We start from the raw sequence: 72,089 nt of genomic DNA, 5'->3' as shown, positions 1-72,089 counted from the left end.
TTGTATATTTGGTGCTATTTTAAATGACAATTGTAGAAGTGTCATTATGCACTTTAAAATGGCTTAGTTCAATATCAAAGATTAATTTTTTTGATTGCATACTTTTAATTTAAAATTTTCAAATGCTAAATCATCTCTTTATATTTTTAGACTTATTTTCCTTGACTAATTGGTAAACATTTAGTTATACCTCAGAATATCAGAAATTTGGTTAATAAGAGATTAAATACAAGTTCTAAAAGAATTATGAAATCATGAGAGTTTAAAATACAAATAAACAATACAGCACTCTCGCCCTATATCTGAATAAACATCATTTTATAATTGTAAAAAGATACTTAATTATAAATAGCTAAGTAGTATGTTAAATATCAAATAAATCAGACATAAACAAAAGTTAAAAATTTACTTTTTAACGATATTAGTTTTTATTTTATATAAATACATTTTGTACTATAAGTATAGTTTTATCTTTTTTTTTTCATAATTTCAAATAAAGTAAACAAATTGCTTAAAGTGGGAAGTCCCCAGTCTGCTTTTAACTAGAAGAATGTTAAAAAACATCCATTATAGTAAGTATATTTTGGTACCTCTCGTATCTTTACGCATTTTTTCTATGGACACAATGTGCGTAAATAAGCGAGAGGTTACTGTACGTGTTGTAATATTTTTGGATAATTAAATTAACCGATTCGTAATCTACGTTAGTAGCAATGACTTTAAGATTACGGAATATTGATTTAGGAGACCGTTAGTTTCCAATATAGTTGAAACACTTTGCTTAAAAACAACAATAAAACATGTTGCTAAACAACTACAAGTACTCTATTTGTCAAATTCAATTTATAATCGTGGACTTATTCTATAAATATAACTTAGGAACAGTTTATTTTTAAATACAGTAAATCTTATGAACTGGCTGTAAGGACATTAAATTTTGTTACAAAACTCCTATTCTTCAATAATTTTTCTGCGAAATTGTAAATATTCAACATTTAAAAATATCAACTAAAAATGGTAAGAGTTTGATGTTTGGACTATATAATATGCTTTAATTTTGGTATAAGATAGAAAATTTCAATTAAATGCAACAATGGCAAGTAAAAATAGAACTTTTAGTGGTTTTAAAACAAGCTTTATGCATAAATGCAACTAATTGGAATTTTGTATATCACTTTGGTGGCAAATTTAAATTTAATGTAAATAATAATCAAAAAATGTAAATTGGCATGGGTTTATTAAAAATAAAACACAAAATTTAAATCAGTGCGTATCTTTCCACTCGTCTTAGCTGAAAAAGTAGTTGTTGCTACTCCATTGAAGTTGACTCCACATCTGTACTCCGCGAACTCGATAACATCCTGTTGTTCGATCTGATGTAAGATTATTTATTATACTAACTGTTATACAGCTTACATGCTTTAGTGTTATTTGTTTACAAGCGACAACTTAATTTTTTAATATGTTAAATCGTTTGCTAACATAGGAATGAAAACAATTGAAACTTGGTAATTTTAAATAATATTAAATTTAACTATTAATAACAACACTTTAAATTGATATTAAAATAAACTTAAGTTGGTAGTAACTTTTTTACAAATCATAAATAAAATTATTTTAATAAAAGTGCGTACCATACCGGCAGTTCGTACCTAGCTGGCAGGTTGCTGTATACTATAGATAATTACTAATCATTCAGTTGGACTAAATATATTTCATTATCAGCAGTTTGAATTTATAGATAGTATAAAACAAGTTACAGAACAGCTTCAAATGATAAACTTTTAGCGATTTTAAATAACAATAACAATATTTTATTGTAAGATTTAACAAAACTTATGATTATGCTTTACATTTTATCATTTATGAGTTTATAAATTAAACAAATAACTTCCCACTAACATTTATATTATGCACACAATTTATTAATATACAAACTGATAACCTACAACAATTGATGTAAATTATTAATAAATAAAGTTAGCTCTGTGAAACTATAACTATAAATAGCTGAATAACATCTGCTTTTGTGTTTTTATTTGTTCATAGTTTTTGTATATTTAAAAATACTTAAACACTGACATTAATCAACACATCTAACTAAAACTAATACAGGCTTCCCACTTCCCTACAAATCCCTAAAATTTTACATATTCTGAAAATCCCTAGAAATAATTGAGAAATATGTGAAAATCCCTGTAATTTACGTTTTTTGGTTAATTATTAAGGTTTGAAAGCCATAACAGTGACAGAAAAACACGTAAAAGAAGTTAAAATTATTTTCTTAATTCTTAGTTTTTTCAATCTCGGTACAAAATTGCGACTCCGTGGCGCCACCTAGTGGATATATTTTTTTACATTATTTTATAAATACAATTTTTCTAAACCAAAGTTAGAGCTTAAAAAACTAAAACTTTGGTCAATTTTTTGTTAAGACTGTGGTTATAAAAGATTAATGACATTATTTCTGAACCTTAGAAATATGATTGTTACGTTTAAAATTAAAATTCGTTGTTTTTTTTCAATAATTTTTTCAATAGTTAAGTTTGTTACATTTTATGAATTTCTCAACTAATGATAATTTGAAAATTTAGTTGGAAGCCTGCTAATATCTCAGTAAACAATAAACTTTAAGTGGTAAGTTATCATCAAGCTTATTTATAATACATATCAATACATAACATTATGTATATAGTTGTTGATGGGCAAAAATAATCAAGTATGGTTTACTATCTAATTTTACCATAGCCTTTTTCTTTATTTTTACTACTTTTAGTGAAAACAAAATTGCTTGAGTTTAAGAAAAACACTGGAATTTTTTTTTTTTCTTCACCAAACTTTAACATTTAAAACTATCATAATACTATAAATGAGTAAAATTAATTTTGTTGTAACAACATTTTAAATAATTAAATAATTATTTTATAAATTAATCCACCTCCTAAAAACAAGCATTCTTAATTGTGTTTAATAGTTAAACCAAACTCATTATTAGTTTAACGTTTTTTTTCTTAAGTTTTACTATTTACTTGTAATGACCACAATAGTTTTTATTAATAAGCTTACAGAAAAACGTTAAGTATACTTGATATTTACAATAATGATAATATGTACTAGCAATTTTTTTAATTTTTAGATGGGTTTAAAGCAATACTTAATGATGTCAAAGTTATGAAGACTAATTATTCAAACACCTTTCACTGAATAAGTTTGAATCAATTTAGAAAATATTGTCACCTCTCTTTGTATTTAACTGTTTATGATTTGTTGTTTATGATTAGAACAAAAAAGAATTATAATGTATTTACCTTGTTATTGAGAGTGAACACTTAGTCTCCTTCCTTGGTTGAGATCTAGTTGCTGTGTCCTTGAGACGATTCATGTTCATCAATGGTCAAAATTTCATCGATTGTATATTCTGAAGATGTCCTGTCAACACAAATAAGTTGCAGAAAAAATAATAAGTTATAATCAACACTTGTAACCTAAAAATTTTGATATTTTAAATACCTAAATAAAAAAGACAAACTATTTTGTTTTTTTATAAATGCTATGGCTAATCTATGACAGGCTTTTGAAGCATTGAGGCCAATCTAATCTGAGTGATCAAACACTAATCAACATCAGCCTTATATTAAACAAATAGTGAAAAAAAAGGTTGATTAAGAAGTAATATTTAATTGTTTAAAATAAATAAAACTTCTTAATTAAATACAAATAATTTAATAATAAATTAATTATTACCAAATGTACTGACATAGTTCTAATACCAGACTGGACATTTCTAAAAATATTTATAATGCAACCACATAATTTAAATTTCCAAAACATAATGATTATTTATGCAATTTGTATTTATTGCTCTAGAAACGAATAACTTTGTTTTTGGATGTCACATACTTGAAAATTTAAATACATAAGATAGTTTAAGTAAAAGAAGGACATTATTATTCTACACTATCTTATTAAAACACTTGCAAACTTTTAAGAAATAAAAACTAACTTTGAGGACTAAAAAGTGCCAAACTCATGCAATAATTGGTAAGATACTTACCAAGTCAGAGCTTGTCTCAAAATAAAACAATTAAAACATAATATGATGAGAAAAAAAGAAATACTATGTACAAGCCACCCATTATCAATGGATGCTTGGTTAAATATGGTGACAAATATTTCAAAGGACATATACAGAAAAATTATGATGTACTTTTTTTTCTAACTATTTTTTAAACTAACAAACTTAAATAAAAGTTACTGCATTTAATCAGGCTTGATGAAGAGTTCTATCAAACATTTAAAAGCCATTGAATATTTTCCATGTTAGAATTTTGTTGGCCATTTAAATTCAAGACTTATCTGAATAACAATTTAGAAGCTAACATAATCTATGTTTAATTTTTTTGTTTATATTTTTAAGTTTCCACTCTTTAGAGCTAAACAACTGTTCTATTAACTCAAATCCTTTAAAAAATTAAATCAACAACATCAGTTCTCTAACAAATTTTTTTGTAAAATAGTTAGCCATACTTTGTTTTTAGAAACTTTTAAATTAGTCTGATTTAGACTGAGTCATTCTGAAATTTAAAAAACTAAAAACTGTTTTAAATTGTTTTGAATGTGTGTCAACCTTGCCTTTTATTTAATTTTATTTTTGCATTTAGAAATTTACCACAATGGAACTTTATCTCAAATTTTATTTTAAATTACCATTTGACTTCTATTTATAATAGAAATATTTATTTATGATATCCAATCAAACTTTGTGACATATAGTTATATTAATAGTACTTAATTTTGCCATAAAGTATTTATAAAAAATTTATATTGTCATAACTACCTACAACACTTAAGCCTATGAAAATGCTAAACATGCAACTATCTAATGGTTTGAATGTTAATTTGATTGGATTAAAGTTATAAAATTTTGGCTTTTTTTGTCTTTCTTTACAAAATTCTTATACTCATTAAATTAATTGATGCTTGTAATTTAATATAGTTCAAATATCAAAATGAATATCAATAATTAGAACAATATTAACTTTATAATTGTCAAAATATATTTCCAACCTGGTGAAATTGTGGGCAGCTTCTTCTGTTTGTTTTCCAAATGTAGATCAAATCCAGAGGCTAATCCGACTGTATTCATGTGGGCTGAAAAAAAATAAAACAGAAAAAATAAAGTGATAATTTTTCAATTAATAACAGGTTTGTGAGAAATTTCTTTCAAGTTTTCAAAAGTAAATGCTTTTGGGTCAATCAAATATAAGATTATATGTTAGAAGTAAAACAACATCAAAATGATACTGTTAAGCTACTCTTAAAATGTGTTTTTTAATAAAAAAAACTTAAAATGATGACATATTTTATTTATCTATATGGTAAACTTTTTGTGTCAAATCAAAATTATCCTACTTAACATGAAAAAACTGTTTAAAGTTCCAGGGTTTTCCAGTTTTTTTTTTCAAAATTTCTCAAATTCAAAGTTTGTTTTGCCTAAATTGTCAATATCCAGGTAAAGTGGCAACCCTGTAATGTCACAGTAAATATGATAAGTTATACTATTTAATAATTTCAACCATATGTGTAAGTTGTATAAAATAAAATTTTGATTTATTAAATGTCTGATGTTATAATAATTTTTTGTATCAAGAATAATATTAAAATAAATTAAATTATAATCATACTTACTTGTTCTTTGGAGAAAAGAAAGCTAAATGTTTTGATTTACTAAAGTCTACCTAAAACAATTTGGTCGTTTTCATTTTTAGGTGTCTTGTTCACTATTCAAAACATTTCGTCTGCATAAAATGCTAAGTAAATAAATCGTAATAATGAAAAAAAATATCACTAAATAAATTAAACATATTTTATTGTAAACAAACTTTGAATCTTTCTAATTAGTAGCTTTATAATCTGTGAACGTTTCGGGAAAAATTGTTCACTTTTTTTATATCTAAGCGTTTAAACGGAAACAAATATCAATAAATGGTATCAATTAGCTCTAATTACGATTGAAAAAATTATATTATAATAAAGTAAACATTATTATCACTAAGTACGCGTTTAAACTTTAAATTATTCACAACTAAACTAATTTATGTTTAAAAAATCGCATTATGCGTAATTATTATAATTGCTATAAAATTATAAAACTGCCAACAATTCGAAAATCTGATAAAACAAATATTTGTGCCATTAAATAACCGTTTAAGTTCTAAATTGATCATAACTAAACTGATTTATGTTTAAAAAATCATATAATGCGTAATTTATATAATTTCCATAAAATTATACACCTGCTAACAATTCGAAAATCTGATAAAACAAACAATTTTTTCATTAAATACCCGTTTAAGTTTTAAATTAATCACAACTAAACTTATTTATACAAGGCTGGAACTAAAATTTAAAATTAAAGAGGTAAAAAACTTAAACTATTTTTTTGAAACTGTAAATAACAAACATATTTAAGCTTTTTGATTATTTTATAAAGATTTTAAAATTCTATTTCAATATAATAAAAAATAACTAAATGAAACTTTCTTGACTTTATGATCTTTTTTAGCCAGTTAAAAATATTATAACAAAAAATCAAGAAAAAACACCACCGTTGAATAGAAAACCAGTGAAAGAAAGAAAGTTTATGTCTTAAATAAAATATATAATAAAACGTTAATAATAATGTGTAGATATAATATTATTTAAATTAAAAAATAAAAATGACCCATGAACTGTGAGCTGCTTGGTTCTTTCTTCACTTGGTCGGTTGACCCTGGACTGCTTTCAGCTGATTGTTGGGGATCGTAGTGACCCGGATGAACTTTTTGAAGTTGATGAGTCACATGGGTTTGGTGGTAACTCGACTGCAAACGTTTAAAATCAAATCATTATGCTATCATTTTACTGTTGCTTAGAAATGATTTCAAGTTTTTTTTCTACATTAACCTTTGATATAGTTTTACTACTTTAGTATGCTAACATGACATGCATTTTAGTAATAAAACTATATCAACTTATAATTTTAACAAAGCTCTTTATAAGATATTGTCAGCTTAATTGGTATTATACTGTACGCTCATTCAATTAGTTTTAATAAGGGCGTACTTGAAGAAAACCGCCTTAAATGTAAAATAAATGCAATTATTTATTACAAGTAAAACAAGTTTATTTCAAATAAAAAAACACAAGAAAAAACTTAGTTATACATATCAAACAAATAGATTTAATTAAACAAAAATGTGCATAAACAATTCAACTAAAAAGTTCTATTATTTTTTTTAATTTCAATATTTAAATATTTTCGCGAAACAAAAGTTATCAACACACTCAGGGTTGCAGTTGTTTTCAGAAATCCATGATTTTTCTTTTACGTCATAACAAATAGAAAAAATTCTACTTTCTTCCATAGGTTCTGAAAAGTCTTTCTTTACTGCTTGAAACACATGTATTTTATAACCAACGGTATACACAACAACTTTTCGCGAATAATAGTCAATGTTTTCTATATGTGGGTTTATTTTCAATATTGTAAAGTTGTTTGAAATACTATCAAAAATTTCACAACAACTGTTAAAAAATCTAGCTATCACAAACATTTTGTTTCCTATGCTAACAGTCCAAATGTTAGTTTTGGTGATCTCAGCATAATTCGTTAAACTTGAGGTCTAAATTAAACTTTATGTTTATTATGATTAGTATACTTTTATCAACAAAATGCGGTTAATGCAATTTTAATGAATCTCGTTTGTAATTTAATTTAAATTTCAGGTATATTTTGTGTACTCGATTATGGAGCATATCATAATTCGTTAAACTGGAGGTCTAAATTAAACTTTATGTTTATTATGATTAGTATACTTTTATCAACAAAATGCGGTTAATCCAATTTTAATGAATCTCGTTTGTAATTTAATTAAAATTTCAGGTATATTTTGTGTACTCGATTATGGAGCATATAATAATTCGTTAAACTGGAGGTCTAAATTAAACTTTATGTTTATCATGATTAGTATACTTTTATCAACAAAATGCGGTTAATCCAATTTTAATGAATCTCGTTTGTAATTTAATTTAAATTTCAGGTATATTTTGTGTACTCGATTATGGAGCATATAATAATTCGTTAAACTGGAGGTCTAAATTAAACTTTATGTTTATTATGATTAGTATACTTTTATCAACAAAATGCGGTTAATCCAATTTTAATGAATCTCGTTTGTAATTTAATTAAAATTTCAGGTATATTTTGTGTACTCGATTATGGAGCATATCATAATTCGTTAAACTTGAGGTCTAAATTAAGTTTATGTTAATTATGATTAGTATACTTTTATCAACAAAATGCGGTTAATGCAATTTTAATGAATCTCGTTTGTAATTTAATTTAAATTTCAGGTATATTTTGTGTACTCGATTATGGAGCATATCATAATTCGTTAAACTTGAGGTCTAAATTAAACTTTATGTTTATCATGATTAGTATACTTTTATCAACAAAATGCGGTTAATCCAATTTTAATGAATCTCGTTTGTAATTTAATTAAAATTTCAGGTATATTTTGTGTACTCGATTATGGAGCATATCATAATTCGTTAAACTTGAGGTCTAAATTAAACTTTATGTTTATTATGATTAGTATAATTTTATCAACAAAATGCGGTTAATGCAATTTTAATGAATCTCGTTTGTAATTTAATTTAAATTTCAGGTATATTTTGTGTACTCGATTATGGAGCATATCATAATTCGTTAAACTTGAGGTCTAAATTAAACTTTATGTTTATCATGATTAGTATACTTTTATCAACAAAATGCGGTTAATGCAATTTTAATGAATCTCGTTCGTAATTTAATTTAAATTTCAGGTATATTTTGTGTACTCGATTATGGAGCAAATCATAATTCGTTAAACTTGAGGTCTAAATTAAACTTTATGTTTATTATGATTAGTATACTTTTATCAACAAAATGCGGTTAATGCAATTTTAATGAATCTCGTTTGTAATATTGTAATGTTTTTTTAATAAAAATATACTATTCATCACAAATATAAAGTTTAATTTAGACCTAAAGTTAAACGAACTATGAGTTACCCCATAATCGAGTATCACAAAATATACTTGAAATTTAATTTAAATTACAAACGAGATTCATTCAAACTGCTTAAAGCACGTTTTTTAATAAAAATATACTATTCATCACAAATATAAAGTTTCATTTAGACCTTAAGTTAAACGAACTATGAGTTACCCCATAATCGAGTATCACAAAATATACATGAAATTTAAATTAAATTACAAACGAGATTCATTCAAACTGCTTAAAGCACGTTTTTTAATAAAAATATACTATTCATTACAAATATAAAGTTTCATTTAGACCTTAAGTTAAACGAACTATGAGTTACCCCATAATCGAGTATCACAAAATATACTTGAAATTTAAATTAAATTACAAACGAAATTCATTCAAACTGCTTAAAGCACGTTTTTTTAATAAAAATATACTATTCATTACAAATATAAAGTTTCATTTAGACCTCAAGTTAAACGAACAATGAGTTACCCCATAATCGAGTATCACAAAATATACTTGAAATTTAAATAAAATTACAAACGAAATTCATTCAAACTGCTTAAAGCACGTTTTTTAATAAAAATATACTATTCATTACAAATATAAAGTTTCATTTAGACCTTAAGTTAATCGAACTATGAGTTACCCCATAATCGAGTATCACAAACTATACTTGAAATTTAAATTAAATTACAAACGAGATTTATTCAAACTGCTTAAAGCACGTTTTTTTTAATAAAAGTATACTATTCATTATAAATATAAAGTTTAATTTAGACCTCAAGTTAAACGAACTATGAGTTACCACATAATCAAGTATCACAAACTATACTTGAAATTTAAATTAAATTACAACAAAAAAGTAAGTTGAAGTGTTAATTATAGAATAATACCAGAATGTCTACTACAAAATTGTATCATTTGTAGTACGCAAAACACAGGATACATACTATAAAACATAAAACTTTAATTTGAATTTAAATATTGTAATATTTAATATTGAGTCGAAAATAAACACCAAAATTAAATAGTTAAAAAAAGACCTTTCGTTACCATGATAATGCATACAATTTGTAGAACTTTATGTGGACTAAAACTAGAAACAATCACATAAACCAGCGCAACAATATGATAATTAATGATTAAGTATTATTAAGACTTGATTGTAATTTAAAATTAAAATTCTTTTATACGCAGCAGTAATTTATTTAAGAGCATATATTATTCATATATGTTTGTATCTGTTAGTTTAATTAAGACACACCTTATCCAACACTTTTTATGTACATAGAATTAGTCTTATTTGAAACAAATTTTATAATTGATAATCCTAAAGACGATATCCATGTACAACTAAAGTGTAAGTAAAAATTACTAAGTTTTTTCTGTATGAGACTACAGGGTCATGACGTAATAATTGTAAATAGGTAAAAATAAAAAATATCACAAAATTACCTGAAAAATTGTGGACAAAAACGGTATTTTGTAAGTGTCTTATTTAAAAGATGTCCAAACTTTATTTATACAATTTAAGACGTAAATACTTACTTATGTAACTGAAAAATTTTAACTTAGTTTCTGTCTAAGTGGCATAAACCTTTTACATTAAGTGTTCCTTATATACTACTTAGATAAAGTATATGGTTCTGTACCATTAAGAATGCAATGTACCAATATTGGTAAAGCATTTTGCACAACCATTGTTTTTTTTCTTTCAAGCCTAACGACGCTTAAATCTCAGTAAGTAATCTACTAGTGTAATTCAAACAAATGATGCAGGAACTGTAAATTGGGATTAATTAAATAACAGTTAAGAGTCTAAAGTACACATAAATACTAAACTAAGAATTTGTTTGCTGTTATGAGACTTGGTAACTTGAATTGATATAACTTTTTGAAATGCAGTAGAATGATACTGATAAAGTAAATTACAACGTAAAACTGTTGAGTAATTTGAATTACTTAAAGGTATATACTATTAAACATTTCACTATAAATCGAACATATCTGTTAATAACACTAAAACTCAGTCTTTACTTAACTTTGAGCTATAAGTAGAACTAAATTACTTAAAAACATACAATACAAACAAAACAATGTTTAAATAATAACATAAATGAGATAGAAGACTTTTATAGGTAAACTAACTAGTATGTGCAAAATACAATAGAATGATACTGTTAAATCAAATTACAGTAAGTGAAGTGTTATATATAGAATAATAAATTGTTCATAAATAAATAATACATGTTAAAATCCAGTTTATAATGCTTGTTGATTTGTGTAGAACTTATTTATAAAACAACACATCAAACTAGTATTTAAGAGAACCCTTAGTTACAATAAATATATGAGTAGACATTTATTAGGACACTAAAATTTAGCTATATAAAGGACAAACTATATTAACACGTATCAAAATACTAATGAAATTGTTAGTCAAAGTAATTTGTTTTATAAACTTTTAAAGAACTAATTACATCAATATACTTTATAAGAAAGTAATTTTTGTCTAAAGACCATACCAACTGTAGTCATTGAAATTTATGCAAATTTTTATGCTATAAAATTGAATGATAATGAACAAGTATAACTTTTTTTCGGAAGATTTTTCTATTTATTTTAAACTTGCCAATAATTAAAAATAAACATTTCCATCGTTTCTGGCGGAAAATTTCATGCGAAAAAACACCAAAAAAATTATCAAAACGATAAAAAATAAGATTTATTTCACGATACTTTCTTATGGCAATTTTGAGCCGGAAAATTAATTTTATCACGTGGTTTCTCTTCTCTCGCTTTGAAAATTTTAAGCTTGTTTTAAACTTTTGGCTATAACTTTTTTAAACTTTGTTTTATTTTAGAATAGATTTTACTATCGTTTTCAGCACAAAATTCTGCTTTAAAAAACACCAAACACTTTATAAAAATGATGAAAAATAGACAAAATGAAAGCTTTGAATTTGAACTATTTGGTTTTTGAACACGTTTCAAACTTGTATGCTTTTGTATGATATGAGTTAGAAATTGAAACACATAGCAGGCACTAGTATCTTCATAACAAATATCACTGCTATATTCCTAATTTCCGCTTTAAACCTTCATTTTAGTTCAAAGATTTACATTTTTAACCATTAACTAACTGCTTAAACAAAAAGAATTCTACAAGAGTCTAAAATTAAGTCGTGTTGCTAATACTATTACATTAAGCTTGTGATTAATTAGTGAAGTTTTTCCTCAATAACTTTTTGTAGAAACTTATTGGTTTGTGTACTTATTATTAAAACAATACTTCACTCTAGTATACTTAGTTGCAATAAGTACGTGAATAAACATTTATGCAGACATTAATGCCCAGCTTAACTTCACAACTCACTATTATCAATTTGGTCGTTATTTTGTACAATAACTTATTTTTACATGACTTAAGTTTAGCATTATTTCTTAATTTAACAGTTTAATACACATAAAACAATTAAGTTTCGACATAAACACAAAAACAGTTCATCAAGTTTATAAATAAGTGTACATACTTCTTAATACTTGACATTTTTTTTTCAAGTGTGCACTGACAAACTTATCTATAAGACTTGACTGTGTATAGTCAAATAACTTGCTAATGTAAACTTTTAATACTTTTGAGTAGTATTGTTCACTTAGATAATCTGTTCAAAACAGTAATAAATTCAAGTTATTCAAAAGTAGTTAGACACTTGTTTAGTTTTGAGTGGGTCTTTTAATAAACTCTTAATATTGTAACACAATGAACTGTTGAAAACTTAGAAAGATGAACTATCATCAATTCATAATACTGTGTTGTTTAAACTATATACAAAAACCTGCACATTTTACTTATCATCTAACTTACATAAAAACTAAGCTAAAATCTATCATAATTCTTAAAATGTTATCATTCTTCAAAAGTTAATATGTGTGAACTTGTTGCTGTATATAGTTTTTAACTAAAGTTATTTCCTTATATCATGGTTATTTCAGTATTGTTTTTCTAGTTTAACAAAAGTATAATTATATCTTTTTATATACAAAAACTATTTTATGTTTGTCATTTAAAAAAACAATGATAAAACTAACAATTTAATCTAATGTTATCTTACTTAATATTTAAGCTAACAGCTATTATTTGCATTGATAGTTATTTAAATCTAGTTTATAAAGCTTGTTGATTTGTGTAGTACTTATTTATAAAAAAACACTTCAAACTAGTAGTAAAGAGAACCGTTAGTTGCAATAAATATGTGAGTAAACATTTTTTAGGACACTAAAGTTTAACTTTACAAACTATATCAACACGTATCAAAATACTAATGTAACTATAAGTCAAAGTAAAAAATATTTTATTAACTGTTAAAGAACTAATTACAATAATATACTTTATAAAAATGTAGTTTTTATCTAAAGACAAAACCAACTGTATTCATTGAAATTTATGCAAATTTTTATGCAAAGAAATTGAATGATAATGAACTACTAAAACTTATTTTTAGAATTTATTTTCTTTTCTTTTTAAACTTGCCAATACTTAAAAATAAACATTTCCATCGTTTCTGGCGGAAAATTTCATGCTAAAAAACACAAAAAAATTTATCAAAACGATGAAAAATTAAGTTTTTTAATATTCACTATACTTTCTTATGGCGAATTACTTATGGCGAACCATAAAACTTAATCATTTCATCAAATTTTACAAATCCATCTTCGTTTATCTGTTGATATTAAATAAATAATATAATTTAGTACTTATATTTTGTAATACGAAAGAATTATGTAACATAACTACTTTAGATACTTAGATTGATGTATATGTAATGTTTCTCAGTCGTTAGTCAATGAATAATTAAATTCATATGTTTTCACATAATTAAGTATTTTGTGTTAATTTCACAGTTAGATATATATTCGTAAATACATTATTAGAAAAATAATGTACTTACGATCATCCTAAAATAAGGACTTTCGGAAATATGGTGTTGTTTAAACCAATGACCTGTGAAAAAAAATATTGATGAAACAAATATAATGACACGCACGATGGATATTCATTAACAAAACAGTCTCAAATAAACTTAATTGTTGATTATACAAAATACTGTATACAAAATATTGATTTGGTAACAATGTAAAGCAATATGTATTTTATTTGTATTAAAAATAAAGCAATAAAGTTTTATGCCAAAAAATATTGACATCAATATTGATAACATATATCTTATAAATATTACTCGTTTATACCATAATACGTAGACTAGTGAAAAAAATTTTCAATGCACTGATTGTTTTTTAAACTTATATACCTAAAAAAAATAGCTTTACTTTAATACTTAAAATCAAAAAAATATTTTTTTATGATAACTGTCTTTCTCTATTAAATAATGATCAAAATAAACTCACAGAAGGCGTTTAATCTCATCCAATCTTTCTTCTGGAATTAACTCTGTTTATAATTGTTAGAAATTAGTAGCAAGTATTTAGTTTAGTCTTATCAATATAGTTTAAACTGTTTTTGTATACTGAATAAGGTTTTTAACTATGAGTAACAATAAAAATTGTGGGTTCAAGTTTAAGTATTACATATTGAAAAGTATAACTTAATAAAAGTTAAAGATAACTTAAGTTGTTCATAAGTAAATAAAATCTGTAAAACTTTTATTATTATAGGTTAACAAAGATATAGGTAACAAAAGAGCACAATCCGTTTCTGACAAAAATACTTTTTAAGAAGTTTGAATATAAGCTTTTATATTATATTAACGTTCATAAGTTTTATTGTTTAACTTAATTTTAAGTTTAAATAACATAAGGTCAAAAAAATTTATAGGTTATAGAGCAATTTAAGATACTGAACAATTCAACCTAAAACAATTTAGTAAAGTTTTATTTTCAAAAACTGCCGATCGCCGGACTCGATCTTGCTACCTCCGGCTCACTGAGCGGGTAGACAATCACTGTACTACACAACCACCTGTGAGTTGACCTTAATGCTGGTATATAAAGTTACTTAATGCTTTGATTTTTACAAAACAACTAAAGAGATATCAATTACTAGAGGAGAAATATTATATTTAATTCTTTTAAGACTCTATGTTGCCAACTATGTTTCGTTAAGAGACCTCGTAAGTGCAAAAAAATATAAGTAACTTTAATTTTAAACAAGTTTATTTAGCTATTGCTTTCTAACTTTACTATAAATATTTGTTATACTCTTCACTTGAAATACACGTACAAAGATATGGCTGTTTGTTTTGTACAAAACTTTTACGCGAATTTTGATATTTGAAAATCTTTCATTCAAAAGCTGCATAAGCAGATGTACTTATTAAACGCAGTTTTTATTTTTGTTGCTTAAATCTAAATGAAAGAAGTAAACTTATTAAACGCTTCGATAATCAGAAAAATTTAAAATATGTTGATAACAAATATTTCTGCCACATTTTAATTTCAGCTTTAAACTTCTGTTTAAACTTAAAGGTTTTTATAAACAGTTAAATGTCTAAAAACCAAACAAACATTAATGTAAAAACTATATAACTTATTTACAACAATAAATGTGTAACACAAGAGTAAACTAACAAATATATTTATTAAAATAAAAGTGCACTTTTCCTTTCATTAAACCAAGTTGACTTTTTTAGAACAAATTTTTATTAAACCTTATTTTATGTTTGTTTTAGTAAACTTCTATTAGTTTTAATATTCAACACCATAAACATTTCAGGTCAATTACATTTATGCTGCAATAAACATGTGAATAAATGTTTATACGGACACCAAGGGGTAACTTAACTTTACAAAATATATTAACACGTACAAAACTATTAATGAAACTGTTAGTCAAAGTAAGTATTGTTTAATTAACTGTAAAAGGACTAACTAAATTAGTAGACTTTATAAAAAAGATGTCTTCTTCTAAGTAGACTGTAATTATTTAAAGTTATGCAAATTTTTATGCAACAAAATTGAATGATTATGAACGAGTAAAGCTTTTTTTTTTGATTTTTTTCATTTTCGTTTTAAACTTGGCAATAATTAAAAATAAGCATTTCCATCGTTCTTTGCGGAAAATTTCATGCTAAAAAACACCAAAAAAGTTATTAAAACGATGAAAAATAAGCAAAATAGAGCTTTAAAACTTCAAAGCTTTGAATTTGAACTATTTGGTTTTTCTAATACCTTTAAAACTTGTAGGTTTTTGCACTTGAAAGCCGATGAGCATATGTTTGACCAACTTTGAAGTCTTCTACTTGCCATAATTTGGAAAAATGTCACATTTCAACACAATTGTCAACTTCTGCTAGAAGCTTCTTGTATCAACAATGGGTAATTTCCCAGTTTTGTGATTTTTGTTTCTTTTCAGAGAATTTCAACGCAAATTTGGAGAAATAACTAGAAATTTCAAACGAACAATGTTTAAGCGTTGACTAAGTAATCGACGGTTTTCAAAATGAGAGTTACTATAAAAGAAATGTTAAGCATATTAATTCTCAATATGAACTACTATATTTTTTTAGAAGTATGGACATGGACAACTCGAGCAATTCATCTGAAGAAAATGAGAGCATATATCGGCTATAAATTACTTTTGATCCTTTAAAGCAGAAAAGTAAAAGATGACTATTGCGTGCTAACTGATGCAACGATTCGAGAGGTACATAACAAGACACGTGACCTGAGCAAACTCATTCGTAAAGCCAACAAGTGTTTGTCGAGCCCGCAGTTAAACTGGAAAACAAAAGCAGCTCTCGGTTGCTGTCGAAAGCTAGTTGGCGTCTTTCTACTGTGCTTAAAATTGCAAAGTAAGATGTTACAAGAGAGAGAGAGTATGAAGATAAGATACTAGTGTCTTTCAAATTGATTGACAGCAAATTTATGCTTAGATATAAGACATTAGAAAACATATAATATACATTAACAATCGTGAAGACTTAAACCTTGGCTTAAATGGCACTACAAAAACTGTTATTTAAAACAACTCAAATATAACCTCAAGTTAAAACGTTAAATGTTTGTATCTGTTAGTTTAAGTAAGATACACCTTATCCATTACTTATTATGTACATACAATAAGTCTTATTTAAAACAAAGTTAATAATTTACAATCCAAAAGATATGTCCATATACAACTAATGTGTAAGTAAAAATTACTTAGTTTATATTGTATGCGACTACAGGGTCATGACGTAATAATTGTAAGTAGGTGAAAACAAAAAATATTACAAAATTACCTGAAAATTTGTGGACAAAAACGGAATTTTGTAAGTGTCTAATTCAAAAGATGTCCAAACTTTATTTATACAATTTAAGACTTAAATACTTACTTATGTAAATGGAGAATTTTAGCTTAGTTTCTGTCTAAGTGGCATAAACCTTCCACATACTTAAACCTTAGATATACTACTTACAAAAGTATATAGTTCTGTACCATTAAGAATGCAATGAACCAACATTAATAACATATTTTACACAACCATCGTTTACCTCTTTCAAGGCTAACGACGCTTAAATCTCAGTAAGTAATCTACTAGTGTAACTCAAACAAATGATACAGGAACTGATCAAAGTAAAACATCAAAAAAAAGTTAAGAACTGCTGGTCTAAAGTATAATTTAGTACTAAACTAAGAATTTATTTGCTGTTTATGAGACTAGGTCACTTAAATAATATAACTTTTTGAATTGCAATAGAATGATACTGATAAAGTAAACTACAACGAAAAACTGTTGTGTTACTTTTGAATAATTCGAATCACTAATGGATATATACTATTAATCATATCTGTAAATAACACTTAAACTCTGTTCAGTCTTTACTTAACTTTGAGCTATAAGTAGAATCAAATTACTTAACAAAGTACAATACAAACAAAACAATAAAGCTAAGGCTTGTTTAAACAATAACATAAAATAGATAGAAGAATACTCTATCTTATTAGGTTAACTAACTGGTATGTATAACTAGTAAATTTATGAGACAAAATACAATAGAACGATATTAGTAAATCAAATTACAGTAAGTGAAGTGTTCTATATAGAATAATAAATTGATTGTCTACTCCAAAACTGTACCATTTGGAGTACTACATCAATGTTATATACTATAAAACAGAAAACTTTACTGTAATTCATTTGTATTTAATATAAACATACATCTTGATACTAACAAGTATATAAGAGAAAAATAACATACTAAAAGAACGTGCGTAACTACTCGTACATCAAACAAAAAACTAATTAGGTGCCGACCAGCATAAGGACGCGGCCTAAAGGACGGCTTTCGTTATTTGTGCAAAAGTCCCTGGAGCAAGAGTTCTCGAAGAGAACTCGCAGCGGAAGTGCAAAAAAATATAAGTAACTTTAATTTTAAACAAGTTTATTTAGCTATTGCTTTCTAACTTTACTATAAATATTTGTTATACTCTTCACTTGAAATACACGTACAAAGATATGGCTGTTTGTTTTGTACAAAACTTTTACGCGAATTTTGATATTTGAAAATCTTTCATTCAAAAGCTGCATAAGCAGATGTACTTATTAAACGCAGTTTTTATTTTTGTTGCTTAAATCTAAATGAAAGAAGTAAACTTATTAAACGATTCGATAATAAGAAAAATTTAAAATATGTTGATAACAAATATTTCTGCCACATTTTAATTTCAGCTTTAAACTTCTGTTTAAACTTAAAGGTTTTTATAAACAGTTAAATGTCTAAAAACCAAACAAACATTAATGTAAAAACTATATAACTTATTTACAACAATAAATGTGTAACACAAGAGTAAACTAACAAATATATTTATTAAAATAAAAGTGCACTTTTCCTTTCATTAAACCAAGTTGACTTTTTTAGAACAAATTTTTATTAAACCTTATTTTATGTTTGTTTTAGTAAACTTCTATTAGTTTTAATATTCAACACCATAAACATTTCAGGTCAATTACATTTATGCTGCAATAAACATGTGTATAATTTTTTATACGGACACCAAGGGGTAACTTAACTTTACAAAATATATTAACACGTACAAAACTATTAATGAAACTGTTAGTCAAAGTAAGTATTGTTTAATTAACTGTAAAAGAACTAACTAAATTAGTAGACTTTATAAAAAAGATGTCTTCTTCTAAGTAGACTGTAATTATTTAAAGTTATGCAAATTTTTATGCAACAAAATTGAATGATTATGAACGAGTAAAGCTTTTTTTTTTGATTTTTTTCATTTTCGTTTTAAACTTGGCAATAATTAAAAATAAGCATTTCCATCGTTCTTTGCGGAAAATTTCATGCTAAAAAACACCAAAAAAGTTATTAAAACGATGAAAAATAAGCAAAATAGAGCTTTAAAACTTCAAAGCTTTGAATTTGAACTATTTGGTTTTTCTAATACCTTTAAAACTTGTAGGTTTTTGCACTTGAAAGCCGATGAGCATATGTTTGACCAACTTTGAAGTCTTCTACTTGCCATAATTTGGAAAAATGTCACATTTCAACACAATTGTCAACTTCTGCTAGAAGCTTCTTGTATCAACAATGGGTAATTTCCCAGTTTTGTGATTTTTGTTTCTTTTCAGAGAATTTCAACGCAAATTTGGAGAAATAACTAGAAATTTCAAACGAACAATGTTTAAGCGTTGACTAAGTAATCGACGGTTTTCAAAATGAGAGTTACTATAAAAGAAATGTTAAGCATATTAATTCTCAATATGAACTACTATATTTTTTTAGAAGTATGGACATGGACAACTCGAGCAATTCATCTGAAGAAAATGAGAGCATATATCGGCTATAAATTACTTTTGATCCTTTAAAGCAGAAAAGTAAAAGATGACTATTGCGTGCTAACTGATGCAACGATTCGAGAGGTACATAACAAGACACGTGACCTGAGCAAACTCATTCGTAAAGCCAACAAGTGTTTGTCGAGCCCGCAGTTAAACTGGAAAACAAAAGCAGCTCTCGGTTGCTGTCGAAAGCTAGTTGGCGTCTTTCTACTGTGCTTAAAATTGCAAAGTAAGATGTTACAAGAGAGAGAGAGTATGAAGATAAGATACTAGTGTCTTTCAAATTGATTGACAGCAAATTTATGCTTAGATATAAGACATTAGAAAACATATAATATACATTAACAATCGTGAAGACTTAAACCTTGGCTTAAATGGCACTACAAAAACTGTTATTTAAAACAACTCAAATATAACCTCAAGTTAAAACGTTAAATGTTTGTATCTGTTAGTTTAAGTAAGATACACCTTATCCATTACTTATTATGTACATACAATAAGTCTTATTTAAAACAAAGTTAATAATTTACAATCCAAAAGATATGTCCATATACAACTAATGTGTAAGTAAAAATTACTTAGTTTATATTGTATGCGACTACAGGGTCATGACGTAATAATTGTAAGTAGGTGAAAACAAAAAATATTACAAAATTACCTGAAAATTTGTGGACAAAAACGGAATTTTGTAAGTGTCTAATTCAAAAGATGTCCAAACTTTATTTATACAATTTAAGACTTAAATACTTACTTATGTAAATGGAGAATTTTAGCTTAGTTTCTGTCTAAGTGGCATAAACCTTCCACATACTTAAACCTTAGATATACTACTTACAAAAGTATATAGTTCTGTACCATTAAGAATGCAATGAACCAACATTAATAACATATTTTACACAACCATCGTTTACCTCTTTCAAGGCTAACGACGCTTAAATCTCAGTAAGTAATCTACTAGTGTAACTCAAACAAATGATACAGGAACTGATCAAAGTAAAACATCAAAAAAAAGTTAAGAACTGCTGGTCTAAAGTATAATTTAGTACTAAACTAAGAATTTATTTGCTGTTTATGAGACTAGGTCACTTAAATAATATAACTTTTTGAATTGCAATAGAATGATACTGATAAAGTAAACTACAACGAAAAACTGTTGTGTTACTTTTGAATAATTCGAATCACTAATGGATATATACTATTAATCATATCTGTAAATAACACTTAAACTCTGTTCAGTCTTTACTTAACTTTGAGCTATAAGTAGAATCAAATTACTTAACAAAGTACAATACAAACAAAACAATAAAGCTAAGGCTTGTTTAAACAATAACATAAAATAGATAGAAGAATACTCTATCTTATTAGGTTAACTAACTGGTATGTATAACTAGTAAATTTATGAGACAAAATACAATAGAACGATATTAGTAAATCAAATTACAGTAAGTGAAGTGTTCTATATAGAATAATAAATTGATTGTCTACTCCAAAACTGTACCATTTGGAGTACTACATCAATGTTATATACTATAAAACAGAAAACTTTACTGTAATTCATTTGTATTTAATATAAACATACATCTTGATACTAACAAGTATATAAGAGAAAAATAACATACTAAAAGAACGTGCGTAACTACTCGTACATCAAACAAAAAACTAATTAGGTGCCGACCAGCATAAGGACGCGGCCTAAAGGACGGCTTTCGTTATTTGTGCAAAAGTCCCTGGAGCAAGAGTTCTCGAAGAGAACTCGCAGCGGAAGTGCAAAAAAATATAAGTAACTTTAATTTTAAACAAGTTTATTTAGCTATTGCTTTCTAACTTTACTATAAATATTTGTTATACTCTTCACTTGAAATACACGTACAAAGATATGGCTGTTTGTTTTGTACAAAACTTTTACGCGAATTTTGATATTTGAAAATCTTTCATTCAAAAGCTGCATAAGCAGATGTACTTATTAAACGCAGTTTTTATTTTTGTTGCTTAAATCTAAATGAAAGAAGTAAACTTATTAAACGATTCGATAATAAGAAAAATTTAAAATATGTTGATAACAAATATTTCTGCCACATTTTAATTTCAGCTTTAAACTTCTGTTTAAACTTAAAGGTTTTTATAAACAGTTAAATGTCTAAAAACCAAACAAACATTAATGTAAAAACTATATAACTTATTTACAACAATAAATGAGATTTAAAGTTGTTAAGGTAAGTTTAGTAAATAGATGTACTTTTTTTAAACTTTATTAACGAATTGAGTATCACAATATTGAACTTCTTTATTAATAATATCTTATACAAAATTTATTTCACAATAACAGAACTAGTATTACAGGTAAAGATAAAAAAAAATTGTTTTATTGACAACTGAGTCATACTCAGAATGTTTTCATACTATGAATAATTGTTTTTTTAATTGTTTGCTTTCTACAGTTTTTCCACTTTAACATCTTTATCTCTCTTTTAAAATTGTTTATAACTCCATGTTTTATAATAGCTTTTTTTATAGTTCAAGGTTTTCTAGTTATTTTGAAGAGTGTTTTATCAAAGTGTTTATAAATTAGTTTTGTTGAAATTAACAATTATAAGTTTGAGTTAACATAACCACTATTTTTTGGTCTTAAATTATGAAAGTTGTTCTAAGTAATTTTTTTTCTGGTCTGTGGGCTATTTTAAATTATTCTGTGCAGGCGGGTTCACTGGTTCATATAAAATTTCAGGTTTTTTAAATTTCTATACATCTTGAATTTTTTGTAACAAGATTAAACATTGTACCAAAGATGTCTCAACATCAGGGTGTTGGTGTAAATCAATTATTACAAGCTGATAATATTTTCAAAATCTAAAACATTTTTGAAGAAAATTTCAAAAGAAAAAAAGTGTGTACAAAATTTGAGAGCGCAATATGTTGATTATAGAAGACAAGTTTATTGACAGTAAAGAAGTTTTTTTTTTTAATTATCTTCAATTTTCTTTGAAATATGTTTATTATGATTAGTATACTTTTATCAACAAAATGAGGTTAATCCAATTTTAATGAATCTCGTTTGTAATTTAATTTAAATTTCAAGTATATTTTGTGTACTCGATTATGGAGCGTATCATAATTCGTTAAACTTGAGGTCTAAATTAAACTTTATGTTTATCATGATTAGTATACTTTTATCAACAAAATGCGGTTAATGCAATTTTAATGAATCTCGTTTGTAATTTAATTAAAATTTCAAGTATATTTTGTGTACTCGATTATGGAGCATATCATAATTCGTTAAACTTGAGGTCTAAATTAAACTTTATGTTTATTATGATTAGTATACTTTTATCAACAAAATGCGGTTAAATAAATGAGTTTTTTCTCTATAACAGTTTATTTAACTAGAATTAAACTTTTAAAGTTTGAAATAGATAAATTTAAGCATTTGAGAACTTTTATACAAAATAATTGAGCAATTTTTGTTATTATTCTCTATCATATTATTATCATTTATAAAATTTGTAAAAATGTTTTATTAAAAAACTTATAAGGTGTTGCTATTAAAAGAACTAAGTGTAAAGATAAAATCGATGCTAATAAAATTAACTAATCAGTTTATAACACTGTATTTAATGTAAAGAAAAGAAAGGAAAATACAGAACATATTTCACTATGTTATTTTAATACTTTTCCTATCAAATTAAAGTATAACATTAAGATTGAGAACAAATTTTTCTGTTGGTCAATCTTAAAAAGTCAATAAATGTGTTAAATAAAATAAATAAAACGTTAAATAATCGAAAGCTTTGAAAAATATTTGAAAGATAGAAATAATTAAATTTTCAGCTAAAGTAGACATCAGCTTTTAAAACATTACAAAAAAGCATAGAAAAATTTGCATACGTCTTAGGCGGGCTATTAGGACCGCGCAATTCTACAAATTATGTTTTTATTTGTGACGTAAACAATAAAGTTAGATTTTAGAAGAAATTTTGTTTCACACTTGAATCATTTCTCTTGAAGCCCTTGTGTTGTAAACACTTCTAGTTTATGATATACTTTTTTTTTGTTGTTTAGTCTATTTTTCTTTTACAACGTATGTGTGAATGTTTACATGTTTATCAACATCTTTTAAAAAAGAGCTCTGTACTTTTGTTTGTTGAAACTTCAAACAATTTCTTCTTTTTGTATTTGTAACTGTTGATATACATACTTGTTTCAGAGTTTAGAGTTATTACTTGTAAACATCATCATTCCTATTCAAACTGATTAAACACTGGTGTTGAAATACATTTAAGATAATTTCAAAGCTTCTAACAATCACAATTTGACAGTTGCGCTATTTGAATTCTTTGTTTTCATTTTACAAAGGTATTTCTAACTGTAATAAATCAGCATCTTTTGACAAATAATGATTTTTTTTGTCTGTTGAAGTTTTAAACAATTGCTTGTTGCATTGTTCTTACAAATGTGAATACATATTTTAATTTTGTAGCATCTTAGAAGAATCTTTTGAACTGGCTGAACAGCATTGCTTTTATTTAAGCTTCAAGCAACTAAAAAAGAAAGTCATACTAACTGAATTCTTTGTTTCCATCTTAAAAAAGTATTTTTAACTGTAATAAAATCAACCTTTTAGAATTTTTTTATAAGAGTGTATTTGCATATTATAAAATGATTGCTTCTTGATGTTTAAAGTCTATTGCCGTTGTGTTATATATCATATGTCTTCTCTTACAAATAATTTTCAGATGATATTATTCATTTGAATGCAATTACTATTTATGCTGTAATAGGCATGTAAGAATATTTAGTAAACTTAGGTATTGATCAATTGTACTGTTGTTCAATTTATATTGGTACATGTTACTCACAAAACAGATCTTTTCAGTTAAACTGAACTTTAAAAACTTAAAGTTTGTTGGGATGTATCTCGAAAAATAATGTTAGATTTAGTGGTTTCAATAGTATTTTGTGATATATAAAAAGCTATTATTTATTTTTAAAATTAGATTAAGGGGAGCCGCCCGCGAATTTTGGGAATTTCCCTAAAGTGAAACTTATAAAAATTAATCAAAAGCTGAAAAAAACGAAGAAGTGCCTACCGGCACTTTTTCGTTTTTTCAGCTTTTGATTAATTTTATTTATTAGGGGGAGGTGCTGTGTTGATTTTGAGTAGATGGACGTTTTGATAATGTATTTTAAAAAGGCTTTGTATATTTGGTGCTATTTTAAATGACAATTGTAGAAGTGTCATTATGCACTTTAAAATGGCTTAGTTCAATATCAAAGATTAATTTTTTTGATTGCATACTTTTAATTTAAAATTTTCAAATGCTAAATCATCTCTTTATATTTTTAGACTTATTTTCCTTGACTAATTGGTAAACATTTAGTTATACCTCAGAATATCAGAAATTTGGTTAATAAGAGATTAAATACAAGTTCTAAAAGAATTATGAAATCATGAGAGTTTAAAATACAAATAAACAATACAGCACTCTCGCCCTATATCTGAATAAACATCATTTTATAATTGTAAAAAGATACTTAATTATAAATAGCTAAGTAGTATGTTAAATATCAAATAAATCAGACATAAACAAAAGTTAAAAATTTACTTTTTAACGATATTAGTTTTTATTTTATATAAATACATTTTGTACTATAAGTATAGTTTTATCTTTTTTTTTTTCATAATTTCAAATAAAGTAAACAAATTGCTTAAAGTGGGAAGTCCCCAGTCTGCTTTTAACTAGAAGAATGTTAAAAAACATCCATTATAGTAAGTATATTTTGGTACCTCTCGTATCTTTACGCATTTTTTCTATGGACACAATGTGCGTAAATAAGCGAGAGGTTACTGTACGTGTTGTAATATTTTTGGATAATTAAATTAACCGATTCGTAATCTACGTTAGTAGCAATGACTTTAAGATTACGGAATATTGATTTAGGAGACCGTTAGTTTCCAATATAGTTGAAACACTTTGCTTAAAAACAACAATAAAACATGTTGCTAAACAACTACAAGTACTCTATTTGTCAAATTCAATTTATAATCGTGGACTTATTCTATAAATATAACTTAGGAACAGTTTATTTTTAAATACAGTAAATCTTATGAACTGGCTGTAAGGACATTAAATTTTGTTACAAAACTCCTATTCTTCAATAATTTTTCTGCGAAATTGTAAATATTCAACATTTAAAAATATCAACTAAAAATGGTAAGAGTTTGATGTTTGGACTATATAATATGCTTTAATTTTGGTATAAGATAGAAAATTTCAATTAAATGCAACAATGGCAAGTAAAAATAGAACTTTTAGTGGTTTTAAAACAAGCTTTATGCATAAATGCAACTAATTGGAATTTTGTATATCACTTTGGTGGCAAATTTAAATTTAATGTAAATAATAATCAAAAAATGTAAATTGGCATGGGTTTATTAAAAATAAAACACAAAATTTAAATCAGTGCGTATCTTTCCACTCGTCTTAGCTGAAAAAGTAGTTGTTGCTACTCCATTGAAGTTGACTCCACATCTGTACTCCGCGAACTCGATAACATCCTGTTGTTCGATCTGATGTAAGATTATTTATTATACTAACTGTTATACAGCTTACATGCTTTAGTGTTATTTGTTTACAAGCGACAACTTAATTTTTTAATATGTTAAATCGTTTGCTAACATAGGAATGAAAACAATTGAAACTTGGTAATTTTAAATAATATTAAATTTAACTATTAATAACAACACTTTAAATTGATATTAAAATAAACTTAAGTTGGTAGTAACTTTTTTACAAATCATAAATAAAATTATTTTAATAAAAGTGCGTACCATACCGGCAGTTCGTACCTAGCTGGCAGGTTGCTGTATACTATAGATAATTACTAATCATTCAGTTGGACTAAATATATTTCATTATCAGCAGTTTGAATTTATAGATAGTATAAAACAAGTTACAGAACAGCTTCAAATGATAAACTTTTAGCGATTTTAAATAACAATAACAATATTTTATTGTAAGATTTAACAAAACTTATGATTATGCTTTACATTTTATCATTTATGAGTTTATAAATTAAACAAATAACTTCCCACTAACATTTATATTATGCACACAATTTATTAATATACAAACTGATAACCTACAACAATTGATGTAAATTATTAATAAATAAAGTTAGCTCTGTGAAACTATAACTATAAATAGCTGAATAACATCTGCTTTTGTGTTTTTATTTGTTCATAGTTTTTGTATATTTAAAAATACTTAAACACTGACATTAATCAACACATCTAACTAAAACTAATACAGGCTTCCCACTTCCCTACAAATCCCTAAAATTTTACATATTCTGAAAATCCCTAGAAATAATTGAGAAATATGTGAAAATCCCTGTAATTTACGTTTTTTGGTTAATTATTAAGGTTTGAAAGCCATAACAGTGACAGAAAAACACGTAAAAGAAGTTAAAATTATTTTCTTAATTCTTAGTTTTTTCAATCTCGGTACAAAATTGCGACTCCGTGGCGCCACCTAGTGGATATATTTTTTTACATTATTTTATAAATACAATTTTTCTAAACCAAAGTTAGAGCTTAAAAAACTAAAACTTTGGTCAATTTTTTGTTAAGACTGTGGTTATAAAAGATTAATGACATTATTTCTGAACCTTAGAAATATGATTGTTACGTTTAAAATTAAAATTCGTTGTTTTTTTTCAATAATTTTTTCAATAGTTAAGTTTGTTACATTTTATGAATTTCTCAACTAATGATAATTTGAAAATTTAGTTGGAAGCCTGCTAATATCTCAGTAAACAATAAACTTTAAGTGGTAAGTTATCATCAAGCTTATTTATAATACATATCAATACATAACATTATGTATATAGTTGTTGATGGGCAAAAATAATCAAGTATGGTTTACTATCTAATTTTACCATAGCCTTTTTCTTTATTTTTACTACTTTTAGTGAAAACAAAATTGCTTGAGTTTAAGAAAAACACTGGAATTTTTTTTTTTTCTTCACCAAACTTTAACATTTAAAACTATCATAATACTATAAATGAGTAAAATTAATTTTGTTGTAACAACATTTTAAATAATTAAATAATTATTTTATAAATTAATCCACCTCCTAAAAACAAGCATTCTTAATTGTGTTTAATAGTTAAACCAAACTCATTATTAGTTTAACGTTTTTTTTCTTAAGTTTTACTATTTACTTGTAATGACCACAATAGTTTTTATTAATAAGCTTACAGAAAAACGTTAAGTATACTTGATATTTACAATAATGATAATATGTACTAGCAATTTTTTTAATTTTTAGATGGGTTTAAAGCAATACTTAATGATGTCAAAGTTATGAAGACTAATTATTCAAACACCTTTCACTGAATAAGTTTGAATCAATTTAGAAAATATTGTCACCTCTCTTTGTATTTAACTGTTTATGATTTGTTGTTTATGATTAGAACAAAAAAGAATTATAATGTATTTACCTTGTTATTGAGAGTGAACACTTAGTCTCCTTCCTTGGTTGAGATCTAGTTGCTGTGTCCTTGAGACGATTCATGTTCATCAATGGTCAAAATTTCATCGATTGTATATTCTGAAGATGTCCTGTCAACACAAATAAGTTGCAGAAAAAATAATAAGTTATAATCAACACTTGTAACCTAAAAATTTTGATATTTTAAATACCTAAATAAAAAAGACAAACTATTTTGTTTTTTTATAAATGCTATGGCTAATCTATGACAGGCTTTTGAAGCATTGAGGCCAATCTAATCTGAGTGATCAAACACTAATCAACATCAGCCTTATATTAAACAAATAGTGAAAAAAAAGGTTGATTAAGAAGTAATATTTAATTGTTTAAAATAAATAAAACTTCTTAATTAAATACAAATAATTTAATAATAAATTAATTATTACCAAATGTACTGACATAGTTCTAATACCAGACTGGACATTTCTAAAAATATTTATAATGCAACCACATAATTTAAATTTCCAAAACATAATGATTATTTATGCAATTTGTATTTATTGCTCTAGAAACGAATAACTTTGTTTTTGGATGTCACATACTTGAAAATCTAAATACATAAGATAGTTTAAGTAAAAGAAGGACATTATTATTCTACACTATCTTATTAAAACACTTGCAAACTTTTAAGAAATAAAAACTAACTTTGAGGACTAAAAAGTGCCAAACTCATGCAATAATTGGTAAGATACTTACCAAGTCAGAGCTTGTCTCAAAATAAAACAATTAAAACATAATATGATGAGAAAAAATGAAATACTATGTACAAGCCACCCATTATCAATGGATGCTTGGTTAAATATGGTGACAAATATTTCAAAGGACATATACAGAAAAATTATGATGTACTTTTTTTTCTAACTATTTTTTAAACTAACAAACTTAAATAAAAGTTACTGCATTTAATCAGGCTTGATGAAGAGTTCTATCAAACATTTAAAAGCCATTGAATATTTTCCATGTTAGAATTTTGTTGGCCATTTAAATTCAAGACTTATCTGAATAACAATTTAGAAGCTAACATAATCTATGTTTAATTTTTTTGTTTATATTTTTAAGTTTCCACTCTTTAGAGCTAAACAACTGTTCTATTAAATCAAATCCTTTAAAAAATTAAATCAACAACATCAGTTCTCTAACAAATTTTTTTGTAAAATAGTTAGCCATACTTTGTTTTTAGAAACTTTTAAATTAGTCTGATTTAGACTGAGTCATTCTGAAATTTAAAAAACTAAAAACTGTTTTAAATTGTTTTGAATGTGTGTCAACCTTGCCTTTTATTTAATTTTATTTTTGCATTTAGAAATTTACCACAATGGAACTTTATCTCAAATTTTATTTTAAATTACCATTTGACTTCTATTTATAATAGAAATATTTATTTATGATATCCAATCAAACTTTGTGACATATAGTTATATTAATAGTACTTAATTTTGCCATAAAGTATTTATAAAAAATTTGTATTGTCATAACTACCTACAACACTTAAGCCTATGAAAATGCTAAACATGCAACTATCTAATGGTTTGAATGTTAATTTGATTGGATTAAAGTTATAAAATTTTGGCTTTTTTTGTCTTTCTTTACAAAATTCTTATACTCATTAAATTAATTGATGCTTGTAATTTAATATAGTTCAAATATCAAAATGAATATCAATAATTAGAACAATATTAACTTTATAATTGTCAAAATATATTTCCAACCTGGTGAAATTGTGGGCAGCTTCTTCTGTTTGTTTTCCAAATGTAGATCAAATCCAGAGGCTAATCCGACTGTATTCATGTGGGCTGAAAAAAAATAAAACAGAAAAAATAAAGTGATAATTTTTCAATTAATAACAGGTTTGTGAGAAATTTCTTTCAAGTTTTCAAAAGTAAATGCTTTTGGGTCAATCAAATATAAGATTATATGTTAGAAGTAAAACAACATCAAAATGATACTGTTAAGCTACTCTTAAAATGTGTATTTTAATAAAAAAAACTTAAAATGATGACATATTTTATTTATCTATATGGTAAACTTTTTGTGTCAAATCAAAATTATCCTACTTAACATGAAAAAACTGTTTAAAGTTCCAGGGTTTTCCAGTTTTTTTTTTCAAAATTTCTCAAATTCAAAGTTTGTTTTGCCTAAATTGTCAATATCCAGGTAAAGTGGCAACCCTGTAATGTCACAGTAAATATGATAAGTTATACTATTTAATAATTTCAACCATATGTGTAAGTTGTATAAAATAAAATTTTGATTTATTAAATGTCTGATGTTATAATAATTTTTTGTATCAAGAATAATATTAAAATAAATTAAATTATAATCATACTTACTTGTTCTTTGGAGAAAAGAAAGCTAAATGTTTTGATTTACTAAAGTCTACCTAAAACAATTTGGTCGTTTTCATTTTTAGGTGTCTTGTTCACTATTCAAAACATTTCGTCTGCATAAAATGCTAAGTAAATAAATCGTAATAATGAAAAAAAATATCACTAAATAAATTAAACATATTTTATTGTAAACAAACTTTGAATCTTTCTAATTAGTAGCTTTATAATCTGTGAACGTTTCGGGAAAAATTGTTCACTTTTTTTATATCTAAGCGTTTAAACGGAAACAAATATCAATAAATGGTATCAATTAGCTCTAATTACGATTGAAAAAATTATATTATAATAAAGTAAACATTATTATCACTAAGTACGCGTTTAAACTTTAAATTATTCACAACTAAACTAATTTATGTTTAAAAAATCGCATTATGCGTAATTATTATAATTGCTATAAAATTATAAAACTGCCAACAATTCGAAAATCTGATAAAACAAATATTTGTGCCATTAAATAACCGTTTAAGTTCTAAATTGATCATAACTAAACTGATTTATGTTTAAAAAATCATATAATGCGTAATTTATATAATTTCCATAAAATTATACACCTGCTAACAATTCGAAAATCTGATAAAACAAACAATTTTTTCATTAAATACCCGTTTAAGTTTTAAATTAATCACAACTAAACTTATTTATACAAGGCTGGAACTAAAATTTAAAATTAAAGAGGTAAAAAACTTAAACTATTTTTTTGAAACTGTAAATAACAAACATATTTAAGCTTTTTGATTATTTTATAAAGATTTTAAAATTCTATTTCAATATAATAAAAAATAACTAAATGAAACTTTCTTGACTTTATGATCTTTTTTAGCCAGTTAAAAATATTATAACAAAAAATCAAGAAAAAACACCACCGTTGAATAGAAAACCAGTGAAAGAAAGAAAGTTTATGTCTTAAATAAAATATATAATAAAACGTTAATAATAATGTGTAGATATAATATTATTTAGTTTAAAAAATAAAAATGACCCATGAACTGTGAGCTGCTTGGTTCTTTCTTCACTTGGTCGGTTGACCCTGGACTGCTTTCAGCTGATTGTTGGGGATCGTAGTGACCCGGATGAACTTTTTGAAGTTGATGAGTCACATGGGTTTGGTGGTAACTCGACTGCAAACGTTTAAAATCAAATCATTATGCTATCATTTTACTGTTGCTTAGAAATGATTTCAAGTTTTTTTTCTACATTAACCTTTGATATAGTTTTACTACTTTAGTATGCTAACATGACATGCATTTTAGTAATAAAACTATATCAACTTATAATTTTAACAAAGCTCTTTATAAGATATTGTCAGCTTGATTGGTATTATACTGTACGCTCATTCAATTAGTTTTAATAAGGGCGTACTTGAAGAAAACCGCCTAAAATGTAAAATAAATGCAACTATTTATTACAAGTAAAACAAGTTTATTTCAAATAAAAAAACACAAGAAAAAACTTAGTTATACATATCAAACAAATAGATTTAATTAAACAAAAATGTGCATAAACAATTCAACTAAAAAGGTCTATTAATTTTTTAATTTCAATATTTAAACATTTTCGCGAAACAAAAGTTATCAACACACTCAGGGTTGCAGTTGTTTTCAGAAATCCATGATTTTTCTTTTACGTCATAACAAATAGAAAAAAGTCTACTTTTTCCATAGAGTCTGAAAAGTCTTTCTTTACTGCTTGAAACACATGTATTTTATAACCAACGGTATACACAACAACTTTTCGCGAACAATAGTCAATGTTTTCTATATGTGGGTTTATTTTCAATATTGTAAAGTTATTTGAAATACTGTCGAAAATTTCACAATAATTGTTAAAAAATCTAGCTATCACAAACATTTTGTTTCCTATGCTAACAGTCCAAATGTTAGTTTTGGTGATCTCAGCATAATTCGTTAAACTTGAGGTCTAAATTAAACTTTATGTTTATTATGATTAGTATACTTTTATCAACAAAATGCGGTTAATCCAATTTTAATGAATCTCATTTGTAATTTAATTAAAATTTCAAGTATATTTTGTGTACTCGATTATGGAGCATATCATAATTCGTTAAACTTGAGGTCTAAATTAAACTTTATGTTTATCATGATTAGTATACTTTTATCAACAAAATGCGGTTAATGCAATTTTAATGAATCTCGTTTGTAATTTAATTAAAATTTCAGGTATATTTTGTGTACTCGATTATGGAGCATATAATAATTCGTTAAACTTGAGGTCTAAATTAAACTTTATGTTTATTATGATTAGTATACTTTTATCAACAAAATGCGGTTAATCCAATTTTAATGAATCTCGTTTGTAATTTAATTAAAATTTCAAGTATATTTTGTGTACTCGATTATGGAGCATATCATAATTCGTTAAACTTGAGGTCTAAATTAAACTTTATGTTTATCATGATTAGTATACTTTTATCAACAAAATGCGGTTAATCCAATTTTAATGAATCTCGTTTGTAATTTAATTAAAATTTCAAGTATATTTTGTGTACTCGATTATGGAGCATATCATAATTCGTTAAACTGGAGGTCTAAATTAAACTTTATGTTTATTATGATTAGTATACTTTTATCAACAAAATGCGGTTAATCCAATTTTAATGAATCTCGTTTGTAATTTAATTAAAATTTCAAGTATATTTTGTGTACTCGATTATGGAGCATATCATAATTCGTTAAACTTGAGGTCTAAATTAAACTTTATGTTTATCATGATTAGTATACATTTATCAACAAAATGCGGTTAATGCAATTTTAATGAATCTCGTTTGTAATTTAATTAAAATTTCAAGTATATTTTGTGTACTCGATTATGGAGCATATCATAATTCGTTAAACTTGAGGTCTAAATTAAACTTTATGTTTATTATGATTAGTATACTTTTATCAACAAAATGCGGTTAATGCAATTTTAATGAATCTCGTTTGTAATTTAATTAAAATTTCAAGTATATTTTGTGTACTCGATTATGGAGCATATCATAATTCGTTAAACTTGAGGTCTAAATTAAACTTTATGTTTATTATGATTAGTATACTTTTATCAACAAAATGCGGTTAATGCAATTTTAATGAATCTCGTTTGTAATTTAATTTAAATTTCAAGTATATTTTGTGTACTCGATTATGGAGCATATCATAATTCGTGACATTTTTTTTTCAAGTGTGCACTGACAAACTTATCTATAAGACTTGACTGTGTATAGTCAAATAACTTGCTAATGCAAACTTTTAATACTTTTGAGTAGTATTGTTCACTTAGATAATCTGTTCAAAACAGTAATAAATTCAAGTTATTCAAAAGTAGTTAGACACTTGTTTAGTTTTGAGTGGGTCTTTTAATAAACTCTTAATATTGTAACACAATGAACTGTTGAAAACTTAGAAAGATGAACTATCATCAATTCATAATACTGTGTTGTTTAAACTATATACAAAAACCTGCACATTTTACTTATCATCTAACTTACATAAAAACTAAGCTAAAATCTATCATAATCCTTAAAATGTTATCATTCTTCAAAAGTTAATATGTGTGAACTTGTTGCTGTATATAGTTTTTAACTAAAGTTATTTCCTTATATCATGGTTTGTTTTTCTAGTTTAACAAAAGTATAATTATATCTTTTTATACACAAAAACTATTTTATGTTTGTCATTTAAAAAAACAATGATAAAACTAACAATTTAATCTAATGTTATCTTACTTAATATTTAAGCTAACAGCTATTATTTGCATTGATAGTTATTTAAATCTAGTTTATAAAGCTTGTTGATTTGTGTAGTACTTATTTATAAAAAAACACTTCAAACTAGTAGTAAAGAGAACCGTAAGTTGCAATAAATATGTGAGTAAGCATTTTTTAGGACACTAAAGTTTAACTTTACAAACTATATTAACACGTATCAAAATACTAATGAAACTATGAGTCAAAGTAAAAATTATTTTATAAACTGTTAAACAACTAATTACATTAATATACTTTATAAAAATGTAGTTTTTATCTAAAGACAAAACCAACTGTATTCATTGAAATTTATGCAAATTTTTATGCAAAGAAATTGAATGATAATGAACTACTAAAACTTATTTTTAGAATTTATTTTCTTTTCTTTTTAAACTTGCCAATACTTAAAAATAAACATTTCCATCGTTTCTGGCGGAAAATTTCATGCTAAAAAACACAAAAAAATTTATCAAAACGATGAAAAATTAAGTTTTTTAATATTCACTATACTTTCTTATGGCGAATTACTTATGGCGAACCATAAAACTTAATCATTTCATCAAATTTTACAAATCCATCTTCGTTTATCTGTTGATATTAAATAAATAATATAATTTAGTACTTATATTTTGTAATACGAAAGAATTATGTAACATAACTACTTTAGATACTTAGATTGATGTATATGTAATGTTTCTCAGTCGTTAGTCAATGAATAATTAAATTCATATGTTTTCACATAATTAAGTATTTTGTGTTAATTTCACAGTTAGATATATATTCGTAAATACATTATTAGAAAAATAATGTACTTACGATCATCCTAAAATAAGGACTTTCGGAAATATGGTGTTGTTTAAACCAATGACCTGTGAAAAAAAATATTGATGAAACAAATATAATGACACGCACGATGGATATTCATTAACAAAACAGTCTCAAATAAACTTAATTGTTGATTATACAAAATACTGTATACAAAATATTGATTTGGTAACAATGTAAAGCAATATGTATTTTATTTGTATTAAAAATAAAGCAATAAAGTTTTATGCCAAAAAATATTGACATCAATATTGATAACATATATCTTATAAATATTACTCGTTTATACCATAATACGTAGACTAGTGAAAAAAAATTTCAATGCACTGATTGTTTTTTAAACTTATATACCTAAAAAAAATAGCTTTACTTTAATACTTAAAATCAAAAAAATATTTTTTTATGATAACTGTCTTTCTCTATTAAATAATGATCAAAATAAACTCACAGAAGGCGTTTAATCTCATCCAATCTTTCTTCTGGAATTAACTCTGTTTATAATTGTTAGAAATTAGTAGCAAGTATTTAGTTTAGTCTTATCAATATAGTTTAAACTGTTTTTGTATACTGAATAAGGTTTTTAACTATGAGTAACAATAAAAATTGTGGGTTCAAGTTTAAGTATTACATATTGAAAAGTATAACTTAATAAAAGTTAAAGATAACTTAAGTTGTTCATAAGTAAATAAAATCTGTAAAACTTTTATTATTATAGGTTAACAAAGATATAGGTAACAAAAGAGCACAATCCGTTTCTGACAAAAATACTTTTTAAGAAGTTTGAATATAAGCTTTTATATTATATTAACGTTCATAAGTTTTATTGTTTAACTTAATTTTAAGTTTAAATAACATAAGGTCAAAAAAATTTATAGGTTATAGAGCAATTTAAGATACTGAACAATTCAACCTAAAACAATTTAGTAAAGTTTTATTTTCAAAAACTGCCGATCGCCGGACTCGATCTCGCTACCTCCGGCTCACTGAGCGGGTAGACAATCACTGCACTACACAACCACCTGTGAGTTGACCTTAATGCTGGTATATAAAGTTACTTAATGCTTTGATTTTTACAAAACAACTAAAGAGATATCAATTACTAGAGGAGAAATATTATATTTAATTCTTTTAAGACTCTATGTTGCCAACTATGTTTCGTTAAGAGACCTCGTAAGTGCAAAAAAATATAAGTAACTTTAATTTTAAACAAGTTTATTTAGCTATTGCTTTCTAACTTTACTATAAATATTTGTTATACTCTTCACTTGAAATACACGTACAAAGATATGGCTGTTTGTTTTGTACAAAACTTTTACGCGAATTTTGATATTTGAAAATCTTTCATTCAAAAGCTGCATAAGCAGATGTACTTATTAAACGCAGTTTTTATTTTTGTTGCTTAAATCTAAATGAAAGAAGTAAACTTATTAAACGCTTCGATAATCAGAAAAATTTAAAATATGTTGATAACAAATATTTCTGCCACATTTTAATTTCAGCTTTAAACTTCTGTTTAAACTTAAAGGTTTTTATAAACAGTTAAATGTCTAAAAACCAAACAAACATTAATGTAAAAACTATATAACTTATTTACAACAATAAATGTGTAACACAAGAGTAAACTAACAAATATATTTATTAAAATAAAAGTGCACTTTTCCTTTCATTAAACCAAGTTGACTTTTTTAGAACAAATTTTTATTAAACCTTATTTTATGTTTGTTTTAGTAAACTTCTATTAGTTTTAATATTCAACACCATAAACATTTCAGGTCAATTACATTTATGCTGCAATAAACATGTGAATAAATGTCTATACGGACACCAAGGGGTAACTTAACTTTACAAAATATATTAACACGTACAAAACTATTAATGAAACTGTTAGTCAAAGTAAGTATTGTTTAATTAACTGTAAAAGAACTAACTAAATTAGTAGACTTTATAAAAAAGATGTCTTCTTCTAAGTAGACTGTAATTATTTAAAGTTATGCAAATTTTTATGCAACAAAATTGAATGATTATGAACGAGTAAAGCTTTTTTTTTTGATTTTTTTCATTTTCGTTTTAAACTTGGCAATAATTAAAAATAAGCATTTCCATCGTTCTTTGCGGAAAATTTCATGCTAAAAAACACCAAAAAAGTTATTAAAACGATGAAAAATAAGCAAAATAGAGCTTTAAAACTTCAAAGCTTTGAATTTGAACTATTTGGTTTTTCTAATACCTTTAAAACTTGTAGGTTTTTGCACTTGAAAGCCGATGAGCATATGTTTGACCAACTTTGAAGTCTTCTACTTGCCATAATTTGGAAAAATGTCACATTTCAACACAATTGTCAACTTCTGCTAGAAGCTTCTTGTATCAACAATGGGTAATTTCCCAGTTTTGTGATTTTTGTTTCTTTTCAGAGAATTTCAACGCAAATTTGGAGAAATAACTAGAAATTTCAAACGAACAATGTTTAAGCGTTGACTAAGTAATCGACGGTTTTCAAAATGAGAGTTACTATAAAAGAAATGTTAAGCATATTAATTCTCAATATGAACTACTATATTTTTTTAGAAGTATGGACATGGACCACTCGAGCAATTCATCTGAAGAAAATGAGAGCATATATCGGCTATAAATTACTTTTGATCCTTTAAAGCAGAAAAGTAAAAGATGACTATTGCGTGCTAACTGATGCAACGATTCGAGAGGTACATAACAAGACACGTGACCTGAGCAAACTCATTCGTAAAGCCAACAAGTGTTTGTCGAGCCCGCAGTTAAACTGGAAAACAAAAGCAGCTCTCGGTTGCTGTCGAAAGCTAGTTGGCGTCTTTCTACTGTGCTTAAAATTGCAAAGTAAGATGTTACAAGAGAGAGAGAGTATGAAGATAAGATACTAGTGTCTTTCAAATTGATTGACAGCAAATTTATGCTTAGATATAAGACATTAGAAAACATATAATATACATTAACAATCGTGAAGACTTAAACCTTGGCTTAAATGGCACTACAAAAACTGTTATTTAAAACAACTCAAATATAACCTCAAGTTAAAACGTTAAATGTTTGTATCTGTTAGTTTAAGTAAGATACACCTTATCCATTACTTATTATGTACATACAATTAGTCTTATTTAAAACAAAGTTAATAATTTACAATCCAAAAGATATGTCCATATACAACTAATGTGTAAGTAAAAATTACTTAGTTTATATTGTATGCGACTACAGGGTCATGACGTAATAATTGTAAGTAGGTGAAAACAAAAAATATTACAAAATTACCTGAAAATTTGTGGACATGTAAGTGTCTAATTTAAAAGATGTCCAAACTTTATTTATACAATTTAAGACTTAAATACTTACTTATGTAAATGGAGAATTTTAGCTTAGTTTCTGTCTAAGTGGCATAAACCTTCCACATACTTAAACCTTAGATATACTACTTACAAAAGTATATAGTTCTGTACCATTAAGAATGCAATGAACCAACATTAATAACATATTTTACACAACCATCGTTTACCTCTTTCAAGGCTAACGACGCTTAAATCTCAGTAAGTAATCTACTAGTGTAAATCAAACAAATGATACAGGAACTGATCCAAGTAAAACATCAAAAAAAGTTAAGAACTGCTGGTCTAAGGTATAATTTAGTACTAAACTAAGAATTTATTTGCTGTTTATGAGACTAGGTCACTTAAATAATATAACTTTTTGAATTGCAATAGAATGATACTGATAAAGTAAACTACAACGAAAAACTGTTGTGTTACTTTTGAATAATTCGAATCACTAATGGATATATACTATTAAACATATCTGTAAATAACACTTAAACTCTGTTCAGTCTTTACTTAACTTTGAGCTATAAGTAGAATCAAATTACTTAACAAAGTACAATACAAACAAAACAATAAAGCTAAGGCTTGTTTAAACAATAACATAAAATAGATAGAAGACTACTCTATCTTATTAGGTTAACTAACTGGTATGTACAACTGGTAAATTTATGAGACAAAATACAAAAGAACGATATTAGTAAATCAAATTACAGTAAGTGAAGTGTTCTATATAGAATAATAAATTGATTGTCTACTCCAAAACTGTACCATTTGGAGTACTACATCAATGTTATATACTATAAAACATAAAACTTTACTGTAATTCATTTGTATTTAATATAAACATACATCTTGATACTAACAAGTATATAAGAGAAAAATAACATACTAAAAGAACGTGCGTAACTACTCGTACATCAAACAAAAAACTAATTAGGTGCCGACCAGCATAAGGACGCGGCCTAAAGGACGGCTTTCGTTATTTGTGCAAAAGTCCCTGGAGCAAGAGTTCTCGAAGAGAACTCGCAGCGGAAGGGACTTATGCACAAATAACGAAAGCTGTCCGCTACCACTTTAACTCAAAACCCAACTACTTCTTAGAGCTCAGTACCACACTTTTATCTGGTTTGGCTGTCAGGCTTACTAACTGGGCTCCAAGCGTAATTAGGTTTTTAAGAAAAAATGGTTGGGAGTAAAAGTGAAAAATTTTTCGCCGGCGGAGCCGGCGAAATGCCTTTAAAATAATTTTTTTTATCAATCTCAAAAATTTCCCCCCACATTTTCACTTTGGGGAAATCCCCATTTGTGAAAAAATTTGTGTGGGGGGCCTTAATATTTATAGATGTATTTATTTTATTAAAATCACGTTCTAAACTTATGGTTCAGAGCCTAAATTAAATGGTTACAGTATCAGTTTAGACATAATCCTTTATGTGAGCAATAAAGAACTTTTTGTTCATTTTAAAATTTGTTAACTACTTGCATCTTAAATAGTTCTAAGTTGGCTTATAAGGTGCGGCTGCAGTTCTAAGGTCGCTTCTGATTGGCTAATATATTACTTGGGTTAGGGAAAGGGTTTGTATTAAAATTTTGGTAACATTCTGCTGATTTATCACTTTACATCATTTGCATAATGTTATGATTTAAAACACATACAAAACCTTACAACTGCAGCCGGCCCACTTAAAATATACACATTCTGGCCTAATTCAATTTCTATACATGCAACTAACATATTCAAATCTAAACCACTACTGTCAAAAACTCTTTTTAAGTAACTATTAACCAACAACATAATTATAAAAATATTTAACTGAAAATTATATTTCTTTTTGTTTTCAATAGTTTTTGACAGTGTTTTATGTTTAGAAAAAATGGTTAGCATACTTGCATATTAATTGTTTAAATAGTCTTTCTTAGAACTTTTATGGTGACATTATCTAATAGTATATCAAAGTGTTTATTTTATATGGAATTTCATATTTATTGGAATTAAACTAACAAAAAACAACTTATTTAATGCTACACATTGTGTCAAGCTTATGATATAATATTTTATAATGTCACAATTAAAATTCAAAACAAAGACTATTTTCAAGTACTCTAAAAAAATAAGTTTAAAATATCTGTACAATATATGTACAATTTTTATAAAGATCATACATAGTCATATAACAGTCTGGTTTTTGTCAGCTAGTTACAGTTTTCTTATCATAACAAAACTTTGAATTTTATTATTACTGTTAACTATAATCATTACAAGTGACTGAAACAAACCAGACTCTTATCTAACTTAGTTATGTAAACATATAAAAACACTAAACATCAGGCAGTTGATCAAGCTGCCTGAATGTTGTTTGTGTTCCTATATGTTCACAGGTAACAAAATATGTCACTTATACAGAATCATTTTACACTATAGCTTTAATTTCTTAGTGGATAAAAACATTATAATAACAAAACATTTACTTTAGAAATTAACATCAATGTGTCTCTATAAGTGTGCAAATTAACTACTTAACTTTAAAGCTTGTAACATTCAGACTTATATCAGCTTGATTTTTAGCTCTATATTGATAATTGAACATTTATATTGAAATTTATTTATAAAGATTAACAACACATAACTTTAGACATATAGAAAAGCTAATAATGTTTAATAGTAACAGCTCTTTAGTTACTTTCACACACTTTAGAAACACTATACTCTATAGGATATTTTTTAATCTAAAACTTTCATTGTAATTAATTCATAATTTTATGACATGCATTTATAAGTACCAGGGCTGCCACTCTTTTATTCAAAAACTGTACTCTATTAAACCAAATTTCATCTTAACTTTATTAAAATTAGAAACTAATGTGTTATGTACTTCACTTATACTTGATATCAGTCGATTTTGAGCACTAATTTATACTAATGGTATTCTACATTTACAAAATTAACGACAATATTTAATGAAACAACTAATTATCAAGTATTAAAACCTGAGCACTACTAATAAATTAAGTGTTGGCAACCCTAAAAAATTATCTTATATGACATTTATCATCTTAACATTAACTATTTTGTATAACATATAAAGCACTTACCTCAGTAAGAGCAGTAAACCAAGAACAGACCTGATATTTAAATTGCCACAAGAAGGTCAGTGGCAAGAATATGGTATAGATGATTGCTGTAGAATCAAAATAGAAGATGCCCAATTTGCTTGTGCTTAATAAAAACCTTTCAGTGCAACTATGATTAAATAGAAACACAGGATTACTAATAAATTGTAGCAGACTGTTGATTTGAGACACTTTTTCAACATAAAGATAAAGACTTTTCTCTGAAATCATGAAAAAAAGGTAATGAATCACATGGTTTGAGTAGAAGACTGTTGATTCAAGATACTTATTAAACATACAGACATTATCAATTTGTTTTATGTACATTTTTTTCAAGCATAAACAGTTTAAGTTTCAGCTGTTAAAGACAATGCTGATTTTTTTCAAACCAAGTAATTGATTTGATTTATCTGCTTTTAGTACCTTTAATTACTTAAAAAAAACATATAAAAAGGTAAACTCTAAAATAATTTAACAATTAAAATAGAAGATGCCCAATTTGTTTGTGCTTAATAAAAACTTTTCAGTGCAACTATGATTAAATAGATACAAAGGATTACTAATATAATGTAGCAGACTGTTGATTTGAGACACTTTTTCAACATAAAGATAAAGACTTTTCTCTTAAGTCATGAAAAAAAAAGATAATGAGTCACATGGTTAGAGTAGAAGACTGTTGATTCAAGATACTTTTAAAACATACAGGCATCACAATTTGTTTTATGTACCTTTTTCAAGCATAAACAGTTTAAGTTTCAACTGTTAAAGACAATGCTGATTTTTTTTCAAACCAAGTAATTGATTTTATGTATCTGCTTTTACTACCTTTTATTACTTAAAAAAAATATATAGAAGGTAAACTCTAAAATAATTTATGAAAGTAAAGTTAAAGTAAAAAATGACAAGAGCTGCTACTTGTAAGAAAACATTTTACAAACGAATGCTATTTCATTAAAAATTTCTGCAAACAGAAATTTTAATAATTACGTAACAAATAAAAACTTGGTGCAAAAAATTCGCTTGGTGACATTCACGAGGTCTCTCTTCTCTCGCTTTGAACGTTTTAAGCTAATTTTAAACTTTTCCCTGTATTTTTTTCAAACCTTGTTTTTTTCAAAAATAAATTTTACCATCATGTCGAGCACCGAATTCTGCTTCAAAAAACACCAAACACTTTACAAAAAGAATGAAAAATAAGCAAAATAGAACTTAAAAACTTCAAAGCTTTGAATTTAAACTGTTTGCTTTTTAAAACTTGTATCTTTTTGCATGAAAGGATTTAGAAACAATTAGCAGATACTAGTAATCGAACTATGTTCATAACGAAAATCTCTGCTATAATTTAAAACCTTTTCTTTAGTTTAAATATGTTTATCTATTCATTGACTGCTTAAACACAACACAACTTACATGAGTAAATATAAGCGATTAAAACAAAGGTGTGGTTTTAATTCAGTAAACTTGTGACTGATTAGTAAATTTTTCCTTATTAACATTTTATAGAAACTTGTTGGTTTGTGTACTTTTTTAAAAAGTAATACTTCACTCTAGCATTAAAGGTACCCTCAGTTGTAAAGGCATGTGAATAAAAATTTTTAATCTTTTAATTTTGTCGTTTTTGTTTGTACAGCAGTTTATTTTTACATGACTTAAATTTAGCTCTAGTTCTTAATTTAAAAGTTTAATGTAAGTTATATCATACAATAAAAACATTTCATCAAGTTTATAGTTTAACTACTTAACACTTGACAGAAAAAGAGCTTTTATTTGATATGTACACTAAAAAACTTATCTATATGATTTGACTGTTTTTCTATTTATAGTCAAATAACTAGATAATGTAAATTTTTAGTACTTGTGAATACTATTGTTCACTATAAACTCAAGTTATTTGAATAAATACTTGTGAGCTGCAGAACAGTTGAATTAATTTAGCTCCAACAAAATCTTTTAATGAACTCTTAAATTTGTAACACAAGTGACCATAGTATTGTGTTTTTGAAATTACATGCTGTTCCTGATGGAAAAACCAACACATTTTACTTATCATGGCACTTACATATAGGCTAAGCTAAAATTTATCATGATAGTTGAACTGTTATCATTCAAAAGTAAATACATATTGGTAAGTATAGTTTTTAAAAAAAATATTTTACTTTATCACAGTTATTATAGTATTATTTGTCAAGTTTCACTAAAGTAAAGATTTAACTTTTTTATACAAAAACTATTTCATGCTTGTCATTTAAATCATAATGATAAAACTAACCAGTTAGTTTTATGATATCTTACTAAAACCTTAAGCTAACAGCTAAATTTACATTGAAAGTTACTGAAAACTAGTTTAAAAAACTTATTGACTAGTGTAGTACTTACTTGTAAAACAATGCTTAACTCTAGTATTTATAAGAACATTTTATTGCAATGAGAATAGATACTTATACAGACACCAATGTTTAGCTTAACTGTACAAACTGTTTTGATACGCATCAAAACTGTTAAGCAAAATAAATAATCTTTAATAAACTTTTGAATAACATTAATAAACTCTATAAAAAGTATTTTTATCTAAAGACCTAACCAGCTGTAGTCATTATAAATTATGCAAATTTATATGCAACAAAATCGAATAAAAACGAACAAGTATAACTTTTTTTCAAAATTTTAATTTTTTTTCTTAAACTTGCCAATTGTTAAAAATAAGTATCTCCATCGTTTCTGTCAGAAAATTTCATGCTAAAAAAACCCAAAAAACTTTTCAAAACGATGAAAAATAAGGTTTTCTCAAACTTTATATTTAAGCTATGTTCTTATGGAAAATTTAAACAGGAAAATTGATTTTATCTTCTCTTCTTTTGAATACTTTAACATGGTTTTAAACTTTTAGTTGTGCTTTTTTCAAATCTTGTTTTACTTATAAATAAATTTTACCATCATGTCAATCACCTAATTCTGCTTCAAAAAACACCAAAAAGTTTATAAAAAGGATGAAAAGTAAGAAAAAAAGAACTTTAAAACTTGAAACTACACTTCTGCTTGTTTTAGAGGATGTTTCAAACTTATACTTTTCAATAACATATGAGTTAAAAGTTAAATGAAATAGCACATACTAACATTTGAACTATGTTGATAACAAATATCTGTGCTAAATTTATAATTTCAGTTTTAAACTTATGTTTGAATTCAAAGTTTTGAACAAACAATTAAACGTTTAAAAATAAAACAAACATTAAATGTAAAACTGTGTAACTTGTTAACAATAATAAATGTATAACATAAGAGCATACGAACGAAGAAATTTATCAAAATACAAAAACTCTTTTACTTTATTTATTCAACAAACTTAACTCAGTTAAGTTTATTATTTTAGCACAACAATTGAACACAAATGTTTATTGATAATATTTTATTTAGGTTTGTTTTTGTAAACATTTATTAACTTAAATATTCAACTCAATAAGCATTTTTAGTCAAACATATTTAAAATAAGAACAGCAAGTTTAACTAACTGATATAAACAAGCTGAAGTAGTGTTTATCTGAAAACTAGACAGAACTGAAAATATGAAAATTTATGCAAATTTTTGAGCAACAAAATTCAATAAAAATGAACAAGTAAGTTTTATTTTTGAAATTTTATTTAGTTTTTTTTTAAACTTGCCAATACTCAAAAACAAATGTCTCCATCATTTCGGGCGGGAAATTCTATGCAAAAAAATACCTAAAACTTTATGTAAACGATGAAAAATGAGAATTTTTAGAGCGTTATTTTTTAAGAGTAAAATAAATTTCCTTTTCGCAACCAGTACAACTGCAGGCGAATAAAAATTTAAGAAGTTAAGGAAATACTCGGTTCAAACGTTGTTCAAATTAAAATGGCATCAGAATTTTAACAAGTAATAAGCATTTTAAATTTAAGTTTTAAAGACTTTTTTCTCAATCATCAACTAATGTGTTATCAAATTCATTTAGCAAAAAATAGCTAAAATTAAACTAAAACTAGCTAAAACAAACAAAAGTTTACTATAAGGTTGAGTAGGTAGATATTTTTTACTTAAATTAAAAAAATATTTAATTTATTGAAATTTATATTTAGCTGAGCAGTAGAATATATGTAATTTAATATTTTTTAGTGAACTGGCTGTACTTTGATAAATCAACTTTTAGACGCTCTACTTAATGTCGAAAAACATATAAACAATAAACTATTGCGTTTAATATTTGTTTTCATACTTAAATTTGCAGAGTCTTGTTACTTTTACAAACTTTGCTTCAAAATAGCAATAAAGTTTTAAGTGAACTAATTTAATTACAGCTAATTTTTTATGCAAAACGATACAACTAATTTGCTTTAAATACCAAAAACATATCAAAATAAAAAAAGATTTTGCTTATTTAGATAACTTTAAGTTTATGTTTACGACAGATTTGTATTTTTTCAGCATTTCAGGTTTTTCAGATTTACGCTTGAGATGGAATGTGGATTTGCTTCAAAGACTAGGATTTGTTCCAGACCTTTTGGCCCACTTTTCCAACAGGGCTCGATGTTCTTTGACTGGACGTGGCACACATCTCTTCCTTTTCTCCGTCGCGCTGGGTCGGTTTTAGATTGGATCGCGTACACCGTTTTCAGCCCGCTTTCAGAGATGATGAAACGTATCAAATGTTGTTTTGATGAAAGCTCACCCGGACGAGACGACGTACAGAATGACCCCGCAATCGAGGATAAGAAGGAGAATTTGAATGTGTTCGGCGGCCAAGTTGCATGTCTGGCCTTTGTGTGTTATGTATCCTCCAATTACGACGTCACCAAAACTGTGATTGCAATAAAAAAGTATCGTTGGCACGCGGGTGGCGTCTTTATTCTGGTCGCACCTTTTACAACGACGTGCAGAATGATCCCGCAACCGAGGAAAAGAACGAGAATTTGAATGTGTTCGGCGGCCAAGTTGCCTGTCTATGCGCATTTAATTACGCAGTTTAAACAAACTTTAAACGAAAAGACCTTTTTAAATACATGACATTTTATATTCGGACAAGTCAATTTCCGACACTTAAAATTATTTGAAAAAAAAATCACTAGACTTTATCTCGATATTTAATTTCGAAAAAAAAAATTATGTGTAAATCTTAATTGATATCTACGAAACACTTTTTATTATATACAAAAACTAAATACTCTTCAAGATTTTTCATAATTACTAAAAATAACTATGTTTTTTACTGAACTTGGTCATATCTAAAAAATATAAATTTTGCATAAAGAAAATAATGGCTTGTAGATATTAATAGGACCAAAACATATATTTTTTTATATTGGACAAGTATACATTACTTTTATAGTTGTAGCCTTTTCAATTATTTTTTTAAAATTTGATTTGTCAAGTTTGAATAGTCGTGCAACTCTTACAAAGTTTTCTATTGAAGTTATTGAAAGTTTGTAACGTTGTTTGTTATTTAAAATTTAAGTTTAAAAACAAATCATATTACCTATCAAAAACAGGAGCAGTTTGTTTTGCTTAAACCGTTTAGTTAATTTTTATTATTAATCGTTATTTTATAAACTGATATGTTTTTAGTTTTTCTAGTATTTCAAGTTTAATAACTTCAATACAAATTTTTTTAAATAATTTTTCAATAATTTTGACATTATTCTTTTTACAATAAACTAAGAGCTATAATGTAGTAATATCAATATTTGAAAGTAAGTAGCTCATGTCAACTTATAATTTTAACAAAGCTCTTTATAAGATATTGTCAGCTTGATTGATATTATACTGTACGCTCATTCAATTAGTTTTAATAAGGGCGTACTTGAAGAAAACCGCCTTAAATGTAAACAAAATTCAATTATTTATTACAAGTAAAACAAGTTTATTTCAAATAAAAAAACACAAGAAAAAACTTAGTTATACATATCAAACAAATAGATTTAATTAAACAAAAATGTGCATAAACAATTTAACTAAAAAGGTCTATTAATTTTTTAGTTTCAATATTTAAACATTTTCGCGAAACAAAAGTTATCAACACACTCAGGGTTGCAGTTGTTTTCAGAAATCCATGATTTTTCTTTTACGTCATAACAAATAGAAAAAAGTCTACTTTCTTCCATAGGTTCTGAAAAGTCTTTCTTTACTGCTTGAAACACATGTATTTTATAACCAACGGTATACACAACAACTTTTCGCGAACAATAGTCAATGTTTTCTATATGTGGGTTTATTTTCAATATTGTAAAGTTATTTGAAATACTATCAAAAACTTCACAATAATTGTTAAAAAATCTAGCTATCACAAACATTTTGTTTCCTATGCTAACAGTGCCATGACCACATCTTTTTTGTAACATATCAGGAAGTTGTGTCCACTTATTATCATGAAAGCAATATGCTTCAACAGATTTTAAAAAGTCAGTTAAAAATGGAATTTAAATAACCTTCCTTAAGAAGAGAGTCTGACTAGCAAAAATTTTTTTCTATTTTTTTTTAAATTAGAACAAACACATTTTTTAAAAACTAAACAAAAATTAATAGATATAAATTACTAAAGTTTCTCTTAATTAAAATAATTTCATTAGTTTTTAATAACATATTTATAAAAAAAAAAAAAAAATTAAAATTAAAAATATTCATAGAATATCCCTCAACAACTCATTTTAACTTAAATTCAAGTCAGTTAACGATATGTTATCTAGCGACTTACTTTTATATATTAAAAAAAAGTTAGGATAACTCATGCTGCCATTTTTGTTTTAAACAACGATTTTGAAAAACCCAGATAAACGTGCTAAGTATTATTAAGTGATTTTTCATTAGTTGGTACTAATCATTAAGTGAAATCAATAACAATACTTTTGAAATGAAATTGTATTTCAGAAGAGAGCATAAAAAATCAGTTTCAGCAAAGAGAGCTAGGAGTAACAGCTTAGAATGTAAAACTGATGAATTATAATTAGATTTAAAAAAAGATTATATTTCTAGTTTTTAAAAATATTATTTAATGAAAGTAATACCTACGTTTGTGAGATTTAAAGTTGTTAAGGTAAGTTTAGTAAATAGATGTACTTTTTTTAAACTTTATTAACGAATTGAGTATCACAATATTGAACTTCTTTATTAATAATATCTTATACAAAATTTATTTCACAATAACAGAACTAGTATTACAGGTAAAGATAAAAAAAAATTGTTTTATTGACAACTGAGTCATACTCAGAATGTTTTCATACTATGAATAATTGTTTTTTTAATTGTTTGCTTTCTACAGTTTTTCCACTTTAACATCTTTATCTCTCTTTTAAAATTGTTTATAACTCCATGTTTTATAATAGCTTTTTTTATAGTTCAAGGTTTTCTATTTATTTTGAAGAGTATTTTATCAAAGTGTTGATAAATTAGTCTTGTTGAAATTAACAATTATAAGTTTGAGTTAACATAACCACCATTTTTTGGTCTTAAATTATGAAAGTTGTTCTAAGTAAATATTTTTCTGGTCTGTGGGCTATTTTAAATTTTTATTTTAAATTATTCTGTGTAGGCGGGTTCACTGGTTCATATAAAATTTCAGGTTTTTTAAATTTTTATATATCTTGAATTTTTTGTAACAAGATTAAACATTGTACCAAAGATGTCTCAACATCAGGGTGTTGGTGTAAATCAATTATTACAAGCTGATAATATTTTCAAAATCTAAAACATTTTTGAAGAAAATTTTCAAAGGAAAAAAAGTGTGTACAAAATTTGAGAGCGCAATAGGTTGATTATAGAAGACAAGTTTATTGACAGTTAAGAAGTTTTTTTTTTTAATTATCTTCAATTTTCTTTGAAATATGTTTATTATGATTAGTATACTTTTATCAACAAAATGAGGTTAATCCAATTTTAATGAATCTCGTTTGTAATTTAATTTAAATTTCAGGTATATTTTGTGTACTCGATTATGGAGCGTATCATAATTCGTTAAACTTGAGGTCTAAATTAAACTTTATGTTTATTATGATTAGTATACTTTTATCAACAAAATGCGGTTAATGCAATTTTAATGAATCTCGTTTGTAATTTAATTTAAATTTCAAGTATATTTTGTGTACTCGATTATGGAGCGTATCATAATTCGTTAAACTTGAGGTCTAAATTAAGTTTATGTTAATTATGATTAGTATACTTTTATCAACAAAATGCGGTTAATGCAATTTTAATGAATCTCGTTTGTAATTTAATTTAAATTTCAGGTATATTTTGTGTACTCGATTATGGAGCATATCATAATTCGTTAAACTTGAGGTCTAAATTAACTTTATGTTTATTATGATTAGTATACTTTTATCAACAAAATGAGGTTAATCCAATTTTAATGAATCTCGTTTGTAATTTAATTTAAATTTCAGGTATATTTTGTGTACTCGATTATGGAGCATATCATAATTCGTTAAACTTGAGGTCTAAATTAAACTTTATGTTTATTATGATTAGTATACTTTTATCAACAAAATGCGGTTAAATAAATGAGTTTTTTCTCTATAACAGTTTATTTAACTAGAATTAAACTTTTAAAGTTTGAAATAGATAAATTTAAGCATTTGAGAACTTTTATACAAAATAATTGAGCAATTTTTGTTATTATTCTCTATCATATTATTATCATTTATAAAATTTGTAAAAATGTTTTATTAAAAAACTTATAAGGTGTTGCTATTAAAAGAACTAAGTGTAAAGATAAAATCGATGCTAATAAAATTAACTAATCAGTTTATAACACTGTATTTAATGTAAAGAAAAGAAAGGAAAATACAGAACATATTTCACTATGTTATTTTAATACTTTTCCTATCAAATTAAAGTATAACATTAAGATTGAGAACAAATTTTTCTGTTGGTCAATCTTAAAAAGTCAATAAATGTGTTAAATAAAATAAATAAAACGTTAAATAATCGAAAGCTTTGAAAAATATTTGAAAGATAGAAATAATTAAATTTTCAGCTAAAGTAGACATCAGCTTTTAAAACATTACAAAAAAGCATATAAAAATTTGCATACGTCTTAGGCGGGCTATTAGGACCGCGCAATTCTACAAATTATGTTTTTATTTGTGACGTAAACAATAAAGTTAGATTTTAGAAGAAATTTTGTTTCACACTTGAATCATTTCTCTTGAAGCCCTTGTGTTGTAAACACTTCTAGTTTATGATATACTTTTTTTTTGTTGTTTAGTCTATTTTTCTTTTACAACGTATGTGTGAATGTTTACATGTTTATCAACATCTTTTAAAAAAGAGCTCTGTACTTTTGTTTGTTGAAACTTCAAACAATTTCTTCTTTTTGTATTTGTAACTGTTGATATACATACTTGTTTCAGAGTTTAGAGTTATTACTTGTAAACATCATCATTCCTATTCAAACTGATTAAACACTGGTGTTGAAATACATTTAAGATAATTTCAAAGCTTCTAACAATCACAATTTGACAGTTGCGCTATTTGAATTCTTTGTTTTCATTTTACAAAGGTATTTCTAACTGTAATAAATCAGCATCTTTTGACAAATAATGATTTTTTTTGTCTGTTGAAGTTTTAAACAATTGCTTGTTGCATTGTTCTTACAAATGTGAATACATATTTTAATTTTGTAGCATCTTAGAAGAATCTTTTGAACTGGCTGAACAGCATTGCTTTTATTTAAGCTTCAAGCAACTAAAAAAGAAAGTCATACTAACTGAATTCTTTGTTTCCATCTTAAAAAAGTATTTTTAACTGTAATAAAATCAACCTTTTAGAATTTTTTTATAAGAGTGTATTTGCATATTATAAAATGATTGCTTCTTGATGTTTAAAGTCTATTGCCGTTGTGTTATATATCATATGTCTTCTCTTACAAATAATTTTCAGATGATATTATTCATTTGAATGCAATTACTATTTATGCTGTAATAGGCATGTAAGAATATTTAGTAAACTTAGGTATTGATCAATTGTACTGTTGTTCAATTTATATTGGTACATGTTACTCACAAAACAGATCTTTTCAGTTAAACTGAACTTTAAAAACTTAAAGTTTGTTGGGATGTATCTCGAAAAATAATGTTAGATTTAGTGGTTTCAATAGTATTTTGTGATATATAAAAAGCTATTATTTATTTTTAAAATTAGATTAAGGGGAGCCGCCCGCGAATTTTGGGAATTTCCCTAAAGTGAAACTTATAAAAATTAATCAAAAGCTGAAAAAAACGAAGAAGTGCCTACCGGCACTTTTTCGTTTTTTCAGCTTTTGATTAATTTTATTTATTAGGGGGAGGTGCTGTGTTGATTTTGAGTAGATGGACGTTTTGATAATGTATTTTAAAAAGGCTTTGTATATTTGGTGCTATTTTAAATGACAATTGTAGAAGTGTCATTATGCACTTTAAAATGGCTTAGTTCAATATCAAAGATTAATTTTTTTGATTGCATACTTTTAATTTAAAATTTTCAAATGCTAAATCATCTCTTTATATTTTTAGACTTATTTTCCTTGACTAATTGGTAAACATTTAGTTATACCTCAGAATATCAGAAATTTGGTTAATAAGAGATTAAATACAAGTTCTAAAAGAATTATGAAATCATGAGAGTTTAAAATACAAATAAACAATACAGCACTCTCGCCCTATATCTGAATAAACATCATTTTATAATTGTAAAAAGATACTTAATTATAAATAGCTAAGTAGTATGTTAAATATCAAATAAATCAGACATAAACAAAAGTTAAAAATTTACTTTTTAACGATATTAGTTTTTATTTTATATAAATACATTTTGTACTATAAGTATAGTTTTATCTTTTTTTTTTTCATAATTTCAAATAAAGTAAACAAATTGCTTAAAGTGGGAAGTCCCCAGTCTGCTTTTAACTAGAAGAATGTTAAAAAACATCCATTATAGTAAGTATATTTTGGTACCTCTCGTATCTTTACGCATTTTTTCTATGGACACAATGTGCGTAAATAAGCGAGAGGTTACTGTACGTGTTGTAATATTTTTGGATAATTAAATTAACCGATTCGTAATCTACGTTAGTAGCAATGACTTTAAGATTACGGAATATTGATTTAGGAGACCGTTAGTTTCCAATATAGTTGAAACACTTTGCTTAAAAACAACAATAAAACATGTTGCTAAACAACTACAAGTACTCTATTTGTCAAATTCAATTTATAATCGTGGACTTATTCTATAAATATAACTTAGGAACAGTTTATTTTTAAATACAGTAAATCTTATGAACTGGCTGTAAGGACATTAAATTTTGTTACAAAACTCCTATTCTTCAATAATTTTTCTGCGAAATTGTAAATATTCAACATTTAAAAATATCAACTAAAAATGGTAAGAGTTTGATGTTTGGACTATATAATATGCTTTAATTTTGGTATAAGATAGAAAATTTCAATTAAATGCAACAATGGCAAGTAAAAATAGAACTTTTAGTGGTTTTAAAACAAGCTTTATGCATAAATGCAACTAATTGGAATTTTGTATATCACTTTGGTGGCAAATTTAAATTTAATGTAAATAATAATCAAAAAATGTAAATTGGCATGGGTTTATTAAAAATAAAACACAAAATTTAAATCAGTGCGTATCTTTCCACTCGTCTTAGCTGAAAAAGTAGTTGTTGCTACTCCATTGAAGTTGACTCCACATCTGTACTCCGCGAACTCGATAACATCCTGTTGTTCGATCTGATGTAAGATTATTTATTATACTAACTGTTATACAGCTTACATGCTTTAGTGTTATTTGTTTACAAGCGACAACTTAATTTTTTAATATGTTAAATCGTTTGCTAACATAGGAATGAAAACAATTGAAACTTGGTAATTTTAAATAATATTAAATTTAACTATTAATAACAACACTTTAAATTGATATTAAAATAAACTTAAGTTGGTAGTAACTTTTTTACAAATCATAAATAAAATTATTTTAATAAAAGTGCGTACCATACCGGCAGTTCGTACCTAGCTGGCAGGTTGCTGTATACTATAGATAATTACTAATCATTCAGTTGGACTAAATATATTTCATTATCAGCAGTTTGAATTTATAGATAGTATAAAACAAGTTACAGAACAGCTTCAAATGATAAACTTTTAGCGATTTTAAATAACAATAACAATATTTTATTGTAAGATTTAACAAAACTTATGATTATGCTTTACATTTTATCATTTATGAGTTTATAAATTAAACAAATAACTTCCCACTAACATTTATATTATGCACACAATTTATTAATATACAAACTGATAACCTACAACAATTGATGTAAATTATTAATAAATAAAGTTAGCTCTGTGAAACTATAACTATAAATAGCTGAATAACATCTGCTTTTGTGTTTTTATTTGTTCATAGTTTTTGTATATTTAAAAATACTTAAACACTGACATTAATCAACACATCTAACTAAAACTAATACAGGCTTCCCACTTCCCTACAAATCCCTAAAATTTTACATATTCTGAAAATCCCTAGAAATAATTGAGAAATATGTGAAAATCCCTGTAATTTACGTTTTTTGGTTAATTATTAAGGTTTGAAAGCCATAACAGTGACAGAAAAACACGTAAAAGAAGTTAAAATTATTTTCTTAATTCTTAGTTTTTTCAATCTCGGTACAAAATTGCGACTCCGTGGCGCCACCTAGTGGATATATTTTTTTACATTATTTTATAAATACAATTTTTCTAAACCAAAGTTAGAGCTTAAAAAACTAAAACTTTGGTCAATTTTTTGTTAAGACTGTGGTTATAAAAGATTAATGACATTATTTCTGAACCTTAGAAATATGATTGTTACGTTTAAAATTAAAATTCGTTGTTTTTTTTCAATAATTTTTTCAATAGTTAAGTTTGTTACATTTTATGAATTTCTCAACTAATGATAATTTGAAAATTTAGTTGGAAGCCTGCTAATATCTCAGTAAACAATAAACTTTAAGTGGTAAGTTATCATCAAGCTTATTTATAATACATATCAATACATAACATTATGTATATAGTTGTTGATGGGCAAAAATAATCAAGTATGGTTTACTATCTAATTTTACCATAGCCTTTTTCTTTATTTTTACTACTTTTAGTGAAAACAAAATTGCTTGAGTTTAAGAAAAACACTGGAATTTTTTTTTTTTCTTCACCAAACTTTAACATTTAAAACTATCATAATACTATAAATGAGTAAAATTAATTTTGTTGTAACAACATTTTAAATAATTAAATAATTATTTTATAAATTAATCCACCTCCTAAAAACAAGCATTCTTAATTGTGTTTAATAGTTAAACCAAACTCATTATTAGTTTAACGTTTTTTTTCTTAAGTTTTACTATTTACTTGTAATGACCACAATAGTTTTTATTAATAAGCTTAAAGAAAAACGTTAAGTATACTTGATATTTACAATAATGATAATATGTACTAGCAATTTTTTTAATTTTTAGATGGGTTTAAAGCAATACTTAATGATGTCAAAGTTATGAAGACTAATTATTCAAACACCTTTCACTGAATAAGTTTGAATCAATTTAGAAAATATTGTCACCTCTCTTTGTATTTAACTGTTTATGATTTGTTGTTTATGATTAGAACAAAAAAGAATTATAATGTATTTACCTTGTTATTGAGAGTGAACACTTAGTCTCCTTCCTTGGTTGAGATCTAGTTGCTGTGTCCTTGAGACGATTCATGTTCATCAATGGTCAAAATTTCATCGATTGTATATTCTGAAGATGTCCTGTCAACACAAATAAGTTGCAGAAAAAATAATAAGTTATAATCAACACTTGTAACCTAAAAATTTTGATATTTTAAATACCTAAATAAAAAAGACAAACTATTTTGTTTTTTTATAAATGCTATGGCTAATCTATGACAGGCTTTTGAAGCATTGAGGCCAATCTAATCTGAGTGATCAAACACTAATCAACATCAGCCTTATATTAAACAAATAGTGAAAAAAAAGGTTGATTAAGAAGTAATATTTAATTGTTTAAAATAAATAAAACTTCTTAATTAAATACAAATAATTTAATAATAAATTAATTATTACCAAATGTACTGACATAGTTCTAATACCAGACTGGACATTTCTAAAAATATTTATAATGCAACCACATAATTTAAATTTCCAAAACATAATGATTATTTATGCAATTTGTATTTATTGCTCTAGAAACGAATAACTTTGTTTTTGGATGTCACATACTTGAAAATTTAAATACATAAGATAGTTTAAGTAAAAGAAGGACATTATTATTCTACACTATCTTATTAAAACACTTGCAAACTTTTAAGAAATAAAAACTAACTTTGAGGACTAAAAAGTGCCAAACTCATGCAATAATTGGTAAGATACTTACCAAGTCAGAGCTTGTCTCAAAATAAAACAATTAAAACATAATATGATGAGAAAAAATGAAATACTATGTACAAGCCACCCATTATCAATGGATGCTTGGTTAAATATGGTGACAAATATTTCAAAGGACATATACAGAAAAATTATGATGTACTTTTTTTTCTAACTATTTTTTAAACTAACAAACTTAAATAAAAGTTACTGCATTTAATCAGGCTTGATGAAGAGTTCTATCAAACATTTAAAAGCCATTGAATATTTTCCATGTTAGAATTTTGTTGGCCATTTAAATTCAAGACTTATCTGAATAACAATTTAGAAGCTAACATAATCTATGTTTAATTTTTTTGTTTATATTTTTAAGTTTCCACTCTTTAGAGCTAAACAACTGTTCTATTAAATCAAATCCTTTAAAAAATTAAATCAACAACATCAGTTCTCTAACAAATTTTTTTGTAAAATAGTTAGCCATACTTTGTTTTTAGAAACTTTTAAATTAGTCTGATTTAGACTGAGTCATTCTGAAATTTAAAAAACTAAAAACTGTTTTAAATTGTTTTGAATGTGTGTCAACCTTGCCTTTTATTTAATTTTATTTTTGCATTTAGAAATTTACCACAATGGAACTTTATCTCAAATTTTATTTTAAATTACCATTTGACTTCTATTTATAATAGAAATATTTATTTATGATATCCAATCAAACTTTGTGACATATAGTTATATTAATAGTACTTAATTTTGCCATAAAGTATTTATAAAAAATTTATATTGTCATAACTACCTACAACACTTAAGCCTATGAAAATGCTAAACATGCAACTATCTAATGGTTTGAATGTTAATTTGATTGGATTAAAGTTATAAAATTTTGGCTTTTTTTGTCTTTCTTTACAAAATTCTTATACTCATTAAATTAATTGATGCTTGTAATTTAATATAGTTCAAATATCAAAATGAATATCAATAATTAGAACAATATTAACTTTATAATTGTCAAAATATATTTCCAACCTGGTGAAATTGTGGGCAGCTTCTTCTGTTTGTTTTCCAAATGTAGATCAAATCCAGAGGCTAATCCGACTGTATTCATGTGGGCTGAAAAAAAATAAAACAGAAAAAATAAAGTGATAATTTTTCAATTAATAACAGGTTTGTGAGAAATTTCTTTCAAGTTTTCAAAAGTAAATGCTTTTGGGTCAATCAAATATAAGATTATATGTTAGAAGTAAAACAACATCAAAATGATACTGTTAAGCTACTCTTAAAATGTGTTTTTTAATAAAAAAAACTTAAAATGATGACATATTTTATTTATCTATATGGTAAACTTTTTGTGTCAAATCAAAATTATCCTACTTAACATGAAAAAACTGTTTAAAGTTCCAGGGTTTTCCAGTTTTTTTTTTCAAAATTTCTCAAATTCAAAGTTTGTTTTGCCTAAATTGTCAATATCCAGGTAAAGTGGCAACCCTGTAATGTCACAGTAAATATGATAAGTTATACTATTTAATAATTTCAACCATATGTGTAAGTTGTATAAAATAAAATTTTGATTTATTAAATGTCTGATGTTATAATAATTTTTTGTATCAAGAATAATATTAAAATAAATTAAATTATAATCATACTTACTTGTTCTTTGGAGAAAAGAAAGCTAAATGTTTTGATTTACTAAAGTCTACCTAAAACAATTTGGTCGTTTTCATTTTTAGGTGTCTTGTTCACTATTCAAAACATTTCGTCTGCATAAAATGCTAAGTAAATAAATCGTAATAATGAAAAAAAATATCACTAAATAAATTAAACATATTTTATTGTAAACAAACTTTGAATCTTTCTAATTAGTAGCTTTATAATCTGTGAACGTTTCGGGAAAAATTGTTCACTTTTTTTATATCTAAGCGTTTAAACGGAAACAAATATCAATAAATGGTATCAATTAGCTCTAATTACGATTGAAAAAATTATATTATAATAAAGTAAACATTATTATCACTAAGTACGCGTTTAAACTTTAAATTATTCACAACTAAACTAATTTATGTTTAAAAAATCGCATTATGCGTAATTATTATAATTGCTATAAAATTATAAAACTGCCAACAATTCGAAAATCTGATAAAACAAATATTTGTGCCATTAAATAACCGTTTAAGTTCTAAATTGATCATAACTAAACTGATTTATGTTTAAAAAATCATATAATGCGTAATTTATATAATTTCCATAAAATTATACACCTGCTAACAATTCGAAAATCTGATAAAACAAACAATTTTTTCATTAAATACCCGTTTAAGTTTTAAATTAATCACAACTAAACTTATTTATACAAGGCTGGAACTAAAATTTAAAATTAAAGAGGTAAAAAACTTAAACTATTTTTTTGAAACTGTAAATAACAAACATATTTAAGCTTTTTGATTATTTTATAAAGATTTTAAAATTCTATTTCAATATAATAAAAAATAACTAAATGAAACTTTCTTGACTTTATGATCTTTTTTAGCCAGTTAAAAATATTATAACAAAAAATCAAGAAAAAACACCACCGTTGAATAGAAAACCAGTGAAAGAAAGAAAGTTTATGTCTTAAATAAAATATATAATAAAACGTTAATAATAATGTGTAGATATAATATTATTTAGTTTAAAAAATAAAAATGACCCATGAACTGTGAGCTGCTTGGTTCTTTCTTCACTTGGTCGGTTGACCCTGGACTGCTTTCAGCTGATTGTTGGGGATCGTAGTGACCCGGATGAACTTTTTGAAGTTGATGAGTCACATGGGTTTGGTGGTAACTCGACTGCAAACGTTTAAAATCAAATCATTATGCTATCATTTTACTGTTGCTTAGAAATGATTTCAAGTTTTTTTTCTACATTAACCTTTGATATAGTTTTACTACTTTAGTATGCTAACATGACATGCATTTTAGTAATAAAACTATATCAACTTATAATTTTAACAAAGCTCTTTATAAGATATTGTCAGCTTGATTGGTATTATACTTTACGCTCATTCAATTAGTTTTAATAAGGGCGTACTTGAAGAAAACAGCCTTAAATGTAAAATAAATGCAATTATTTATTACAAGTAAAACAAGTTTATTTCAAATAAAAAAACACAAGAAAAAACTTAGTTATACATATCAAACAAATAGATTTAATTAAACAAAAATGTGCATAAACAATTCAACTAAAAAGGTCTATTAATTTATTAATTTCAATATTTAAACATTTTCGCGAAACAAAAGTTATCAACACACTCAGGGTTGCAGTTGTTTTCAGAAATCCATGATTTTTCTTTTACGTCATAACAAATAGAAAAAATTCTACTTTTTTCCATAGGTTCTGAAAAGTCTTTCTTTACTGCTTGAAACACATGTATTTTGTAACCAACGGTATACACAACAACTTTTCGCGAATAATAGTCAATGTTTTCTATATGTGGGTTTATTTTCAATATTGTAAAGTTGTTTGAAATACTATCAAAAATTTCACAATAATTGTTAAAAAATCTAGCTATCACAAACATTTTGTTTCCTATGCTAACAGTCCAAACTTAACTTTAAAATTTAACTTTTGTAAACCACATATTATTTAAAACTCATATTTCAAATGTAAATATTATTTTCATTTATATATTATGTGTGTATTTTTATTTTCCAATTCATCGCCCTGTATACTTTTGTTTTCAGCTTTTTTTAGCGTCTGATGAACTGCTCTGCAGGGAAACGGCGTAACGCAATAAAAGTTTAACAATAAGTTTATATAACAGTCCAAATGTTAGTTTTGGTGATCTCAGCATAATTCGTTAAATTTGAGGTCTAAATTAAACTTTATGTTTATTATGATTAGTATACTTTTATCAACAAAATGCGGTTAATCCAATTTTAATGAATCTCGTTTGTAATTTAATTTAAATTTCAGGTATATTTTGTGTACTCGATTATGGAGCATATCATAATTCGTTAAACTTGAGGTCTAAATTAAGTTTATGTTAATTATGATTAGTATACTTTTATCAACAAAATGCGGTTAATGCAATTTTAATGAATCTCGTTTGTAATTTAATTTAAATTTCAGGTATATTTTGTGTACTCGATTATGGAGCATATCTTAATTCGTTAAACTTGAGGTCTAAATTAAACTTTATGTTTATTATGATTAGTATACTTTTATCAACAAAATGAGGTTAATCCAATTTTAATGAATCTCGTTTGTAATTTAATTTAAATTTCAGGTATATTTTGTGTACTCGATTATGGAGCATATCATAATTCGTTAAACTTGAGGTCTAAATTAAACTTTATGTTTATTATGATTAGTATACTTTTATCAACAAAATGCGGTTAAATAAATGAGTTTTTTCTCTATAACAGTTTATTTAACTAGAATTAAACTTTTAAAGTTTGAAATAGATAAATTTAAGCATTTGAGAACTTTTATACAAAATAATTGAGCAATTTTTGTTATTATTCTCTATCATATTATTATCATTTATAAAATTTGTAAAAATGTTTTATTAAAAAACTTATAAGGTGTTGCTATTAAAAGAACTAAGTGTAAAGATAAAATCGATGCTAATAAAATTAACTAATCAGTTTATAACACTGTATTTAATGTAAAGAAAAGAAAGGAAAATACAGAACATATTTCACTATGTTATTTTAATACTTTTCCTATCAAATTAAAGTATAACATTAAGATTGAGAACAAATTTTTCTGTTGGTCAATCTTAAAAAGTCAATAAATGTGTTAAATAAAATAAATAAAACGTTAAATAATCGAAAGCTTTGAAAAATATTTGAAAGATAGAAATAATTAAATTTTCAGCTAAAGTAGACATCAGCTTTTAAAACATTACAAAAAAGCATAGAAAAATTTGCATACGTCTTAGGCGGGCTATTAGGACCGCGCAATTCTACAAATTATGTTTTTATTTGTGACGTAAACAATAAAGTTAGATTTTAGAAGAAATTTTGTTTCACACTTGAATCATTTCTCTTGAAGCCCTTGTGTTGTAAACGCTTCTAGTTTATGATATACTTTTTTTTTGTTGTTTAGTCTATTTTTCTTTTACAACGTATGTGTGAATGTTTACATGTTTATCAACATCTTTTAAAAAAGAGCTCTGTACTTTTGTTTGTTGAAACTTCAAACAATTTCTTCTTTTTGTATTTGTAACTGTTGATATACATACTTGTTTCAGAGTTTAGAGTTATTACTTGTAAACATCATCATTCCTATTCAAACTGATTAAACACTGGTGTTGAAATACATTTAAGATAATTTCAAAGCTTCTAACAATCACAATTTGACAGTTGCGCTATTTGAATTCTTTGTTTTCATTTTACAAAGGTATTTCTAACTGTAATAAATCAGCATCTTTTGACAAATAATGATTTTTTTTGTCTGTTGAAGTTTTAAACAATTGCTTGTTGCATTGTTCTTACAAATGTGAATACATATTTTAATTTTGTAGCATCTTAGAAGAATCTTTTGAACTGGCTGAACAGCATTGCTTTTATTTAAGCTTCAAGCAACTAAAAAAGAAAGTCATACTAACTGAATTCTTTGTTTCCATCTTAAAAAAGTATTTTTAACTGTAATAAAATCAACCTTTTAGAATTTTTTTATAAGAGTGTATTTGCATATTATAAAATGATTGCTTCTTGATGTTTAAAGTCTATTGCCGTTGTGTTATATATCATATGTCTTCTCTTACAAATAATTTTCAGATGATATTATTCATTTGAATGCAATTACTATTTATGCTGTAATAGGCATGTAAGAATATTTAGTAAACTTAGGTATTGATCAATTGTACTGTTGTTCAATTTATATTGGTACATGTTACTCACAAAACAGATCTTTTCAGTTAAACTGAACTTTAAAAACTTAAAGTTTGTTGGGATGTATCTCGAAAAATAATGTTAGATTTAGTGGTTTCAATAGTATTTTGTGATATATAAAAAGCTATTATTTATTTTTAAAATTAGATTAAGGGGAGCCGCCCGCGAATTTTGGGAATTTCCCTAAAGTGAAACTTATAAAAATTAATCAAAAGCTGAAAAAAACGAAGAAGTGCCTACCGGCACTTTTTCGTTTTTTCAGCTTTTGATTAATTTTATTTATTAGGGGGAGGTGCTGTGTTGATTTTGAGTAGATGGACGTTTTGATAATGTATTTTAAAAAGGCTTTGTATATTTGGTGCTATTTTAAATGACAATTGTAGAAGTGTCATTATGCACTTTAAAATGGCTTAGTTCAATATCAAAGATTAATTTTTTTGATTGCATACTTTTAATTTAAAATTTTCAAATGCTAAATCATCTCTTTATATTTTTAGACTTATTTTCCTTGACTAATTGGTAAACATTTAGTTATACCTCAGAATATCAGAAATTTGGTTAATAAGAGATTAAATACAAGTTCTAAAAGAATTATGAAATCATGAGAGTTTAAAATACAAATAAACAATACAGCACTCTCGCCCTATATCTGAATAAACATCATTTTATAATTGTAAAAAGATACTTAATTATAAATAGCTAAGTAGTATGTTAAATATCAAATAAATCAGACATAAACAAAAGTTAAAAATTTACTTTTTAACGATATTAGTTTTTATTTTATATAAATACATTTTGTACTATAAGTATAGTTTTATCTTTTTTTTTTTCATAATTTCAAATAAAGTAAACAAATTGCTTAAAGTGGGAAGTCCCCAGTCTGCTTTTAACTAGAAGAATGTTAAAAAACATCCATTATAGTAAGTATATTTTGGTACCTCTCGTATCTTTACGCATTTTTTCTATGGACACAATGTGCGTAAATAAGCGAGAGGTTACTGTACGTGTTGTAATATTTTTGGATAATTAAATTAACCGATTCGTAATCTACGTTAGTAGCAATGACTTTAAGATTACGGAATATTGATTTAGGAGACCGTTAGTTTCCAATATAGTTGAAACACTTTGCTTAAAAACAACAATAAAACATGTTGCTAAACAACTACAAGTACTCTATTTGTCAAATAAAATTTATAATCGTGGACTTATTCTATAAATATAACTTAGGAACAGTTTATTTTTAAATACAGTAAATCTTATGAACTGGCTGTAAGGACATTAAATTTTGTTACAAAACTCCTATTCTTCAATAATTTTTCTGCGAAATTGTAAATATTCAACATTTAAAAATATCAACTAAAAATGGTAAGAGTTTGATGTTTGGACTATATAATATGCTTTAATTTTGGTATAAGATAGAAAATTTCAATTAAATGCAACAATGGCAAGTAAAAATAGAACTTTTAGTGGTTTTAAAACAAGCTTTATGCATAAATGCAACTAATTGGAATTTTGTATATCACTTTGGTGGCAAATTTAAATTTAATGTAAATAATAATCAAAAAATGTAAATTGGCATGGGTTTATTAAAAATAAAACACAAAATTTAAATCAGTGCGTATCTTTCCACTCGTCTTAGCTGAAAAAGTAGTTGTTGCTACTCCATTGAAGTTGACTCCACATCTGTACTCCGCGAACTCGATAACATCCTGTTGTTCGATCTGATGTAAGATTATTTATCATACTAACTGTTATACAGCTTACATGCTTTAGTGTTATTTGTTTACAAGCGACAACTTAATTTTTTAATATGTTAAATCGTTTGCTAACATAGGAATGAAAACAATTGAAACTTGGTAATTTTAAATAATATTAAATTTAACTATTAATAACAACACTTTAAATTGATATTAAAATAAACTTAAGTTGGTAGTAACTTTTTTACAAATCATAAATAAAATTATTTTAATAAAAGTGCGTACCATACCGGCAGTTCGTACCTAGCTGGCAGGTTGCTGTATACTATAGATAATTACTAATCATTCAGTTGGACTAAATATATTTCATTATCAGCAGTTTGAATTTATAGATAGTATAAAACAAGTTACAGAACAGCTTCAAATGATAAACTTTTAGCGATTTTAAATAACAATAACAATATTTTATTGTAAGATTTAACAAAACTTATGATTATGCTTTACATTTTATCATTTATGAGTTTATAAATTAAACAAATAACTTCCCACTAACATTTATATTATGCACACAATTTATTAATATACAAACTGATAACCTACAACAATTGATGTAAATTATTAATAAATAAAGTTAGCTCTGTGAAACTATAACTATAAATAGCTGAATAACATCTGCTTTTGTGTTTTTATTTGTTCATAGTTTTTGTATATTTAAAAATACTTAAACACTGACATTAATCAACACATCTAACTAAAACTAATACAGGCTTCCCACTTCCCTACAAATCCCTAAAATTTTACATATTCTGAAAATCCCTAGAAATAATTGAGAAATATGTGAAAATCCCTGTAATTTACGTTTTTTGGTTAATTAGTAAGGTTTGAAAGCCATAACAGTGACAGAAAAACACGTAAAAGAAGTTAAAATTATTTTCTTAATTCTTAGTTTTTTCAATCTCGGTACAAAATTGCGACTCCGTGGCGCCACCTAGTGGATATATTTTTTTACATTATGTTATAAATACAATTTTTCTAAACCAAAGTTAGAGCTTAAAAAACTAAAACTTTGGTCAATTTTTTGTTAAGACTGTGGTTATAAAAGATTAATGACATTATTTCTGAACCTTAGAAATATGATTGTTACGTTTAAAATTAAAATTCGTTGTTTTTTTTCAATAATTTTTTCAATAGTTAAGTTTGTTACATTTTATGAATTTCTCAACTAATGATAATTTGAAAATTTAGTTGGAAGCCTGCTAATATCTCAGTAAACAATAAACTTTAAGTGGTAAGTTATCATCAAGCTTGTTTATAATACATATCAATACATAACATTATGTATATAGTTGTTGATGGGCAAAAATAATCAAGTATGGTTTACTATCTAATTTTACCATAGCCTTTTTCTTTATTTTTACTACTTTTAGTGAAAACAAAATTGCTTGAGTTTAAGAAAAACACTGGAATTTTTTTTTTTTCTTCACCAAACTTTAACATTTAAAACTATCATAATACTATAAATGAGTAAAATTAATTTTGTTGTAACAACATTTTAAATAATTAAATAATTATTTTATAAATTAATCCACCTCCTAAAAACAAGCATTCTTAATTGTGTTTAATAGTTAAACCAAACTCATTATTAGTTTAACGTTTTTTTTCTTAAGTTTTACTATTTACTTGTAATGACCACAATAGTTTTTATTAATAAGCTTACAGAAAAACGTTAAGTATACTTGATATTTACAATAATGATAATATGTACTAGCAATTTTTTTAATTTTTAGATGGGTTTAAAGCAATACTTAATGATGTCAAAGTTATGAAGACTAATTATTCAAACACCTTTCACTGAATAAGTTTGAATCAATTTAGAAAATATTGTCACCTCTCTTTGTATTTAACTGTTTATGATTTGTTGTTTATGATTAGAACAAAAAAGAATTATAATGTATTTACCTTGTTATTGAGAGTGAACACTTAGTCTCCTTCCTTGGTTGAGATCTAGTTGCTGTGTCCTTGAGACGATTCATGTTCATCAATGGTCAAAATTTCATCGATTGTATATTCTGAAGATGTCCTGTCAACACAAATAAGTTGCAGAAAAAATAATAAGTTATAATCAACACTTGTAACTTAAAAATTTTGATATTTTAAATACCTAAATAAAAAAGACAAACTATTTTGTTTTTTTATAAATGCTATGGCTAATCTATGACAGGCTTTTGAAGCATTGAGGCCAATCTAATCTGAGTGATCAAACACTAATCAACATCAGCCTTATATTAAACAAATAGTGAAAAAAAAGGTTGATTAAGAAGTAATATTTAATTGTTTAAAATAAATAAAACTTCTTAATTAAATACAAATAATTTAATAATAAATTAATTATTACCAAATGTACTGACATAGTTCTAATACCAGACTGGACATTTCTAAAAATATTTATAATGCAACCACATAATTTAAATTTCCAAAACATAATGATTATTTATGCAATTTGTATTTATTGCTCTAGAAACGAATAACTTTGTTTTTGGATGTCACATACTTGAAAATTTAAATACATAAGATAGTTTAAGTAAAAGAAGGACATTATTATTCTACACTATCTTATTAAAACACTTGCAAACTTTTAAGAAATAAAAACTAACTTTGAGGACTAAAAAGTGCCAAACTCATGCAATAATTGGTAAGATACTTACCAAGTCAGAGCTTGTCTCAAAATAAAACAATTAAAACATAATATGATGAGAAAAAATGAAATACTATGTACAAGCCACCCATTATCAATGGATGCTTGGTTAAATATGGTGACAAATATTTCAAAGGACATATACATAAAAATTATGATGTGCTTTTTTTTCTAACTATTTTTTAAACTAACAAACTTAAATAAAAGTTACTGCATTTAATCAGGCTTGATGAAGAGTTCTATCAAACATTTAAAAGCCATTGAATATTTTCCATGTTAGAATTTTGTTGGCCATTTAAATTCAAGACTTATCTGAATAACAATTTAGAAGCTAACATAATCTATGTTTAATTTTTTTGTTTATATTTTTAAGTTTCCACTCTTTAGAGCTAAACAACTGTTCTATTAAATCAAATCCTTTAAAAAATTAAATCAACAACATCAGTTCTCTAACAAATTTTTTTGTAAAATAGTTAGCCATACTTTGTTTTTAGAAACTTTTAAATTAGTCTGATTTAGACTGAGTCATTCTGAAATTTAAAAAACTAAAAACTGTTTTAAATTGTTTTGAATGTGTGTCAACCTTGCCTTTTATTTAATTTTATTTTTGCATTTAGAAATTTACCACAATGGAACTTTATCTCAAATTTTATTTTAAATTACCATTTGACTTCTATTTATAATAGAAATATTTATTTATGATATCCAATCAAACTTTGTGACATATAGTTATATTAATAGTACTTAATTTTGCCATAAAGTATTTATAAAAAATTTATATTGTCATAACTACCTACAACACTTAAGCCTATGAAAATGCTAAACATGCAACTATCTAATGGTTTGAATGTTAATTTGATTGGATTAAAGTTATAAAATTTTGGCTTTTTTTGTCTTTCTTTACAAAATTCTTATACTCATTAAATTAATTGATGCTTGTAATTTAATATAGTTCAAATATCAAAATGAATATCAATAATTAGAACAATATTAACTTTATAATTGTCAAAATATATTTCCAACCTGGTGAAATTGTGGGCAGCTTCTTCTGTTTGTTTTCCAAATGTAGATCAAATCCAGAGGCTAATCCGACTGTATTCATGTGGGCTGAAAAAAAATAAAACAGAAAAAATAAAGTGATAATTTTTCAATTAATAACAGGTTTGTGAGAAATTTCTTTCAAGTTTTCAAAAGTAAATGCTTTTGGGTCAATCAAATATAAGATTATATGTTAGAAGTAAAACAACATCAAAATGATACTGTTAAGCTACTCTTAAAATGTGTTTTTTAATAAAAAAAACTTAAAATGATGACATATTTTATTTATCTATATGGTAAACTTTTTGTGTCAAATCAAAATTATCCTACTTAACATGAAAAAACTGTTTAAAGTTCCAGGGTTTTCCAGTTTTTTTTTTCAAAATTTCTCAAATTCAAAGTTTGTTTTGCCTAAATTGTCAATATCCAGGTAAAGTGGCAACCCTGTAATGTCACAGTAAATATGATAAGTTATACTATTTAATAATTTCAACCATATGTGTAAGTTGTATAAAATAAAATTTTGATTTATTAAATGTCTGATGTTATAATAATTTTTTGTATCAAGAATAATATTAAAATAAATTAAATTATAATCATACTTACTTGTTCTTTGGAGAAAAGAAAGCTAAATGTTTTGATTTACTAAAGTCTACCTAAAACAATTTGGTCGTTTTCATTTTTAGGTGTCTTGTTCACTATTCAAAACATTTCGTCTGCATAAAATGCTAAGTAAATAAATCGTAATAATGAAAAAAAATATCACTAAATAAATTAAACATATTTTATTGTAAACAAACTTTGAATCTTTCTAATTAGTAGCTTTATAATCTGTGAACGTTTCGGGAAAAATTGTTCACTTTTTTTATATCTAAGCGTTTAAACGGAAACAAATATCAATAAATGGTATCAATTAGCTCTAATTACGATTGAAAAAATTATATTATAATAAAGTAAACATTATTATCACTAAGTACGCGTTTAAACTTTAAATTATTCACAACTAAACTAATTTATGTTTAAAAAATCGCATTATGCGTAATTATTATAATTGCTATAAAATTATAAAACTGCCAACAATTCGAAAATCTGATAAAACAAATATTTGTGCCATTAAATAACCGTTTAAGTTCTAAATTGATCATAACTAAACTGATTTATGTTTAAAAAATCATATAATGCGTAATTTATATAATTTCCATAAAATTATACACCTGCTAACAATTCGAAAATCTGATAAAACAAACAATTTTTTCATTAAATACCCGTTTAAGTTTTAAATTAATCACAACTAAACTTATTTATACAAGGCTGGAACTAAAATTTAAAATTAAAGAGGTAAAAAACTTAAACTATTTTTTTGAAACTGTAAATAACAAACATATTTAAGCTTTTTGATTATTTTATAAAGATTTTAAAATTCTATTTCAATATAATAAAAAATAACTAAATGAAACTTTCTTGACTTTATGATCTTTTTTAGCCAGTTAAAAATATTATAACAAAAAATCAAGAAAAAACACCACCGTTGAATAGAAAACCAGTGAAAGAAAGAAAGTTTATGTCTTAAATAAAATATATAATAAAACGTTAATAATAATGTGTAGATATAATATTATTTAGTTTAAAAAATAAAAATGACCCATGAACTGTGAGCTGCTTGGTTCTTTCTTCACTTGGTCGGTTGACCCTGGACTGCTTTCAGCTGATTGTTGGGGATCGTAGTGACCCGGATGAACTTTTTGAAGTTGATGAGTCACATGGGTTTGGTGGTAACTCGACTGCAAACGTTTAAAATCAAATCATTATGCTATCATTTTACTGTTGCTTAGAAATGATTTCAAGTTTTTTTTCTACATTAACCTTTGATATAGTTTTACTACTTTAGTATGCTAACATGACATGCATTTTAGTAATAAAACTATATCAACTTATAATTTTAACAAAGCTCTTTATAAGATATTGTCAGCTTGATTGATATTATACTTTACGCTCATTCAATTAGTTTTAATAAGGGCGTACTTGAAGAAAACAGCCTTAAATGTAAAATAAATGCAATTATTTATTACAAGTAAAACAAGTTTATTTCAAATAAAAAAACACAAGAAAAAACTTAGTTATACATATCAAACAAATAGATTTAATTAAACAAAAATGTGCATAAACAATTCAACTAAAAAGGTCTATTAATTTATTAATTTCAATATTTAAACATTTTCGCGAAACAAAAGTTATCAACACACTCAGGGTTGCAGTTGTTTTCAGAAATCCATGATTTTTCTTTTACGTCATAACAAATAGAAAAAATTCTACTTTTTTCCATAGGTTCTGAAAAGTCTTTCTTTACTGCTTGAAACACATGTATTTTGTAACCAACGGTATACACAACAACTTTTCGCGAATAATAGTCAATGTTTTCTATATGTGGGTTTATTTTCAATATTGTAAAGTTGTTTGAAATACTATCAAAAATTTCACAATAATTGTTAAAAAATCTAGCTATCACAAACATTTTGTTTCCTATGCTAACAGTCCAAACTTAACTTTAAAATTTAACTTTTGTAAACCACATATTATTTAAAACTCATATTTCAAATGTAAATATTATTTTCATTTATATATTATGTGTGTATTTTTATTTTCCAATTCATCGCCCTGTATACTTTTGTTTTCAGCTTTTTTTAGCGTCTGATGAACTGCTCTGCAGGGAAACGGCGTAACGCAATAAAAGTTTAACAATAAGTTTATATAACAGTCCAAATGTTAGTTTTGGTGATCTCAGCATAATTCGTTAAATTTGAGGTCTAAATTAAACTTTATGTTTATTATGATTAGTATACTTTTATCAACAAAATGCGGTTAATCCAATTTTAATGAATCTCGTTTGTAATTTAATTTAAATTTCAGGTATATTTTGTGTACTCGATTATGGAGCATATCATAATTCGTTAAACTTGAGGTCTAAATTAAGTTTATGTTAATTATGATTAGTATACTTTTATCAACAAAATGCGGTTAATGCAATTTTAATGAATCTCGTTTGTAATTTAATTTAAATTTCAGGTATATTTTGTGTACTCGATTATGGAGCATATCTTAATTCGTTAAACTTGAGGTCTAAATTAAACTTTATGTTTATTATGATTAGTATACTTTTATCAACAAAATGAGGTTAATCCAATTTTAATGAATCTCGTTTGTAATTTAATTTAAATTTCAGGTATATTTTGTGTACTCGATTATGGAGCATATCATAATTCGTTAAACTTGAGGTCTAAATTAAACTTTATGTTTATTATGATTAGTATACTTTTAACAACAAAATGCGGTTAAATAAATGAGTTTTTTCTCTATAACAGTTTATTTAACTAGAATTAAACTTTTAAAGTTTGAAATAGATAAATTTAAGCATTTGAGAACTTTTATACAAAATAATTGAGCAATTTTTGTTATTATTCTCTATCATATTATTATCATTTATAAAATTTGTAAAAATGTTTTATTAAAAAACTTATAAGGTGTTGCTATTAAAAGAACTAAGTGTAAAGATAAAATCGATGCTAATAAAATTAACTAATCAGTTTATAACACTGTATTTAATGTAAAGAAAAGAAAGGAAAATACAGAACATATTTCACTATGTTATTTTAATACTTTTCCTATCAAATTAAAGTATAACATTAAGATTGAGAACAAATTTTTCTGTTGGTCAATCTTAAAAAGTCAATAAATGTGTTAAATAAAATAAATAAAACGTTAAATAATCGAAAGCTTTGAAAAATATTTGAAAGATAGAAATAATTAAATTTTCAGCTAAAGTAGACATCAGCTTTTAAAACATTACAAAAAAGCATAGAAAAATTTGCATACGTCTTAGGCGGGCTATTAGGACCGCGCAATTCTACAAATTATGTTTTTATTTGTGACGTAAACAATAAAGTTAGATTTTAGAAGAAATTTTGTTTCACACTTGAATCATTTCTCTTGAAGCCCTTGTGTTGTAAACGCTTCTAGTTTATGATATACTTTTTTTTTGTTGTTTAGTCTATTTTTCTTTTACAACGTATGTGTGAATGTTTACATGTTTATCAACATCTTTTAAAAAAGAGCTCTGTACTTTTGTTTGTTGAAACTTCAAACAATTTCTTCTTTTTGTATTTGTAACTGTTGATATACATACTTGTTTCAGAGTTTAGAGTTATTACTTGTAAACATCATCATTCCTATTCAAACTGATTAAACACTGGTGTTGAAATACATTTAAGATAATTTCAAAGCTTCTAACAATCACAATTTGACAGTTGCGCTATTTGAATTCTTTGTTTTCATTTTACAAAGGTATTTCTAACTGTAATAAATCAGCATCTTTTGACAAATAATGATTTTTTTTGTCTGTTGAAGTTTTAAACAATTGCTTGTTGCATTGTTCTTACAAATGTGAATACATATTTTAATTTTGTAGCATCTTAGAAGAATCTTTTGAACTGGCTGAACAGCATTGCTTTTATTTAAGCTTCAAGCAACTAAAAAAGAAAGTCATACTAACTGAATTCTTTGTTTCCATCTTAAAAAAGT

The sequence above is a fragment of the Thalia democratica genome, chromosome 4, assembly GCF_965202585.1.
Source record: "Thalia democratica chromosome 4, ktThaDemo2.hap1.1, whole genome shotgun sequence".
Lineage (NCBI taxonomy): Eukaryota > Metazoa > Chordata > Thaliacea > Salpida > Salpidae > Thalia > Thalia democratica.
The sequence above is the reverse complement of the archived record's forward strand: the minus strand, read 5'-3'. Positions refer to the sequence as shown.